This window comes from Zea mays, chromosome 2 (assembly GCF_902167145.1).
Source record: "Zea mays cultivar B73 chromosome 2, Zm-B73-REFERENCE-NAM-5.0, whole genome shotgun sequence".
Lineage (NCBI taxonomy): Eukaryota > Viridiplantae > Streptophyta > Magnoliopsida > Poales > Poaceae > Zea > Zea mays.
The window spans coordinates 60,450,231-60,522,051 of record NC_050097.1 but is presented as its reverse complement, the minus strand read 5'-3'; the positions used below and the strand labels follow the sequence as shown (position 1 = coordinate 60,522,051).

At 48.1% G+C, this 71,821-nt stretch overlaps 2 protein-coding genes across 3 annotated transcripts; both read left to right on the top strand.

Moving 5' to 3' along the window:
- Nucleotides 1-13,600: 13,600 nt before the first annotated feature.
- LOC541953 (histone deacetylase) lies at nt 13,601-44,322 on the top strand. Of its 2 annotated transcripts, none has more exons than XM_008670399.3 (14): nt 13,601-13,789; nt 34,267-34,379; nt 34,468-34,658; nt 34,973-35,047; nt 35,127-35,346; nt 35,616-35,679; nt 39,472-39,564; nt 39,642-39,750; nt 40,025-40,074; nt 40,150-40,240; nt 40,432-40,502; nt 43,234-43,332; nt 43,660-43,726; nt 43,963-44,311. In XM_008670399.3, exons 3-14 carry the CDS (start codon nt 34,592-34,594, stop codon nt 44,046-44,048), a joined length of 1,092 nt encoding a protein of 363 aa, XP_008668621.1. In that variant the 5' UTR covers nt 13,601-13,789; nt 34,267-34,379; nt 34,468-34,591; the 3' UTR covers nt 44,049-44,311. The 2 variants fall into 2 exon arrangements, with proteins under 2 accessions (XP_008668621.1, NP_001105077.1); NM_001111607.1 differs by having other exon boundaries at nt 13,626-13,789; nt 34,468-34,585; nt 43,963-44,322.
- LOC109943999 (uncharacterized) lies at nt 40,514-43,225 on the top strand. The gene has a single exon (XM_020548309.1). The coding sequence runs from the start codon at nt 40,731-40,733 to the stop codon at nt 41,343-41,345; it is 615 nt and encodes a 204-aa protein (XP_020403898.1). The 5' UTR covers nt 40,514-40,730; the 3' UTR covers nt 41,346-43,225.
- Nucleotides 44,323-71,821: the final 27,499 nt, after the last annotated feature.

The window sequence follows — 71,821 nt, the reverse complement described above, 5'->3', positions numbered from 1 at the left end:
CCTAGCTGCCTTGGGGCTATAAAAGGGACCCCTAGGCGCATGAAGGAGTACACCAAGCATTCCTTGAGCACTCTTGATCACTCACACTCCATTCTTGCGCACTTGTTCGACATTCTAGTGATTTGAGCTCCGTTCCAGTGGGCTAGTCTTTTGAGCTTAAGTCTGGGTCTTGTGTGTGCGTATTTGCTGTGATCTTTGTGTCTTGTGTGAGTTGCTAATCCCTCCCTTACTCCGTGCTTCTTTGTGAACATCTTTGTAAGGGCGAGAGACTCCAAGTTGTGGAGATTCCTCGCGAACGGGATATAGAAAAGAAAAGCAAACACCGTGGTATTCAAGTAGGTCTTTGGACTGCTTGAGAGGGGTTGATTGCAACCCTCGTCCGTTGGGACGCCACAACGTGGAAGTAGGCAAGTGTTGTACTTGGCCGAACCACGGGATAAACCACTGTGTCTACCTGTGTTGATTCTCTTGTGGTCATTGTGTTTCGCTAAGACTTTTCTCCAGCCACTTGGCAATACTGTGCTAACGCTTAAACAAAGTTTTTGTGGCATTAAGTTCAAGTTTTACAGGATCACCTATTCACCCCCCCTCTAGGTGCTCTCAATTGGTATCAGAGTCGTTCTCTTCAAGAAAGGGACTAACCGCCCGAAGAGATGGATCCTAAGGGGAAGGGGATTGTGATCAATAACAAGGAGAAGGAGTCATTCGTCAACGAGCCCAAGGATGACAAGCCTACCGACTCGGGCTCGGGCCACAAACGCAAAGATGGGAAGAAGAAGAAGACAAGACGCATCAAGGAGATCGTCTACTACGACGACAGCGATGAGTCCACTTCTTCCCAAAAGGACAACGACGACAACGACTACGAGAGAAGGAAACCGGTTAATTCGAACTTTTCTTTTGACTACTCTCGCATTCCGCAAAGTACAAATGCTCATTTGTTCTCCATTCCACTTGGCAAACCTCCTCACTTTGATGGAGAGGACTACAGATTTTGGAGCCACAAAATGCGTAGTCACCTATTCTCTCTCCATCCGAGCATATGGGAGATTGTGGAAAGTGGAATGAAATTTGATAGCTCGGATAGTCCTATGTTTATCAATGAACAGATTCATAGAAACGCACAAGCTACTACTGTGTTGTTAGCCTCTTTGTGCAGGGACGAGTATCATAAGGTGAGCGGCTTGGACAATGCCAAGCAGATCTGGGACACCCTCAGGATCTCACATGAGGGAAATGACGTCACCTTACTCACCAAAATGGAGTTGGTGGAGGGCGAGCTTGGAAGATTCGCAATGATCAGGGGAGAGGAGCCAACCCAAACATACAACCGGCTCAAGACCCTCATCAACAAGATAAGAAGCTACGGAAGCACAAGATGGACGGACCACGACGTCGTTCGTCTAATGCTAAGGTCCTTCACTGTACTTGATCCACATTTGGTGAACAATATTCGTGAAAATCCTAGGTACACCAAGATGTCGCCCGAAGAAGTTCTTGGGAAATTCGTAAGCGGGCGAATGATGATCAAGGAGGCGAGATATGTCGACGATGCTTTGAACGGTCCAATCCATGAGCCTCAACCCATTGCTCTCAAGGCAACGAGGAGCAAGGAGGCGCTACCTAGCAAGGTGGCGCAAGTTGAGGTGGTCGGGCTCAATGATGAAGAGATGGCCCTCATCATCAAGCGCTTCAATACGGCGCTAAAGGGTCGCAAGGGGCAGCCAAGCAGGACCAAGACAAAGGGGAAGCGCTCATGCTTCAAATGTGGTAAGGTTGGTCATTTTATTGCTAACTGTCCCGACAATGATAGTGACCAGGAACAAGGGAACAAGAGGGAGAAGAAGAAGAACTATAAGAAGGCAAAAGGCGAGGCACATCTTGGCAAGGAGTGGGACTCGGATTGTTCGTCGTCCGACTCCGACAACGAAGGACTCGCCGCCACTGCCTTCAACAAGTCATCCCTCTTCCCCAACGAGCATCACACTTGCCTCATGGCAAGGGAAAAGAAGGTAAGCGCTCGTAATACTAGTACTTATGCTTCTTCAAGTGAGGATGAGTCTAGTGATGATGATGAAATAGATTATTCATGTTTATTCAAGGGTCTAGATAGAACCAAGGTGGATAAAATAAATGAATTGATTGACGCTTTGAATGATAAGAATAGATTGCTAGAAAAGCAAGAGGATCTCTTATATGATGAACATGATAAGTTTGTAGAAGCTCAAAAATCCCTTGCTTTAGAAATAAAGAGGAATGAAATGCTTTCTTGTGAATTGTCTACATGCCACGACTCTATTTCTAGTTTAAAAGGCATAAACGATGACTTGAATGCTAAGTTAGAAATAGCTAATAAATCAACATCTTGTGTAGAACATGTTGTGGTTTGCACTAGGTGTAAAGATTTTAATATTGATGCGTGTAGTGAACACCTAGTGTCAATTTCTAAATTGAATGATGAAGTGGCTAGTCTTAATGCCCAACTTAAGACTAGCAAAAGCGAATTTGATAAGTTAAAATTTGCAAGGGATGCCTACACGATTGGTAGACACCCCTCAATTAAGGATGGACTTGGTTTCAAGAGGGAAGCCAAGAACTTAACAAGCCATAAGGCCCCCATCCCCGCCAAGGAGAAAGGAAAGGCCCCTATGGCTAGTAGTGCTAAAAAGAACCATGCCTTTATGTATCATGATAGGAGACATGCTAGAAATGCAAATAGAAGTTATGATGCTTTTGATTCACATGTTTATGATTCATACGCTATGTTTGCTTCTAATTCTTCCTATATGCATGGTAGAAATGTAGCTAGGAGAAATGCTATTAATCACATGCCTACGAGAAATGGTGTTAATGTTCCTAGGAAAATTAATGAACCTTCTACAACATACCATGCTTGCAATGCGTCATTTGCCATTTGTAGAAAGGATAGGAAGGTAATTGCAAGGAAATTAGGGGCAAAATGCAAGGGAGACAAAACTTGCATTTGGGTCCCTAAGGATATTTGTGCTAACCTTGTAGGACCCAACAAGAGTTGGGTACCTAAGACCCAAGCCTAAATTTGCCTTGCAGGTTTATGCATCCGGGGGTTCAAGCTGGATTATCGACAGCGAATGCACAAACCATATGACAGGGGAGAAGAAGATGTTCACCTCCTACGTCAAAAACAAGGATTCCCAAGATTCAATAATATTCGGTGATGGGAATCAAGGCAAGGTAAAAGGGTTAGACCTTGTGCAGCTTGTCAAGCAGGTAAACAAGTGGGAGGAGCGCATCACAGCAAGAATGTGATGACCACATCAAGACCCCTGGAGCTGCTACATATGGACCTCTTCGGACCCGTCGCCTATCTAAGCATAGGAGGAAGTAAGTATGGTTTAGTTATTGTTGATGACTTTTCCCGCTTCACTTGGGTGTTCTTTTTGCAGGATAAGTCTGAAACCCAAGAGACCCTCAAGCGCTTCCTAAGGAGAGCTCAAAACGAGTTTGAGCTCAAGGTGAAAAAGATAAGGAGCGACAATGGGTCCGAGTTCAAGAACCTTCAAGTGGAGGAGTACCTTGAGGAGGAAGGGATCAAGCACGAGTTCTCCGCTCCCTACACACCACAACAAAATGGTGTGGTAGAAAGGAAGAACAGGACACTTATAGACATGGCGAGGACGATGCTTGGAGAGTTCAAGACCCCCGAGCGCTTTTGGTCGGAAGCCGTGAACACGGCTTGCCACGCCATCAAAAGGGTCTACCTTCATCGCCTCCTCAAGAAGACGTCGTATGAGCTACTAACCGGTAACAAACCCAATGTTTCGTATTTTCGAGTTTTTGGGAGTAAATGCTACATTCTAGTGAAGAAGGGTAGGAATTCCAAATTTGCTCCCAAAGTCGTAGAAGGGTTTTTGTTAGGTTATGACTCAAATACAAAGGCGTATAGAGTCTTCAACAAATCATCGGGGTTAGTTGAAGTCTCTAGCGACGTTGTATTTGATGAGACTAATGGCTCTCCAAGAGAGCAAGTTGTTGATTGTGATGATGTAGATGAAGAAGAAGTTCCAACGGCCGCAATACGCACCATGGCGATTAGAGATGTGCGGCCACAGGAACAAAATGTGCGAGATCAACCTTCTTCCTCAACAATGGTGCATCCCCTAATTCAAGACGATGAACAGGTTCATCAAAAGGAGGCGTGTGATCAAGGGGGAGCACAAGATAATCATGTGATGGAGGAAGAAGCACAACCGGCACCTCCAACCCAAGTTCGAGCGATGATTCAAAGAGATCATCCCGTCAACCAGATTTTGGGTGACATTAGCAAGGGAGTAACTACTCGGTCTCGATTAGTTAATTTTTGTGAGCATTACTCCTTTGTCTCTTCTATTGAGCCTTTCAGGGTAGAAGAGGCCTTGCTAGATCCGGACTGGGTGTTGGCTATGCAGGAGGAGCTCAACAACTTCAAAAGAAATGAAGTTTGGACACTGGTGCCTCGTCCTAAGCAAAATGTTGTGGGAACCAAGTGGGTGTTCCGCAACAAACAAGACGAGCACGGAGTGGTGACGAGGAACAAGGCTCGACTTATGGCAAAAGGTTATGCCCAAGTCGCAGGTTTGGACTTTGAGGAGACCTTTGCTCCTGTGGCTAGGCTAGAGTCAATTCATATTTTGCTAGCATATGCCGCTCACCATTCTTTCAGGTTGTTCCAAATGGATGTGAAGAGCGCTTTCCTCAACGGGCCAATTAAGGAGGAGGTGTACGTGGAGCAACCCCCTGGCTTCGAGGATGAACGGTACCCCGACCACGTGTGTAAGCTCTCTAAGGCGCTCTATGGACTTAAGCAAGCCCCAAGAGCATGGTATGAATGCCTTAGAGACTTTTTAATTGCTAATGCTTTCAAGGTTGGGAAAGCCGATCCAACTCTTTTTACTAAGACTTGTGATGGTGATCTTTTTGTTTGCCAAATTTATGTCGATGACATAATATTTGGTTCTACTAACCAAAAGTCTTGTGAAGAGTTTAGCAGGGTGATGACTCAGAAATTCGAGATGTCGATGATGGGCGAGTTAAGCTACTTCCTTGGGTTCCAAGTGAGGCAACTCAAGGATGGAACCTTCATCTCTCAAACCAAGTACACGCAAGACTTGATCAAGCGGTTTGGGATGAAGGACGCCAAGCCTGCAAAGACTCCGATGGGAACCGACGGACACACTGACCTCAACAAAGGAGGTAAGTCCGTTGATCAAAAAGCATACCGGTCTATGATAGGGTCTTTACTTTATTTATGTACTAGTAGACCGGATATTATGCTTAGCGTATGCATGTGTGCTAGATTTCAATCCGATCCTAAGGAGTGTCACTTAGTGGCTGTGAAGCGAATTCTTAGATATTTAGTCGCTACGCCTTGCTTCGGGATCTGGTATCCAAAGGGGTCTACCTTTGACTTGATTGTATATTCAGACTCCGACTATGCCGGGTGTAAGGTCAATAGGAAGAGTACATCGAGGACGTGCCAATTCTTAGGAAGGTCCCTGGTGTCATGGAGTTCTAAGAAACAAACCTTCGTTGCCCTATCCACCGCTGAGGCCGAGTACGTTGCCGCAGGACAGTGTTGCGCGCAACTACTTTGGATGAGGCAAACCCTCAGGGACTTTGGCTACAATCTGAGCAAAGTCCCACTCCTATGTGATAATGAGAGTGCTATCCGCATGGCGGATAATCCTGTTGAACACAGCCGCACAAAGCACATAGACATCCGACATCACTTTTTGAGAGACCACCAACAAAAAGGGAGATATCGAAGTGTTTCATGTTAGCTCCGAGAACCAGCTAGCCGATATCTTTACCAAGCCTTTAGATGAACAGACCTTTTGCAAGTTGCGTAGTGAGCTAAATGTCTTAGATTCACGGAACTTGGATTGATTTATAGCATACATGTGTTTATGCCTTTGATCATGTTCCTTATGCATATTGTTGTTTATTTATGGTGCTCAAGTTGTACAAGCACTCCCTGGACCTTACAAGTCCATTTGCAAGTGATGCACAAATTTAGGGGAAGATGTGCTACAACTTGACCCTTTGAGGCTAACTGTGTGCTTGAGTTTGCCTGATTTAGTCTCGAAGGTGGATTGAAAGGGAAAAGGTGGACTTGGACCATGAAAGACTTCCACTGCACTCCGATGAGAGGGTAACTTATTCCAAGTTCATCTAATGTACTCTTATTGCCTTTATATTCTTAGTTGAAGATTTTTGGTGAGGCAATGGGGTTAAAGGGCCAAGATTGATCCCGTTTTGGTGATTGATGCCAAAGGGGGAGAAAATAAAGGCCAAAGCAATAAATGGATCAGCTACCACTTGAGAAATTTTGAAAATAGTAGAATAGAGCTTTTGGTTTGTCAAAACTCTTTTATTGTCTCTTTTGTAAAAAGTTGGCCTCTTGTGGGGAGAAGTGTTGATTATGGAAAAAGGGGGAGTTTTTGAAATCCTTGATCAATTTGTTTTGGAATACCTCTCTTTATGTCTCTACAAGAGAATTTGACTTAGAGATAGGAAATTGAGTTTGATTTGCAAAAACAAACCAAGTGGTGGCAAAGAGTGATCCATATATGCCAAATATGAATCAAAACTATATTGAGTTTTCATTTGCATTGATATTGCACTTGTTCTAGTTGCTTTATGTTGTGTTGGCATAAATCACCAAAAAGGGGGAGATTGAAAGGGAAATGTGCCCTTGGGCCATTTCTAAGTGTTTTGGTGATTTAGTGTCCAACACAAGTGCTTAAGTGTTAATATATGCAAGGCGGTGGACAAAGTGCAAATCAAGTCAAAAGGTATGTTTCTCAGACTTAGTACATTGTTTTCAAGACTAATGTATTGTGTCTAAGTGCTGGAAACAAGAGAAAACAAATTGGATAGAGATAGCTTTGTTTCAGCCAAAGCCAGCGCTGTCTAGGTGCACCGGACTGTCCGGTGGTGCACCGGACAGTGTCCGGTGTGCCAGGCTGGCTCAGGCGAACTTGCCGCTCTCGGGAAGGAATTAACGGCGTACGGCTATAATTCACCGGACTGTCCGGTGAGCCAACGGTCGGCCGGGCCAACGGTCGGCTGCGCGATCCGCGCGGGACACGTGGCCGAGCCAACGGTCGGGAGGGGGCACCGGACAGTGTCCGGTGCGCCAACGGCTCCAAGGCTGTCAATGGTCGGCTTCGCCAAATAAGGAAGGAAATCCGCACCGGACAGTGTCCGGTGGTGCACCGGACTGTCCGGTGCGCCAGACGACAGAAGGCAAGAATTGCCTTCCCGGATTGCTCTCAACGGCTCCTAGCTGCCTTGGGGCTATAAAAGGAACCCCTAGGCGCATGAAGGAGTACACCAAGCATTCCTCGAGCACTCTTGATCACTCACACTCCATTCTTGCGCACTTGTTCGACATTCTAGTGATTTGAGCTCCGTTCTAGTGGGCTAGTCTTTTGACCTTAAGTCTGGGTCTTGTGTGTGCGTATTTGCTGTGATCTTTGTGTCTTGTGTGAGTTGCTAATCCCTCCCTTACTCCGTGCTTCTTTGTGAACATCTTTGTAAGGGCGAGAGACTCCAAGTTGTGGAGATTCCTCGCAAACGGGATATAGAAAAGAAAAGCAAACACCGTGGTATTCAAGTAGGTCTTTGGATCGCTTGAGAGGGGTTGATTGCAACCCTCGTCCGTTGGGACGCCACAACGTGGAAGTAGGCAAGTGTTGTACTTGGCCAAACCACGGGATAAACCACTGTGTCTACCTGTGTTGATTCTCTTGTGGTCATTGTGTTTCGCTAAGACTTTTCTCCAGCCACTTGGCAATACTGTGCTAACGCTTAAACAAAGGTTTTGTGGCATTAAGTTCAAGTTTTACAGGATCACCTATTCACCCCCCCCTCTAGGTGCTCTCAACAAGTTCATGCATGCTGCAGAAACTTTTAGCACTCGGTTCCAACCCTTGGCTCCTCACAGCCCAGACAAACAAACCCATCCTGATTATAGCTTCAGGCATAAGTTGATGATGAAAAATTTGGATTGTCTTCAGCACTTCAACCAAGAACCTGCTTAATGGAAACCGAAGCCCTGCTTTCAAAAAGCTTCGGTAGATAACCACTTCATTTGCTTCAGGAGCAGGAGCAGTGTTGTCCCCTCCAACCCTCACAATAGTCATATCACAGAAGTATCTTCCTCTCATAGCATCAACATGACTCTGTTTAATAGATGATTTCCCGAAAATGGTATGGCTGGGCCGCCAGGGCCTATCTTTAGAATCTTCGTCTCCGCTTTCCGCATCATAACTATCATCGTCACCAGTATCTTCAGATAAACCTTCCAGTGTCTCTCTAACAATCTTCTCTGTGTTTGTCTTTGCCATCGATTCGATAAAACCAGCAATATAAGGATCCATATTCTTCTTCTCTTCAAATAGCTTCGTCTCTTCAGTCACCTTCGTCTCCGCAACAACCTTCTTCTCCTTGGTCATTTTTTCTTCAGACATGGTGAAAACGTGACTTTAAACCGAAACTCAAGAAGCTTGAAAATTTGGCGAGAGTTACTAAGCAAGAGCTAAAAGTTTGAGAGAAATAATGCAGACAGCAGAAACAATGTGTCAAATGATGCCAGTATGAGTTCATATTTATACGCCTAGCACGCTACAACTTGGAGGGCCCCACCTGTCATCGATTGTTGCTATTCTAGCAAAGGGAAAGTGTTTTTCGGACCTTCGGCTTAAGGCCTTCGTCCATGTCGCAGTCTGAATTCGTTAACAAATTAATACTGCGAGGGGCTACTGTTAGGGACCTTCGTCCTCCGAAGGTCCTCAAAAACATGATTTAACAATGTTTCCTAAGTGTAATAGATGAACAGGTACCTTCAGACATAGATCAAAATCGTACACGATGTGAAAAGCATGGTCAAGACGAAGGCTAACGCTGCTCCGAAGCTACGGGCGAAGGAGCTTCGGCTAAACGGCGGAAAAGGAACCGACTTAAAGGGAAAAAGGCCATCCGGTCCTCGTTGAGTTGTCCATAAGTCAGTAGAAAATATGAAAGGCATGAATGTAATTTTACACAGGCTGCGCCCTGTGCCTATAAATAGATGAACAGTACTCCTGTACTATTCACGCTGACTTGTATTCACTGTTGCGTCACGCCTGGATTTTTCACCTTCTGTCAAGCCGAAGGTATAAATGTAATTCGATATTATTTCTGTTTATCCAGAACAATTGAAGAAAAGATATTAATAGTATTATATGATTACATGATTATTTATATTGCCTTTTTATATTTCATATGTTTCTTCTTCTATTAATCTATACTGTAATGATGAAGGTTCATCCTTCACAACCTTTGCCTAAAGATCATTATATCCCAAAGGAAATAATGCTTCGAAGGACGAAGGGCTTTAACCTTTAATGTTTTGTGTTGCCTTGTTCTTAATTCGTAGCATTTGAGAATAAGACCCCAACAGGTACCTTAGCCAAGAATACGTTCCCATGTTAACATGAACTGCCACCACTGTCACTCCCCCTCTTGCCCATATTTCAGGTAAGGTTGCTAGGTACTAAGCATATAAAGCTAGTTACCAAAGCCAGAGCCATGATAGCACTCGTGGTTGCACTGTTATCCCGGATGGTCACTCCATGTTCTAGTTAATATGAAATAATCTTGTTTAATCATCGGGTTAACACCATAATACCAATTTAATTTCCGGAACATTAATATCAATAATGAGTGACATCAAAATTATCAAGTTGAGCGATAGCACAAATTTGCAAAGCATAGTATTTTCCTAGGGTAATCAAGGAATACTGTTGGTAAATTTAGGAAATCCTTAATTAGGCAAATCCCATCAAATTATGTAATATATCCAAAAAGTAAACATTATTATATGCATTAATTGGGTACAAATAGAATATGCAGAGGGAGAATCCACTTGCCTTGCTCGAAAGTGTCCTATGGGTCATCCTCGAACGAGTTTGGTTCATTTACCTCATAGTCAACTTTTACCATCGATTTGCGTATCGTACATGCAAAAGAATACGTACGCCAAATAAATAAACATACACCATTACAAGGATAATCATTCACCATTACATACACATTCATACATCACACATTTATACTCATAAATACGTCTTAAAGCGTAAATACTTATTAATTAATTATGACTATTACTGTGAGTCATTATTGGTGAAATTATGAGTAGGTGGCTATAACACTAGTTTTATCAAGTATAATATGTATTAACATTCTTTATGAAAAATAAATGCTAATTATTTTTTTATTACTAATAATAGACATATAAGTTTTATTCCTTTTATTTCTAAATAGAATTTATGCGTATAACTAAAAAATGGTTTATTTATGATTCTTCTAACATTAATATTCTAAAAATTAATGTAAATCACTAATTGGACTTTTAATGACATATTCATGGTTATTATGACATAAACAAGTATTTTACTAATTCTAATTAATTTAGTGTTATACTTATGAACACATGTATTCTGACTAGTAAAAATCCATTTTCATCTGACCGAAAACACGTGGTCTAGTATTTTCTTCTACTACTTCATGTCAATAAATTTACACTAAAAACACTACTAACAATCATTGTTCCATACGCTAGAGCGAAGTTAAATTTGTAAACGTTTTCTAGTATGAAAATCACCGAGGTAGTGAATAGTGATTGTATTCATTTTTAAAGTTATAAAATTATACACATATCCGAAATATTATTGTGGGGTTCGATTTTGTCTACACGTATACATCAGAATCTCTTTTCGACAATCTCTAAACTGAAAATCCCGAAATTAGTTAAATTTACAAAACATGGACCAAATAGCAAATTTGCCTTCTTCTACCTTGGAGCTCTTGCTCAAGCGCAGGTGAGGGAGCTCGGCAGGGGGGTGGTCGGCCGAGCAAGGGAGCGGGGCAGGGGACCTTGATGTCGAGCGGGGCTCCGGTGGGGTGCTGCGCGGACGGCGAAGCTCTGGCGACGGTGTTTGACGACGCGGGTGCGGCCTATGGCGAGAGCAAGGAGAGCGAGAGAGATGGCTAGTTCGGGGAGGGAGAGGGAGAGGGAGGCTTTTATAGAGGGAGGAGAGATGAGAGGGCGCCGGGGAGGGAGAAGAAACGGTCGGCCATTAGCGCCATTGATGGCCATCAATGGAGCTCCATAATGGGGAGGAAGAAGGGGAAACAGGGGGGAGGAGAAGGGGCGGTGGTTTCCGGTGTGGGGACTCCGAACGGGCACGAGATGCTCGGGGTCGGCGACCAGGGCATGACGACCGGGGGCATGTCGCGTAGCGCAGCTTCGTGGGATACTGGCGGCGGCACGGGAGGATGAGGGAAGGGGAAGGGAGAGGGCGGCCCGGGTGGGGCTCGTCTGGCGGTGAGAGGAAGGGAGGGAAAATGGGGGGAGGGGGCTCGGCTGGGCCCTGGTGGGCCAAATTCGGACAACCGGTTTAGGGTTTCGATTTTTCTCTTCTCCATTTAAAAATGTAAATAAATATATTCTTAAATAATTAAAATAATTATAATAATTATACCAAAAATATTTATAACTAAAATATTTATTTTTGGTCTAATATTTCTACATTATTTAATTGGATTTTTACTAAGAAGAAAATTCTACTAAACATCCAGAATCAAACATGAATAAAACCAAAAAATATTCTAGATGCAAATTTAAATAAAACATTAGAAAGAAAATTTATTACCCTAATTATCATTAATAAACTTAAATGCATTATTTTAGTTGATGGTTTTTATAGTGTTACAACGGCCAACACGTAACCCGTCCTGAACCCGTATTTTTCCGGAAATCCGAAAACGGGCAGATTAGATGTGGAAAATGGAGCGGGTCGGGACGAGATTTTTTCCGTCCGTTTTCATCCCTGTAGCACTCCTTAGGTCTTGGATTCGACTCTCTGTGGGAACGAATTTCAAGTTGTGGTTATAAAAAACCTCTCGTCTGTCCCACACCAATGTACAAATCTAAGGCACGGTCCCGATCGCGATCGTTCCTACATGGGCTACATTACCGTTGTATATGGGTGGGGCAATGTTTTAGGTGTTTTTTCGACCTATGTAAGAAGTTTTTTTTCTTAATACAATGCCTGGGACTATCTTACCTCCACAGGTCGAGTTTTTTATATGAACACAACATTACATACCCACAATTTTGAAAGCACACAACAGCTTCCGTTGGATAGGCTCCATGGCAAATTGCCACTGCCGTGAGCCTAAGAGCATATCCAACAAGAAACTCTAAAATGGAGTCCAAAAAATGGAAATAGGACCATATTTAGAGTGTTTAGGGCCTTAAAGAAATTTCTACTCCAACAGTTGGATCTTAAATGCTATTTAGAAAATAAATCATGTTATTAGAAAATAGATGGTTGGAGATTAAGAATAAACGAGGATAGGACTACTATAAGGGACACTATATTAGGATCCGAGAGACTGAGCCCTATAATTATTTGATGAATTTTTATAAAATAGAGGCGTTGTTGGAAGCGTGTTTTATGGTTCTAAGCCCTATATTAAAGATAGAGTCGCATTTATAACTTCTCTTGTAGATGCTCTAACGGACTAGTAAACCACTAGACTGAACCTATGACAAATTATATTGGTTGATACCGTAGCATCTTCAATAATGTTTTAAATTGAAATATAGAGTTTTACGTAGAAAAAACTACTTTAATAACGCCTCGTTTTATAAAATTTATTAAAAAAATATATAGAGCACACTCTCAAATACCTCATATATACTATAACGTTCACTGTTGAAATATAATATTTTATTAATATTTTAAATCATATAAAATATACTTATTTTTAAATTATAAGATATTTTGATAGGCTATTGCTCGAGATGCTCTAGCTACAAATACACAACCGCAACTATGCAAGAAAACAAATTGACGAGGGAATTTCATGACTGACCATGGGAACGTAGGATTCGAAATGGGCTGCGCAACTATGCAAGGAGCCCTTGTACAGGAGCCCCTTCTTCTCTCATCGTGAAATGTGGATGTAATCGTCCCAGGTGGCCGAGAACAGGGAGCCGTCGGGCGGCGGCGGCAGCGCCCCGACGAATGCCGCGAAGGCGAGGTCGTGGTTACTGCAGAGGAAGACGTGGCGATGCGTTGGATGGCGCGTCGGGAGAGCGAGGAGTAAATCGAGGATCCTGCTGGTGAGCGGATCACAGTCGTTGTAGTCAACGAGGAAGATGACCAGCGCGGTGGCGAAAGCGTCGGCGGGGAGTGCCAGAGCCCAGAGGAACGTATTTCCTTGGCTGTTCGCCGGAGGCTAGCGGAGCGCCAGAGTAAGCCTTGTTCGTTTCTGCCGGATTGGTGGGTCGGAATAATTCCTGACTGGATTGCTTCTCTAATTTATATAAACTTTGATTAGCTTGAACGATTCCGGGTGCAATGCGACGGAAACAAACAAGGCCTAACGGATTTCGGATTATCCTGATAGGGCCTCCTGCAGTGCGGCTACTTGGGGACATTACTGGGGGACAGTACACACCGTCGATCTTACGGTCGTTTGATCCGTGCCGTCCAACCCGATCCAGAGCATTCCCCAGTCCTCACCCCACGTCCCCACCCTTGTCGCCCTTTCGCTTCCGTCTCGTTTGGACCTCCATCCGCGGCCGCCGCCGCCGCGCTGAGTTTGGGCCGGGCTCTGTTAATCTGGGCGACTTTGATTTTCTCTGCTCCCGCTGCCACGGCCGTCAGGAGTGAAGCGATGCTGGAGAAAGACCGGATATCCTACTTCTACGACGGTACATTCACCGCGCTCCCTCTTCTCCCGACTCTCACTCTTCGCTGCAAAACCCTAGTTCTCGCCATAGTCGCAACTCGTTGTTCTTAGTTCTTATTACTCCATTTCGAAGCCAGGGCTTCTCTGATGGAGCCATCTATTGCCCTCGATCCCTCACCAGCCGGCCGCAACCCGCTATACTACTAGAAACCAACCACCACCTTGGCCCAGTTTGTTTCAGCTTTTTTTAGCTTCTGGCCACCAAGCCACCAAAAACTGCTACGGACTGTGAAAAGCTCAGCTCTTCAGACAGTTCTATAAAAATCGATTTGGTAAAAACCATCCAAAATTAACATAAACACGTAATCAGCCGATTTGTTGTAATAGTAATAATCCTTCACTTTCTAGTTCCTGAATACTATGGACACATTCATCTTCCTCTTCATGTAATCCTCACTATACTCAGATTCTTTCCACAGATTCTTCCTACAGTTAGTTTCTCAGAAAAACTGGTTAGAAAAAGCTAAATCAAACAGGCCCAATGTTTCTGTAATCAGGTGTCTAATGTCCTTATTTACCACCTAGTTGCGCCCTCAATGGCTACCAGAGTCCAGTCCATTCTGCCGTTGTTGTTTTCTGCAACAATGGCGAACCTGTCAGTGGCGATGTTCTGCAGTCTCGCCAGCCACCTCCGATGCTGGAATTTTCAAATTTCGCTCCATGCCACGCGCTCCAACGCAAAACGAAGGTTGCAAAGCTGACCCCTATTGGCACAATTACTCTGTTTCTATCTGCTCCCAACTCTGCACATTGAATCGTTTCCCCCCTGATTAGAATTGTGCCAAATCCTCAGGCATGAACAATAGCGAATCCACCGCAAAAAATATGTGTATCTCCTTCAGCTGCCCTAATTCATCTCTTCCCCATTTGCTCCCTTGCCCTCCACACGACACGTCCAAGTGAAGTACAACTCCGATGAGATCGGTCCGCCCATTGAGCCCAAATGCCAGAGTTACCGCTCCTAGCCGATCGTTCTAGGACATTGTTTTAAGCCCCGCTTGGCCTTGCCCAAAGCAAGCCACCCCTCCCAGATTCTATCCTTCTGTAGTCGCTTGCTTCAAGTGTCTTGCCTCTGATAGTCTGATCATCTGTTTAGCGCCTTTCACGATCCGGTATGGTGCTTCTAGCCACATGGAACGTGATTGCAAGTCTCTTGGGTGTCCGCCTCACCATGCTACTGTTACTTACTTTGGATTGATAATGGATAATTAGTCCCTAAGGACTGTAGATAATATATATAGCCAGTAGGCCTGGGCCTAATGGCCTTAACACCCCTCCTTAAACTCAAGGAGGAAATGGAGGATCTGAGGCTTTGAGTTTGATCAAGTGAAACTGATGTTGTGCTCTTGTTTGTGCTTTGGTGAAGAAATCTGCCAATTGATATTCTGAGGGCACATATTGAAGATCAATGGTCTTCTGCTGACAATGAGATCGAGTAAAGGATGCATCAACACCTATGTGTTTAGTAAGTTCATGCTTCACTGGATCATGGTAGTGGCAAGTGCCCGAAGTTTGGCTTCAGCACTAGAACGAGATATGGCCGCTTGCTTCTTGGATTTCCATGCAATGAGAGATGATCCAAGGAGAATACAATAACCTGTAGTAGAACAACGGTCAACAGGATCACTTGCCCAAGTGGCATCAGAATACGCATGAAGCTGAAGTGGGCTATCGGAAGCATAGACTATGTAAGTAGAGGGACTCTAACTCTCATCAAGAGGATGACACTATGAGTTGGGGCAATTTTCTGTTTATTTCCTCAAACACTACACAATGCCATACCCGTCTAAGGGTTGGGATATATATTTATAGCCCAAGGGGCTGCGACATATGCTTCCTAGAGTTGCGAATATGCTGTCCTACAAACTGCACTAACCACTAGGTGCTGTTGTACTCTAGTCAAAAGAGAAAACTGCAACAAGCTGCTGTCCTCCAAAAGCTGAAAAATGAAAAAGGAGATGCCTGCAGCACGCTGTCCTTGCAGTCAAAAGACTGCTGTTGTGCTGTCTGCCACAGTCTTTGCAGTCAAGCTGTGCTGTCTGCCGCAGTCCTTGCAGTCAAAAACTGCTGTTGCTGCTGTCCTACAGCAGAGATGCTGTGCAGACAGCAGAGATGCTGTGCGGACTGTCCTCCACATGAAGACCACATGACTTATTCCATCATTCTCCCCCTAAGTCTTGTGCGTCGCCTTGTGGGAAAGTTGAGCCATCCCAGACCTGGAACAAAGCTCAAGGAACTTGATCCTCCCAAGGGGCTTGGTGAGCAAGTCGGCAAGCTGATCCTTGGTGTTGATGTAGCGCGCATGGATGCTCCCTTCTGCCAAACAGTCACGGATGAAGTGGTATCTCACCCGGATGTGCTTGCTCCGTTCATGGAACACGGGGTTCTTGGCCAATGCCAAGGCGGACTGGCTGTCCACCCGAAGTTCCACTGCTCCAACGTCTCTCCCGAGGAGATCATCGAGCAGGCGAGCAAGCCAGAGCGCCTGAGTTGAAGCAGTGGAGGCCGCTATGTACTCGGCCTCGCAGCTGGACATGGCCACCACCTGCTGCTTGACCGACTGCCAGCTGATGGGGCACTTGCCGAGGAAGAAGAGGATCCCGCTTGTGCTCTTGCTGGTGTCAATGTCGCCGGCGTGGTCGCTGTCGCTGTACCCGACAAGGAGTGCCTTGCCAGGGCACCTCAGGTAGTAGAGACCGTGGTCGAGAGTCCCCGCAACATAGCGGATGATCCTCTTCACAGCCTGCTCATGCTCCGTCGTCGGTCGCTGCAGAAACCGACTAACGTAGCCGACGGAGTATGCCAAGTCAGGTCGTGTGTGGACGAGGTAGCGAAGGCTCCCCACAAGACGCCGGTACTGTGTAGCGTCCACCTCCTCCGTCGTGCTGTCGCGACTCAGCTTCAGCCTCTCCTCCATCGGAGTGAGAGTGTAAGTAGAGGGACTCTAACTCTCATCAAGAGGATGACACTATGAGTTAGGGCAATTTTCTGTTTATTTCCTCAAACACTACACAATGTCATACCCTTAGAGGGGTTGGGGACACATATTTATAGCCCTAGGGGCTGCACTACCACACCTTCTCACACATACTACACAACATGATTGTCCTCTAGATGCTAAAGAGACTACAGAGGACAGTCAAAAGCGACTGTTGTCCTCTAGATGCTAAAGCGACTACAGAGGACAGTCAAAAAGTGACTGCTGTCCTCTAGATGCTAAAGAGACTACAGAGGACAGTCAAGCTGTCCTCTAGATGCTAAATGACTACAGAGGACAGTCAAAAGCAGGCTGTCCTCTAGATGCTCAAGACTTATTCCATCATTCTCCCCCTAAGTCTTGGGCGTCGTCTTGTGAGAAAGTTGGGCCATCCCGGACCTGGAGCAAAGCTCAACAAACTTGATCTTCCCAAGGGGCTTGGTGAGCAGGTCTGCAAGCTGATCCTTGGTGTTGATGTAACACGCCTTGATGCTCCCTTCTGTCAAGCAGTCTCGGATGAAGTGGTATCTCAGCCGGATGTGCTTGCTCCGTTCATGGAACACGGGGTTCTTGGCCAATGCCAGAGCGGACTGGCTGTCCACTCTGAGTTCCACCGCTCCAGTGTCTCTCCCGAGGAGATCACCGAGCAGTCGAGCCAGCCAGAGCGCCTGAGTCGAAGCAGTGGACGCCGCTATGTACTCGGCCTCGCAGCTGGACATGGCCACCACCTGCTGCTTGACCGACTGCCAGCTAATGAGGCACTTGCCGAGGAAGAAGAGGATCCCGCTTGTGCTCTTGCTAGTGTCGATGTCACCGGCGTGGTCGCTGTCGCTGTACCCGACAAGGTGTGCCTCCCCAGGGCACCTCGGGTAGTAGAGACCGTGGTCGAGAGTCCCCGCAACATAGCGGATGATCCTCTTCACAGCCTGCTCATGCTTCGTCGTCGGTCGCTGCAAGAACCGACTAACGTAGCCGACGGAGTATGCCAAGTCAGACCGTGTGTGGATGAGGTAGCGAAGGCTCCCCACAAGACGCCGGTACTGAGTAGCATCCACCTCCTCCGTCGTGCTGTCGCGACTCAGCTTCAACCTCTCCTCCATCGGAGTGAGAGCTGGGTTGCAGTCGGTGAGCCCAGCCAGCTCAACAATGCGCCTGGCATAGGCGGTCTGGCGAAGTGTGATCCCGGAGTCTCCCTGGTGCACCTCAATCCCCAGGTAGAAGGAGAGATGCCCCAGGTCACTCATTTGGAAGGTGGCCTTCATCTCTTCCTTGAACGCTGCCACCTCTGCATCCTTGGCGCCGGTGATCACCAAGTCGTCGACGTAGACACCCACCAGCAGGGCATTTTCTCCATTGCCCCGCCGATAGATGGCCGCCTCGTGTGGGCTTGGCATGAAGCCCATCCTCTTGAGCGTGGAATCCAGCTTGGCATTCCACGCCCTTGGTGCCTGTCGCAAGCCGTAGAGAGCCTTGCGCAGGCGCAACACCTTGCCCTCCTTGCCAGGGATCGCAAAACCTGGCGGCTGGTGTACATAGACCTCCTCCTTTAAGTCGCCGTTAAGAAACGCCGACTTGACATCCATGTGATGAACATGCCAGCCCTTCAGGGCTGCCAGCGTGAGGAGTCACACGGATTCCATCCGTGCTACAGGGGCGAAGGCATCGTCGAAGTCGATCCCCTCCTGCTGCAAGAAACCGCGTGCCACCAAGCGAGCCTTATGCTTGACGATGGCACCGGCTTCATCCCTCTTCAGTTTGAACACCCATTTAAGGGTGATCGCACGATGACCATGAGGGAGATCAGCGAGCTCCCAAGTGCGGTTCGTCTCAACCGCGTCCATCTCCGACTGCATCGCGGCACGCCAAGCCGCATGTTTCTCGGCCTCCGCGAAAGACCGAGGCTCACCATCGTCGCATGCAAGATGCAACTCTCCTGCCAGAATGCGAGATGCAGGGCCTGGCACCGACGGGTCGATGAGAAGGCCCTCCACCCTTCGATACCGCAACGGCTCGCCGTCGTAGCACGCGTCGACGCGCTCCTCGTCGCGGGAGAGCGGGGTCACGAGCTCCACTGGGTCGTGCTCGACACGAGCTGGTGTCGGAGAGGACGTTCCCGGAGAGGGTACCGTCGGTGCTGGAGTACGTGGTGGCGAAGAGCTCGCTGTAGCCGGAGTCGTGGTTGGAGTGTGTGGTGGTGAAGAGCTCGTTGTAGCAGGAGCTGGAGAGTGTGGCGCTGGAGTCGGTGGAGACTTGGGGGCTGGGGTAGACCTGCTCGGAGAAGAGTTTTCTACTCCCCCAGCTCCCTCAAAGTGGACGTACTCGATAGTGAAGTCGTACGTCGGAGTCGTGCCGTCGTCCACCGCCTTGTCCCACGCCCATCCTCGCCCTTCGTCGAACACTACGTCGCGCGCCGTGCGCACACGCTGTGTTCTTGGGTCAAGGATGCGGTAGGCCTTCGAGCCCTCCGCGTAGCCAATGAACACCCCCGGGGTGCTCCTATCGTCGAGCTTGCTGATGTGGCCAAGCTCCTTGGTGAACGCGAGGCAGCCGAAGACCCGTAGGTGAGAGACCGCCGGCTTGCGCCCATGCCAAGCCTCGTACGGTGTCATCCCGTTGAGAGCCTTGGTGGGCGAGCGGTTGAGGATGTAAACCGCTGTCACCACCGCCTCTCCCCAGAAGACAGCTGGCATTCCTCTCTGCTTGAGGAGAGCCCGAGCCATCCCCACAACCGTCTGGTTGCGCCGCTCGACGACCCGTTCTGCTGCGGGTTGTACGGCGCGGAGTAGTGGCGCTGAACGCCCTCATTCGCGCAGTACGACGCGAACTCAGCCGCCGTTGTCGGTGCGCAGCACGCGCAACTTGCGGCCGCACTCCGCCTCCGCAGCGACCTGCACACGCCTGATGGCGTTCGCAGCCTCTCCCTTGCTGCCAAGGATCATCACCCACATGTAGCGGGAGAGATCGTCGACGAGCAGCAAGAAGTAGCGTCGTCCTCCTGGTGTGGCTGGTGTCACCGGGCCACACAAGTCCCCATGCACGAGCTCGAGCCTCTCCTTGGCTCGGAAGCTCGACTGCTAGGGAAAGGGGAGCCGTCTCTGCTTTGTCAACACGCAGACATCGCAGAATTGCTCCACATGGTCAAGACACGGCAGGCCTCGTACCATCTCCTTGGCACTGAGCCGCTTCAGGGCCTCGAAGTTAAGGTGCCCGAAGCGCTCGTGCCACTGCCATGCCCCGTCGTCTCGACGAGTAGCAAGGCAGCAAGGTTGTGCCACCTTCACATTGAGGATGTATAGCCGATTTGGACTCCTGTGTACCTTGGCAAGAAGGCGACGAGAGGGATCCCAGATCCTCATGACTCCGTGCTCGACCTCCACGCGCGAACCGTTCTCATCCAGCTGTCCCAAGCTGATGATAGAGTTTCTCAACGCGGGGATGTAGTAGACTCCGGTGAGCAGCCTGTGCTCACCAGACGCGGCGGTGAAGACGACTGAGCCGGCGCCCTTGATCTCTACGCCGGAGGCGTCCCCAAACTTGACGGAGCCTCGGACGCTAGAGTCAAGCTCGGTGAAGAACTCCCGTCGGCCGGTCATGTGATGAGTGGCGCCGGTGTCGAGGCACCATCCTTCGATCATGTCCTTGTTGGAGCCGTCGCCGAGGAAAGCGTGTGCTTTCGACTCATCTAGGTGGAGGAGTGCTGCTGCGGCCGGTGCCGCTGGAGATGGCTCGATGCTTGCATGTGCCAGGAGCAGGGCCTCCTCCTCCGCCTCCGCCTGGGCGACGTTGGCCTGGCCACGTCGTGGCTGCCGACAATCCCTGGCCCAGTGGCCAAGCTTGCCGCAGTTGTGGCAGCCGTCGTCTCGTGCGGGCTTCTTGTTGCCGACGGCGCCGCCTTGGGCACCTCCACGTGCACCATCCTCAGCATGTCCTCGCGCCCCGGCCTGGGCGCCTCCACGCGCCTTGCGCGGCTTGCCGCGTTTGCGGCCTCGTGTCGAGGAGGACTCCCCCTTCTTCTTGTCACCCTGGCAGGCCTCCCACTGCTCCCGAGTGAGATGTAGCTTCCCGCCGATAGTGATAGGCCCAGAGAGAGCCTGTGGTTCGTCGCCGTCGACCACCTTGAGGCGACCATTCGCCTCTTCGATCGTCATCGTGGAGAGGTCTAGCAGAGACTCGATCGAGCGAGCAATCTGCCTGTACTTCTCGGGGATGCAACGGAAGAGCTTCTCAACAGCTCTCTCCTCATCGTAGGTGTCGTCGCCGAACTGCACCATCTTCTGCAACAGAGTGTTGAGGCGGAGAGCAAAGTCATCAACATCCTCACCTGGCTTGAAGGCCAGGTTCTCCCACTCCTTGCGAAGTGCCTGCAGTGTGGTCTTGCGGGCACGATCGCTGCCGATGCGGGTCGCAGCGATGGCGTCCCAGGCCTCCTTGGCAGTCCGCTTCTGGGAAAGCGAAAATTGCATCTCGGGCGGGACTGCAGCAATGAGGGCATCCAACGCCCGCCGATCCTCGTGGTAGTCGACGTCGTCGTAACGAACTGCTTCCCACATGTGGCGAACCTGGAGCCGTACCCTCATCACTGCGGCCCACTCGACGTAGTTGGTCTTGGTGAGGGTAGGCCACCCACCGCCGGGACCGATGTCCCTGACAATGGCCTGGGCCATGCGGCGACCATGGTACCGATCTGGGGAGGGAGAACCGCGCTGCCTGTAGAGGCCGCGATCTCCGTCTACTCGGTCGCCGCCGCCGGGAGCACCGCCGGCGCGTCTATGCCCGTCTGGGCTGCCGCCGCGTGCGCCCCCGCCTGGAGCGCCGTCAGCGCGTTGGCGCCTATCCGGGCTGCCGCCACGCGCGCCCCCATGGGGATGCGCGGCTGCCCACTGTGCCGCCTGCTCTCGCGCTGCTTCCCTCGCCAGCCTGAGCTCTTCGTCGGTGTTGTCGTCGACAGAAGCAGAGCTGCCAGCTCTACTGCCACGCAGAACCTCGAGCTCTGTTGCCGCCGCACGTGCAGCATCCGCCGCCTCCGCTGCTTCTACTTCCGCTCTCGCCGCTGCCAGTTCTGCCGCTGCCAACCGTGCTGCCCTCGCCGCTGTCGCTGCAGCCGCTGCTGCTGCTCGCTCGCGTTCTTGTGCCGCGGCGACCTCGGCCTCCTGCTGACGCCGCGCACTCGAAGTGGCCGAGCGTAGGGACATGGTGGGCTAGTGAGGGGTCGCTGCGTGTGGAAGAGGCTGTCTCAGACGAAAGGCTGCTCGTCTGAGCAGGGGAGGAAGGAACAGTTGGAGCTCTTGCTGCCGACTGAGTGTGGGGAGAGGCGCGGGAAGGAGATGAGCACGAGATGTTTAGGCTGCAGGATAGTTTGCCTCTGATACCAATTGTAAGTAGAGGGACTCTAACTCTCATCAAGAGGATGACACTATGAGTTGGGGCAATTTTCTGTTTATTTCCTCAAACACTACACAATGTCATACCCTTAGAGGGGTTGGGGACACATATTTATAGCCCTAGGGGCTGCACTACCACACCTTCTCACACATACTACACAACAGGATTGTCCTCTAGATGCTAAAGAGACTATAGAGGACAGTCAAAAGCGACTGTTGTCCTCTAGATGCTAAAGCGACTACAGAGGACAGTCAAAAAGTGACTGCTGTCCTCTAGATGCTAAAGAGACTACAGAGGACAGTCAAGCTGTCCTCTAGATGCTAAAGGACTACAGAGGACAGTCAAAAGTAGGCTGTCCTCTAGATGCTCAAGACTTATTCCATCAGAGAGCTGGGTTGCAGTCGGTGAGCCCAGCCAGCTCAACAATGCGCTTGGCGTAGGCGGTCTGGCGAAGTGTGATCCCGGAGTCTCCCTGGTGCACCTCAATCCCCAGGTAGAAGGAGAGATGCCCCAGGTCACTCATTTGGAAGGTGGCCTTCATCTCTTCCTTGAATGCTGCCACCTCTGCATCCTTGGCGCCGGTGATCACCAAGTCATCGACGTAGACACCCACCAGCAGGGCATTTTCTCCATTGCCCCGCCGATAGATGGCCGCCTCGTGCGGGCTTGGCATGAAGCCCATCTTCTTGAGCGTGGAATCCAGCTTGGCATTCCACGCCCTTGGTGCCTGTCGCAAGCCGTAGAGGGCCTTGCGCAGGCGCAACACCTTGCCCTCCTTGCCAGGGATCGCAAAACCTGGCGGCTGGTGTACATAGACCTCCTCCTTTAAGTCGCCGTTAAGAAACGCCGACTTGACATCCATGTGATGAACATGCCAGCCCTCCTGGGCTGCCAGCGCGAGGAGTCGCACGGATTCCATCCGTGCTACAGGGGCGAAGGCATCGTCGAAGTCGATCCCCTCCTGCTGCAAGAAACCGCGTGCCACCAAGCGAGCCTTATGCTTGACGATGGCGCCGACTTCATCCATGGTTATTAAAGCGATAAAACGTTAAAACGTTATGAACCAACTTTTCAACGTTTAAACGTTTAAACGAACGTTGAAACGTCTTTTCAGACTTGACATAGAATTTCAAATATAGAATAAGTTCATACATAATTTGAGTTCACAAACCAAATAGCATTACAATAAAAAGAAACAGATCAAGTTCAACAACACAAGTTCAACCACACAACACAAGTTACAACTTTTATGCATGATTAGTAACCATCATCGAACTCATCAACATTAAGACCATGAGCATACTGCCACACTGTTGCAACACACAGTAGAAATTGAAATTCACTGCCACACTGTTGCAGGCTGCAGCCACACTGGGCAGTAGAATGGAGCACTGCGCAGTGCGCACTAGCTGGTGGCTGGCGGCTTGCTAGAGCAGTGCGCACTGGCTGGCGGCTGGACCTGGGCGGTTGCGCACTAGCGGCTCGCTGGAGCAGGAGCATTGTGCACTGGGCAGCGGCGGCTCGCTGGAGTAGGAGCACTGCACAGTGGCTGGGGGCAAGGGCAACGCTGCAACGGCTGGAGCAATGCACTGGGAGGGAAGAAGGAAGAGCACTGCACTTGGCACTAGCTGGGCGGTTGCGCCTGGAGTCCTGGACCTGGAGTAATGGCGCCATGGCGCTGGCGGGTTGGCGCCTGTAGGTAGAGGGAAGAGGGAGGAGGGGGGAGGGAGGAGGGAGGAGGGGGGCCGGTGGCGTACCAGGAGGGCGGTGGAGGACGGTCGACGGCGGCTGGCGGCACCGCGGCTGTGGCGTGTGGGCGCGATGCGTCTGTAGGTTGGCGGCTGGAGCACCGCACTGCGTGTGGGCGCGATGGACGCATAGACGCATTAAGGCCCATTAAGGCCCACGGACGCATAGAACGTCCATATAACGGAAAAAACGTCCAGAACGTGCGTTTCGACGTGTAAACGTTGTTTAAACGTCCAGAACGGACGTTCTACACAGTTTTTGTAAAACGTATGGACGCTTTAACTCCTAATCACGTTTTAGCGTTTAAACGACGCTTAATCGTCGTTTAAACGACGTTTTAATAACCATGACTTCATCCCTCTTCAGTTTGAACACCCACTTAAGGGTGATCGCGCGATGACCATGAGGGAGATCAGCGAGCTCCCAAGTGCGGTTCGTCTCAACCGCGTCCATCTCCGACTGCATCGCGGCACGCCAAGCCGCATGTTTCTCGGCCTCCGCAAAAGACCGAGGCTCACCATCGTCGCATGCAAGATGCAACTCTCCTGCCAGAATGCGAGACGCAGGGCCCGGCACCGACGGGTCGATGAGAAGGCCCTCCACCCTTTGATACCGCAACGGCTCGCCGTCGTAGCACGCGTCGACGCGCTCCTCGTCGCGGGAGAGCGGGGTCACGAGCTCCACTGGGTCGTGCTCGACACGAGTTGGTGTCGGAGAGGACGTTCCCGGAGAGGGTACCGTCGGTGCTGGAGTACGTGGTGGTGAAGAGCTCGCTGTAGCCGGAGTCGTGGCTGGAGTGCGTGGTGGTGAAGAGCTCGTTGTAGCCGGAGCTGGAGAGCGTGGCGCTGGAGTCGGTGGAGACTTGGGGGCTGGGGTAGACCTGCTCGGAGAAGAGTTGCCTACTCCCCCAGCTCCCTCAAAGTGGACGTACTCAATGGTGAAGTCGTCGTACGTCGTGCCGTCGTCCACCGCCTTGTCCCACGCCCATCCTCGCCCTTCGTCGAACACTACGTCGCGCGTCGTGCGCACACGCTGTGTTCTTGGGTCAAGGATGCGATAGGCCTTCGAGCCCTCCGCGTAGCCAATGAACACCCCCGGGGTGCTCCTGTCGTCGAGCTTGCCGATGTGGCCAAGCTCCTTGGTGAACGCGAGGCAGCCGAAGACCCGTAGGTGAAAGACCGCTGGCTTGCGCCCATGCCAAGCCTCGTACGGTGTCATCCCGTTGAGTGCCTTGGTGGGCGAGCGGTTGAGGATGTAGACCGCTGTCACCACCGCCTCTCCCCAGAAGACAGCCGACATTCCCCTCTGTTTGAGGAGAGCCCGAGCCATCCCCACAACCGTCTGGTTGCGCCGCTCGACGACGCTGTTCTGCTGCGGGCTGTACGACACGCAGTACGACGCGAACTCAGCCGCCGTGAATTCGCCGCCGTTGTCGGTGCGCAGCACGCGGCAGCTTGCGGCCGCACTCCGCCTCCGCAGCGACCTGCACACGCCTGATGGCGTTCGCAGCCTCTCCCTTGCTACCAAGGATCATCAGCCACATGTAGCGGGAGAGATCGTCGACGAGCAGCAAGAAGTAGCGTCGTCCTCCTGGTGTGGCTGGTGTCACCGGGCCACACAAGTCCCCATGCATGAGCTCGAGTCTCTCCTTGGCTCGGAAGCTCGACTGCTGGGGAAAGTGGAGCCGTCTCTGCTTTGTCAACACGCAGACATCGCAGAATTGCTCCACATGGTCAAGGCACGGCAGACCTCGTACCATCTCCTTGGCACTGAGCCGCTTCAGGGCCTCGAAGTTAAGGTGCCCGAAGCGCTCGTGCCACTGCCATGCCCCGTCGTCTCGACGAGCAGCAAGTCGGCAAGGTTGTGCCACCTTCACATTGAGGATGTATAGCCGATTTGGACTCCTACGTACCTTGGCAAGAAGGTGACGAGAGGGGTCCCAGATCCTCATGACTCCGTGCTCGACCTCCACGCGCGAACCGTTCTCATCCAGCTGTCCCAAGCTGATGATAGAGTTCCTCAACGCGGGGATGTAGTAGACTTCGGTGAGCAGCCTGTGCTCACCAGACGCGGCGGTGAAGACGACTGAGCCGACGCCCTTGATCTCTACGCCGGAGGCGTCCCCAAACTTGACGGAGCCTCGGACGCTAGAGTCAAGCTCGGTGAAGAACTCCCGTCGGCCGGTCATGTGATGAGTGGCGCCGGTGTCGAGGCACCATCCTTCGATCATGTCTTTGCTGGAGCCGTCGCCGAGGAAAGCGCGTGCTTTCGACTCATCAAGGTGAGGAGTGCCGCTGCGGCCGGTGCCGCTGGAGATAGCTCGATGCTTGCATGTGCTAGGAGCAGAGCCTCCTCCTCCGCCTCCGCCTGTGCGACGTTGGCCTGGCCACGTCGTGGCTGTCGACAGTCCCTGGCCCAGTGGCCAAGCTTGCCGCAGTTGTGACAGCCGTCATCTTGTTGCCGACGGCGCCGCCTTGGGCACCTCCACGGGCACCACCCTCAGCATGTCCTCGCGCCCCGGCCTGGGCGCCTCCACGCGCCTTGCGCGGCTTGCCGCGTTTGCGACCTCGTGTCGAGGAGGACTCCCCCTTCTTCTTGTCACCCTGGCAGGCCTCCCACTGCTCTCGAGTGAGATGTAGCTTCCCGCCGATAGTGATAGGCCCAGAGGGAGCCTGTGGTTCGTCGCCGTCGACCACCTTGAGACGACCCATCGCCTCTTCGATCGTCATCGTGGAGAGGTCTAGCAGAGACTCGATCGAGCGAGCAATCTGCTTGTATTTCTCGGGGATGCAACGAAAGAGCTTCTCAACAGCTCTCTCCTCATCGTAGGTGTCGTCGCCGAACTGCACCATCTTCTGCAACAGAGTGTTGAGGCGGCGAGCAAAGTCATCAACATCCTCACCTGGCTTGAAGGCCAGGTTCTCCCATTCCTTGCGAAGTCCCTGCAGTGTGGTCTTGCGGGCACGATCGCTGCCGATGCGGGTTGCAGCGATGGCGTCCCAGGCCTCCTTGGCAGTCCGCTTCTGGGAAAGCGAAAACTGCATCTCGGGCGGGACTGCAGCAATGAGGGCATCCAGCGTCCGTCGATCCTCGTGGTAGTTGACGTCGCCGTACCGAACTGCTTCCCACATGTGGCGAACCTGGAGCCGTACCCTCATCACCGCGGCCCACTCGACGTAGTTGGTCTTGGTGAGGGTAGGCCACCCACCGCCGGGACCGATGTCCCTGACAATGGCCTGGGCCATGCGGCGACCATGGTACCGATCCGGGGAGGGAGAGTCGCGCCGCCTGTAGAGGCCGCGATCTCCGTCGACTCGGTCGACGCCACCGGGAGCACCGCCGACGCGTCTACGCCCGTCTGGGCTGCCGCCGCGTGCGCCCTCGCTCGGAGCGCTGTCAGCGCGTCGGCGCCTATCTGGGCTGCCGCCACGCGCGCTCCCATGGGGATGCGCGGCTGCCCACTGTGCCGCCTGCTCTCGCGCTGCTTCCCTCGCCAGCCTGAGCTCTTCGTCGGTGTTGTCGACAGAAGCAGAGCTGCCAGCTCTACTGCCGTGCAGAACCTCGAGCTCTGCTGCCGCCGCACGTGCAGCATCCGCCGCCTCCGCTGTTTCTACTTCCGCTCTCGCTGCTGCCAGTTTCGCTGCCGCCAGCCGTGCTGCCCTCGCCGCTGTCGCTGCAGCCGCTGCTGCTGCTCGCTCGCGTTCTTGTGCCGCGGCGACCTCGGCTTCCTGCTGGCACCGCGCACTCGAAGTGACCGAGCGTAGGGACATAGTGGGCTAGTGAGGGGTCGCTGCGTGTGGAAGAGGCTGTCTCAGACGAAAGACTGGTCGTCTGAGCAGGAGAGGAAGGAACAGTTGGAGCTCTTGCTGCCGACTGAGTGTGGGGAGAGGCGCGGGAAGGAGATGAGCACGAGATGTTTAGGCCGCAGGATAGTTTGGCTCTGATACCAATTGTAAGTAGAGGGACTCTAACTCTCATCAAGAGGATGACACTATGAGTTGGGGCAACTTTCTGTTTATTTCCTCAAACACTACACAATGCCATACCCGTCTAAGGGTTGGGATACATATTTATAGCCCAAGGGGCTGCAGCATATGCTTCCTAGAGTTGCGAATATGCTGTCCTACAAACTGCACTAACCACTAGGTGCTGTTGTACTCTAGTCAAAAGAGAAAACTGCAGCAAGCTGCTGTCCTCCAAAAGCTGAAAAATGAAAAAGGAGATGCCTGCAGCACGCTGTCCTTGCAGTCAAAAGACTGCTGTTGTGCTGTCTGCCACAGTCTTTGCAGTCAAGCTGTGCTGTCTGCGCAGTCCTTGCAGTCAAAAACTGCTGTTGCTGCTGTCCTACAGCAGAGATGCTGTGCGGACAGCAGAGATGCTGTGCGGACTGTCCTCCACATGAAGACCACATGACTTATTCCATCAGAGTAAACATCTGGATCTTGTCCCACGTAAATATCGAAGCACACGAAGCAAATGACCATAATGAACTGAAGTAGGTGTTGATACAAATTGGCTCAACATATGAACAACATGAGCAATATCAGGTCTGGTGATGGTGAGATAAACAAGAATACCCACAATATGACGATGCCGAGTTGGATCTGCTAGTGGTGTCCCATCCTTCGGACGAAGTTTTAAATGAATATCCATTGGTGTTGCAACAGTGCGTGTATCAGTAAGTCCAGAGCGATCAAGAAGATCTTGTATATATTTGGACTGAGACAGATAAAAGCCTTTTTGAGTCTGCTGAACTTCAATGCCCAAGAAATAGCTAAGCGGTCCCAAATCAGACATCTAAAATTTCTTACTAAGATGTTGCTTGACATGAGAAATATGTTCTGAGTTGTCACCTGTAATCAGCATATCATCCACATATAATAGTAGTAAAGTACGACCTTTTGGAGAGACATGAACAAACAATGCAGGATCATGTTCACTAGAAGAAAAACCAGCAGCTGTGATGACAGAGATGAATCGCTCAAACCAAGCACGAGGAGCTTGTTTCAGCCCATACAATGCGCGACGAAGACGATAAACATGACCTGAGGGAGTATCAACCCCTGGAGGAGGATGCATATAAACTTCTTCTTGCAGATCGCCATTAAGAAAAGCATTCTTGACATCCATCTGGGAGATAGTCCAAGAAGATGAGGCTGCAACTGCAATCAAGGTTCGAACAGTAGTCATATGCGCAACAGGTGCAAAAGTCTCATCATAATCAAGTCCTTGAGTCTGTTGAAAACCACGGGCCACAAGACGAGCTTTATACCTCTCAATGGAACCATATGATTTTGTCTTAACTTTGAAGACCCATTTACATGTGATAGGAACAACATGCGAGGGTAAAGGAACAATATCCCATGTACCAGTGCGTTCAAGAGCAACCAATTCATCAATCATAGCTAGCTGCCACTCAAGAATCCCAGAAGCTTCCTGATATGTAGTGGGTTCAACAATTGCTACACCAGCCCGTGGAAAACCATAGCGATCTGGAGGTTCAATGGTACCACGGTCACGAAGACAGTATCCCTGAGTAAAAACATCATTAGACTCGTTATTGTTAGTACAAGAATCAGGTACAAGATCAGTATCAGGACCAGCCGTAGGAATAGAGCGGGAACGACGAATGTATGTTTGGATGATTGGTGGTTTGGAAGAGTAAGAGGTGGATGACGCGGAGGTGGAAGGTGGTGTTATGGGAATGAAACATCAGATGTGGATGTAGAAGATGATGGTTGAGATGCAGGAATGGAAGGAAGACACATGAAAGAAGTAGATTCTGTGGGATAATAGGTGGAGTGAGTAGACTGGTTGTGAAAGAAGGGGCGATTTTCATCGAAACTCACATCTCTAGAAATCCGAATACGACGAGTAGATGGATCATAACAACGATAGCCTTTGTGTTCAGGACTATATCCAAGAAATACACACTCTATAGATTGAGCAGTCAATTTAGTCCGCTCACGTGGTGGTAACAAGACATAGCATATACATCCAAACACACGAAGATGATCATATCGTGGAGAAGTCCTAAAAAGAACTTCACCCGGTGATATACCAGAAAGTTTAGATGAAGGTTGTCTATTAATGAGATACACGGCAGTGGAAACAGCTTCACTCCAAAAGTGCGAAGGTACAAAAGAAGATATCAAAAGAGTACGAGCACTCTCAATAATATGACGGTGTTTGCGTTCAGCAACACCATTTTGGGCATGAGCACCGGGACAAGAAAGTTGAGCTAGAGTACCCTTTATGGTCAATATCTGGCGAAAATTATCAGATAGGAATTCACCACCAGAATCTGAACGAAAATTTTTAATAGTAGCAGAAAACTGGGTGTGAACCATGCGAGTGAAGGACTTGTAAATAGAAGGCAATTCCGAGTGGCGTTTCATGAAGTAAATCCAAGTATAACGAGAATGATCATCAATAAAAATGACATAATATTTATGACCACCTTTAGAAACAAACGGAGCTGGACCCCAAACATCAGAGTGAATTAGATCAAAAGGTTTAGCAGAATGAGAATTACTAGTAAAATATGGAAGCTTTATTTGTTTTCCAAGATGACAACCTTTACAATGAAAACTAGACTCAACATGAGTAGAGCCTAAACATCCTGACTTTATTAGAGTAGACAGACGGGATCCACATAAGTGACCCAGACGATGATGCCACTGGGCGAATGACGTCGTGGGGCCCGAAGCAGCGAGCACATGAGGTGTAGTGGTAGGGGATGAAGGAAGACACAAAGTGTCCAAGATGTAGAGGTGAGGCGAAGATTTACGGCGACGGCTAGTCCCAATCACATCCCCTGTTTTGCGATCCTGTACAAAACAAGATGAGTCATCAAATCCAACAAAACAATTGTGATCGGTAATTTGACCAACTGATAGTAGATCCATAGATAACTGGGTACAAAAAATATATTGGGGACAATAAAAGTTGGATCAGAAAGAGAACCCTTGTGGGTGACATGACATAATGTACCATCAGCCGTCTGAACAGAAGTACCCTCGGTGACAGGTGTAGTAGACGCCAGCCGTGACTGATCAGATGTCACATTAAAGGAAGCTCCAGAATCAAGAACCCAAGATGATGACAAAGCACCAGCAGATGAAGTAGCAGCAACCGCAACTGAGCCTCGAGGAGATGGTCCTGTACCACGACCACGAGTAGCACGACGGACACGAAAATCAGCCAGCTTCTCTGGAAACTTAGCAAAGCAGTTCTCAGACCGATGAGTGGTCTTTTTGCAGTGTTCACAAGGCTGAAAGGAGGTGTTCCTAGACCTCTGAGCAGCAGCCAACACACTATGAGAACTCACACCAGTAATAGAGGACATAGACTTCAGACAAGTCTCTTCAGCAAGCAATTCGGACAATGCCTGAGCCATGGTGAGAGTATCCGAACTGTGAAGCAGCCTTGCACGAAGGAAATCAAATTCAGGTCGAACTCCCATAACAAATATGTAGGTAAAGAACTTCTCAATGAACTTGTGGGCTGGACAAGGCACAACTGTACAAGCGGGCACCATGGAGGTCAATGCACTCATAAGACGATCAAAGGCGGAATAATATTCATCAATAGACATATCATGTTGCTCAATCACATGAATCTACTGCATAAGGGTATGTAAAAGAGCACCACTATCCTGAACAAATCGATCCTTCAGATGTGACCAAATAGCCTTAGCAGTGGTAAATTTGGACATACTCATAATCATAGTTGGTTTAGTGCTACTGACCATTGCAGCCATTACCTTGCCATCATTGATCTGCCAAGTCTTGATTGCAGCAGCATTGCTTCTATCAATTGCTAAAACTGGAGAATCTTCAGTCAAATGAAATAGTAAACCGTGACCTCTTAATGCAGTCTGAACACAAAAGGCCCATTCTGGGTAATTCTGCCCATCAAGCACAATATTGACAACAATAGCGTTGGTCGACATATTGAGGAGCAATAAAACAATGAAGAATAACAGATCTGAAATAGACTGGCTTGATGGTACCAAATAAAAGAAACCATAGCGGGTGCAGCACTCGGCTCAGATACACACAGAATCTGGCAGAGCAGAACCTGCGGACAGATGGCCGCGACACCCGAAGGCAGGGGGCCGATGGCGTTCCTGACGGTGGCAGAGCCGCGAGGCAGGGCCGTGACGGCGGAGCAGGGGCGGACGGTGCTGCTGACGGATGAGGGCTGCAACGCCGGAGCAGGAGTGGATGGCAGGGCTGCAACACCAGAGCAGGGCAGATGGCACGGTTGATGGAGCAGAGGCGGACGACGTTGCTGACGGAGAGGCAGAGCCGCGAGTCAGGGTCGCGACGCTGGAGCAGAGGCAGACGACGAGCGCAGGGGCGGGCGGACGGTGCTCTCCCGCGGCCGCGCGCGCAGAAGGATGGCCAGCAGAGGCGGACGGCGCTGCAGACGGAGCAGGGGCGCGCACAAAGGAGCGCAGGGGCGGGCGCCGGAGCAGAGGCGAACGGCGAGCGCAGGGGCGGGCGGATGGTGCTCTTCCGCGACGGCGGCTGGCCGCGCGCGCAGAAGGATGGCTGCGATGGCGGCTGGGGGTGGGGGGCCGCGATGGCGGCCGACGCGCGCAAAGAAACGCAGGGGCAGGCAGACAGTGCGGTGGCCGCGACGGCGGCTAGCCGCGCGCGCGGAAGAGCGCAGGAGATGGCCGCGACAGCGGCTGGTGGTGGGAGGGCCGCGATGGCGGCTAGAAAACCCTAATCGTAACCTTCTCTGATACCATGTTACTTACTTTGGATTGATAATGGATAATTAGTCCCTAAGGACTGTAGATAATATATATAGCCAGTAGGCCTGGGCCTAATGGGCCTTAACAACTACGTCATGGCCACACAACCCTAGTGTCCCTGTCGCGGCCACTTGCATGTCGGTGCGAGCTGTTCATTACTTTCCGTGGACAGTGCAATCTCCTCCTCAGTCCACCAGACCTCCCCCCACCATCCATTTTGCCTGCTGCTACTAGTGCCCTCTACCCATATTACCTCATCTCCTCTAGCACAATCCCCTAGATTTCCAAACCAATTGCCAGGCACAAAAATCAACATGGCTCCACCACTTGCCTCGTTGGGGCAACTCTTCGCAACCCCTCTCCCACTCATTGTTCAGAGACCCACTACTCTAGCTCTCTGACCCTACCTCTGCCTATGTTGGTGGAGGCGGCCCTGGTGGATGATCGCTCACCCCCCTCTCCAGTGACCCCTTGTTGTGTCATGGCTTGAACACCTCCCTCCAAAGGCTTGGATGACATCGATGGATCTTCCTTCCACTCGGATTCTAAGGAGGGGTCTCAGGGGGAGGACGACGAGGTCGACTCCTTTGGCTCTTTGTTCCGTGCAGCGTCTCATGTGGACTCGGGGGACGCCAACCAGAACATCCAGCGGATGCCAGAGGGCGACATGGAGCACACTGGTAAGATCGTCTATGCCTTCATTAATGAAGATGGCCTGACCAACAACCTAGCGTCGTACATTCGAAGTCTGTTGGGAGATCAACAAAGAGGATGTCATGGCTGCTATAAATAGCCTGTTTGCATTGAACTCCCAAGGTTTAGAGCTGCCCAAGTTGAAAAACATCGTACTCCCGAAGAATCGGAAACCTTAAGGGTCACATATTCTAGGCCCAACAGTCTCATCCATAACATTGCAAAGATCTTCTCCAAAATTCCTTGCTAATAGGCTCGCCTCGCGGCTAAACTCTTTGGTCTCCAACTGCCAAAGTGTGTTCATGAAAAGTAGAAGCATCCGTGAGAACTTCATTTATGTCTAGGGAGTAGTACGACAAATGCACAGATAGAGGACACCAGCCCTATTCATGAAGCTCGACATCTACAAAATGTTCGATACTGTGAATTGAAGCTATTTGTTGGAGGCCTTGCAGGCCCTAGGTCTTGGGCTGCGTTGGTGGGAATGGGTGTCCATCCTTCTCCACATGGCCTCCTCGAGCACGCTACTCAATGGGCTACATGGTCCTAGCTTCAGCCATGCCAGGGGAGTTTGACAAGTCGACCCCTTATCGCCCATGCTATTCATCCTAGCCATGGACCCATTATAGCAGCTATTCGAGCTTGCAACTCAACAAGAGACACCTTTGCCTCTGGCTGCAACCAAATTTGTAAAGTTCTGGAGCTCAGAGATGTATAGATCACCACCTCGTTCAATCGCCTAATATGTTATATGTAAACTATTTCATTTGTTCAAATTTGTAAAGTTCCGGAGCTCCTGCTGTCTTTCAAATAATAAAGTTCGAATTTATGATTGCTAGCTTACCAATTTATTTTATCACACCCATTGTAGGAGATGTTGGCAATGTCTACTTTGGGCCAAATCACCCCATGAAGCCACATCGTCTCTGTATGACACATCACCTTGTTCTTTCATATGGACTTCATCAAAAGATGGAGATATATGTCAGTATCAAGTATCATTTATTCATTTTCTTTCGACTCATGAAGACTGTAATGTTTAATGTTATTTTGCAACTAATTGATTTTGCAGAGACCACACAAAGCATATCCAATAGAGCTTGCCCAATTCCATTCTGCTGATTATGTGGAATTCTTGCACCGGATAACTCCTGATTCCCAGCACCTATATGCAAGTGAACTAACTAGATGTATGGATGCTGGAGTTTTCTCTTTCCAAACTATTCTTCAGGACTGCTAATTTCACAATGAAATACATGCCATGTAACTTACTGCTCTGTTTCAATCTCTTACCTTTATTTATTCTAGTTAATTTGGTATAAGGTGTTACTACACTTATATTTTGCTTAGGTCTTCGTGTATATAGTTAAAAGAATAAAAATAAGAGATTATCACTGTAGATATTTTAGTCTTTTGTTGCATACAACAAATGTAATCCCAATAAATGAAAACAATCTGGTTTACATCTTCCATAAATATCTGTCTGACAGCAATTAAAATCTCTATCGATCACAACTTATAGCCGTTTTTGGTTTCCTGATTTAATTTATCTGGGTTTGTTTTTCCTCTGTTCTCAGACAATCTTGGAGAAGACTGTCCGGTCTTTGATAATTTGTTTGAGTTCTGCCAAATCTATGCGGGAGGAACTTTAGGTAATGTTAAAATCACTGAAGGCCTGAGGCTTCTTTCGATTTTACGAACTCTCTAAGCTGTTGTTTATATTCTTTTTAGATGCTGCTCGCAGATTAAATCATAAAATATGTGACATTGCCATTAATTGGGCTGGTGGGCTACATCATGCCAAAAAGTGTGAGGCTTCAGGCTTCTGTTACATTAATGATCTAGTATTAGGAATTCTGGAGCTTCTCAAGTACCATGCCAGGGTTCTTTATATTGACATTGATGTCCATCATGGAGATGGAGTTGAAGAAGCCTTTTATTTCACTGACAGGTTCATGCTTTGCCACTAAAAGATTATTTACTGTAATTTCTATAGCTATCTTTTTTTTGTTATTGTTGGTGTCCATGACTAGGGGCTTATGTTGGGTTTCAACTCTAGCCCACCCCAACTTGCTTAGGACTGAAGGGCTTTTTTTTCCAATCTAGTGTCCATGGTTTCATTTTGTTGTTGTTCATTGGTCTGCCTCGCTGTGGTGTTAATTATTGAATATCTTCAAGGTGCTTCAAATTTCTTAACCTTTTCTCGTTCACGTTTTGTAGGGTAATGACTGTGAGTTTCCACAAGTATGGTGACCTGTTCTTTCCTGGAACAGGTGATATTAAAGTAAGCTTCAATTTGCAACCATCATGAATAATTTAATGTACTTCACCTCCATTTAGTTTTTTGTTTTAGCTTTCTGTCAGGATCACAAATGCAGGCATTGAGATTACCCTATAGTCCTATACATTTATGTTAGACAGGTAGCTAGTATGGAGAAGGGCAGACCTGGTGCAGTGGTGAGAGTTGTCTCTCTGACTCACTAGGTCAAGGGTTCGAAAAAACTCTCCGCATTAGCGGCGGAAAGACTTGTCTCAGTTTATCTGTTGGACTTCAGTCCATTCATGTGGGAGCCTCCAGCACTGGGTGTGCCCTAGGTAGCCAGTATGGCCCTTTGGGTCATATGGTCTTCAGGTCTTGTGCTGCACTGGACCTAGAGCCCATGTGCCTCCTTGTATGATTAATGGATAGGCAATAATCACTGTTGGTCACTTGGTTGGTTGATGCATCTATAAGCCAAACCCTATGGCGTACTTGCCTATATACACGTGTAACCTGCACCTCCATAACCAATCTGTAGAAGAGTGAACTGACTATATTGATAGGAGATGGAGTACATATATAGGGACTCAACCCTAACCCTAATGGGCCGGCAGCCCAACAGTGGTGCCGGCCCACACACTCACACACTGTCTAACATCCCCCCGCAGTCGCAACGGGGGCACCACACACGATGAGACTGGAGTAGAGGCCGAAGGTAGGAGCCGACGGGTTGAAATCCCCCCGCAGTCGCAGCGTCGTGATGGTGCGAATGTTACGGCTGGAGTAGAGACCGGTGTGTGCTCCAAGAAGACGATAGCCCCTAGATGCCGAGGTAGCCGAAGTCGATGTGGTCGCGGTCGGGAGACGCGCAGCAAAAGCCTGATCTTCGGGAGGGGTCGACGTTCGAGCGTCAACGATCGACAGGGCGACACAGCAAAAGGGCACCAGCAGGCCGACCTTCCTGCTTCGTTGATCGTCCAGGCATCAAGGAGCCCCGCCAGGGAGGCCGACAACAGCGCACGCGACTGCGCCGGTCAGGGTGTCCGCGCCCGCTGCAGAGTAGAAGGGGTATCGGTGGATCCGGGAAGGCCACGGCAGCTACGAATCCAGCCATGAAGACGGCGATCCGGCCAAAGGGATGGCGGATCTAGCCGAGAAGGCCGCAGCAACGTGGATCCGGCCGGGAAGGCCGCGGCAGCGACGGAACCAACGATGGCGGCGATGAAGGGGGAGGGCGACGGGGCGGGTCCAGCCGAGCAGGGGCCTGCGTCGGACCTGGCAAGGGGTGTTGGCAGCACTGGCAACGGGAGAAGTTCGAAGGGTGGTGCTACTTGGTGCTGCTGGTCGAGGTGATGGACACTAGGGAGAGAACGCCGGCGCGCGCGCCGGCAGGCTCGCGAATCTGGCGACGCAGACACAGGGGCGCGCGGATCCGGTGGCGGCGGCTTGGGAGGCCGGGGAAGGGGAGGGCCGCGCCCACGGCCAGTGAGGCGGCGTGCGTGCAACCAGGGAAGGGGAGGGGCTGGCCGAAAGGGGAGGGCCTGGCCGGCATGAGGGGAGGGGCGGCCACGACGCCGGGCTGCAGGAAAGGGGCGGCGTCCTGGCGCGGCCGAGTCCTGGGCGCGTCGGGCGCGGTCCCTGGCGGCTGCGCGCGGGAGCAAGGGAAGGCAGGGAGAGAGAGAAGAGGAGTGGGAGAGGAGAGCGCCGCCGATTGGCGGCGGCAGCGTGCAGGTCGACGTAGCGGCGGCGGGTGCGCCCTTGGCTGGTGAGGGAGCGCAGGGAGTCCATCCACGGTCGCGTCGGCGTCGCCGTTGGGGAGGGCCGAAGCACGAGGCCGCCATGGCCATGCCGGGGCCGGATCTGGGGGAGGAGGCCGCAGCTGCTGCAGAGGAGGAGCTCGGTGGAGGAGTTCGAGCGCCACGCAGGGTCGGAGGCCAGGCCCAAGCCGCCGGGGCCGGGGGCCGGGGCCGGCCGCGCCCGCGCCGCCGTGCGGGACCGCCAGGACTGGCGAGGAGAGAAGCTCGAGGCCGCCCTGCGCCCGCGTCGGGCAGCCGTGCCGCTGAGGATCCGCCGAGCGGGGGAGCACGCCCGCGCCGTGCGACGTGGCTGGGTCGCCACGCCCGCACCGTGCGCCATGGCCCCGTGCCGTGCGCCGCCGGGGTCGGGCGGGTGGGGAAGACGGTGCAGGGTCGCCCCGCGCAGGGGAACGCGCGCCCGCGCCGGGGCCGCTCGCCGTGGCCGCCGCCTGGAGATTGAAGGCGGACGGGGTGGGGGTGCGGCTGGCTGGATGGAGGTGGAAGAACGCTGGGAGGAAGGAGGCCGCCCCCGGGAGGGAAGGTTGGGCCTCCCGGGGGCAGCGATGGGAGGCGGCGGCTGGGTGGTGGAGAGCCGCCGGCGGCTGCAGTGGAAGGAAAACCTAAACCTGATCCTCTGATACCATGTAGAAGAGTGAACTGACTATATTGATAGGAGATGGAGTACATATATAGGGACTCAACCCTAACCCTAATGGGCCGGCAGCCCAACAGTGGTGCCAGCCCACACACTCACACACACTGTCTAACACAATCTACAATTTCTTGCCATAACCGTCTTTCACTTTACTTGCTTTCTATTCACTTCTGCATATGAATTTTATGGCATTAGAGTGTTTTTGGCCTTTCACAGGTTATATGTGTGTATGCTTAGGCTAGCTCACTTAACTGGCTCACAATGAAACTTGTAAATATGTGCTGGATCCAGCAATAGTTAGGGTTTAGGAAGATCCTATGTTTCACTAAAATCGGATGTGCTCCTCATTCTGATTTACTCTTGACATTCTGACGTACTAAAATTGGATCACAGTCAAAGAGTCGTCTGTTATATATTCCTTCTCAAAGTCAGTAACACTGGAGTAACTTATCATTGAAAATAATTGATTCTCCACTGAAATGTGCGTCTTCTACTGGATATGGGTCAATTTGCCATGATAATCTATCTAAAAATAGCTGTATGATGATTGGGAACATTAGGGATTTATTCCCAATCTTTAAAAATTGTCATACTTGAAATGGTTTTTTAAGATCTCAATTACATGTGGTTAATTACTTAATTGAGATTATATGTCGTCTGATCCTTGAAGTGACGAGAAATCCTTGCTTGTCATGTTTGAACTATTACTTGAAGCTTATATAATTGCTGTTTTCCATGTGAGATGCATTAAATTTTCTAAGTGATACACTTTTTTTCACTTTTACGGTGGGTGCTTCTGCATGAAGGTTTTATAAGTATGCAACTATATTTGGTGGGTCAGGGGATGTATCCTTACATGAAACTTTTCTAGTAACAGGAGATAGACTAATGCATGGTTTTGAAAACACGGAATGATTAATGTTCAGTATGATCAGAAAACTTGTGCCTTTCTTTTTAGGGAACATATGTGGTGCTCAAAGGGGTACGGTACTCACGTGCACATTTTAAATCTGGGACATCCATCTCACATCTAACGACAGCACCAGTTTTATAAAGAACACCTTCCACCTCCCTCCATTGGTGGGATTGGATGCAAGATGGATGTCCTAGATTTAAAATGTGCAGTTTGCATGTGAGCACCATACCGCTTTTAGCACCAGATGTGTTCCCTTCTTTTTATGAACATGTTGGGATTTGGAAACAGTTCCCAATGCCATTTTGATTTAACTTTAAAGTTTAAAAATAGATGCATGCCACATGCTGTTGAGTACGATGAGACCTTTTATATTATATTGTTATATAAAATTATAGATTCTATTTCAATGGATGTGCTCTTCATGCTGATTTACCTCCCTGCAATTGAAGGATATAGGAGAAAGGGAAGGAAAATATTATGCCATCAACATTCCACTTAAAGATGGGATAGATGACACTAGCTTTACTCGGCTTTTTAAAACAGTAAGCTCACTGCACTTTATCCCTTGTTATTTTGTCATTTTTTTAGTCCTGCCATGTTATCTGAGTTTGTCATGCAGATTATTGCCAAAGTTGTTGAGACATATCTGCCTGGTGCTATTGTTCTTCAATGTGGGGCTGATTCATTGGCGAGGGATCGTTTAGGCTGCTTCAATCTCTCTATTGAAGGTTCTCCAGTTTTTAACAGATATATACACACATAGAATCTACAAGACTCATGTGTGTATATAATATTTATCCATCGGCTGCTAGAGTGTCTTTTGTGGGAATGGGAAGCCCCATGTCCTTGATTATCCATTTTTTCTGTTTTTGCTGAGTTTCCTCGCATTATTGGAGGTTTAGAGTTCCTTCGGACAAGTCACCTAGTTTCCTGAAGCTAAGCCTACTATATTTGTCCATTAGTGCTTAACTGCTTACTTGCCCTATCTGTTTTCATAAACAGGTCATGCTGAATGTGTAAAGTTTGTCAAGAAATTCAATATTCCCCTTCTGGTAAGGGACATTACTATGTGGTATTTCTCTCTATCTGGCTTTAATAGTCTAACACTGAAATTTTCCATCATTCAGGTAACTGGAGGTGGTGGATACACCAAGGAGAATGTAGCACGGTGTTGGGCTGTTGAAACTGGGGTCCTTTTAGACACAGAACTCCCAAATGGTATTTCATTTATTCATTTTCAACTCTCTTTTTATATTTCTTCTTTGTCCTTCTTGTTTTTGGGTGAAGCAGCCTGTAGCCTAAATTTCTCTTGTTCATTCCGTTCATATCGTCATGTGGTTGAAATTTACTGATAATTCTTTGTATAGTTTTTTGTGATATGGAGTTTTACTTTGGCATTTTCTTTGCAGAGATTCCAAAAAATGAATATATTGAGTACTTTGCTCCAGATTATACATTGAAAGTTCCAAATTTGAACATGGTAAAGAAACATCTCCGAGTTTGCTTTTATTTACTGTATACCTGGTGTTTTATTTCATTTACATAGTGTTAGACTATGTGTGTGTGGGTCGGCACCACTGTTGGGCTGTCGGCCCATTAGGGTAGGGTTCTGTGTCTATATATGTAACCACCACCTTTATGCAATACAATCAAGAGTTCCATTCTCCTACATGGTAGCAGGGTTAGGTCTTTCTTCCCCTCCCAGCCGATGGCCCTGATCCCACGCCGCCGTCCCCTGGGCTTCCCTCACCCCCACTGCTGCTCCCCTTCCCCCACGCCAGCCAAGACAGGAGCAGGCGCCCTCTCTCCCCATGGCGCTGTTGCCTCCATGGAGGAGCTCAAGCCCCCTGTTCCCCTGCCGTCTCTCGGCCAGCTATCCGTCGTGGCCCTGGGCACAAGCACTGCCGCGACCAGCGCGTGTCTGGGCACAGTCGTCGCCACCATGGGCAGGGATCTGGCCGTCGGCGTCGTGGGTCGCGCCATTGCCGCCGCCATGGCCGTAGATCTGACCGTCGTCTCCCTCTTCGCCGCGACCTTCTCCGTCGACCAGCGACCCCTCCTCATCGGCGCGGGCGCTGCCGGTCGGCTCACCGCAGCCGCGACCTTCACCAGCCAGCACGACCACCTCTCCTGTCGCCGCAGTTGCCGCGGCTCTATAGGCAGCCGTCGTGCGCACAGGCGCAACGCACCCCGCCGCCGCCGCCTCCCTAGCGGGGTCCCCCCGGGTCTCCTTCCCTGCATCAGCCTATTCGCGGGCACGGGCGTCCCCGACAACGTGGCTGCGGTTGTCGTCGGTCAGAGACCCCTACTGCGCAAGTCGTGACCTCCCCTGCATGCGTGCTCTTCCCTGTGCTGTGTTTTTCTGTTCTGGCGCACCGGCTGCTAGCGTCCCTCGCTTGAGCCGTCCTTGCAGCGCCTCTCCCTTCTCGCTTCTCTCGTCGCCGACATCAACACCCCCCTGCCAAGCCCAGCGCCGACCCCTGTCCAGCTTGACCCGTCGCCCTCCCCTTCATCGCCTTCATTGGATTCGTCGCTGCCACGGCCTTCCCGACCGGATTCACCGTTGCTGCGACGTTCCCTGCTAGATCCGTCGTCCCTTTGGCCGGATCGCTGTCTTCCCGGTTGGATACGTCGCTGTCGTGGCCTTCCCGGTCGGATCCACCGCTACCCCTTCTATTCTACCGTGTGCGCGGCTACCATGACCGGCACAGACGCGTGCGCTGTCACCGGCCTCCCTGGCAAGGCTTCTTGATGTTCGGATGATCGAAGAAGCAAGAAGGTCGGCCTGCTGGTGCTCTTTTGTTGTGTTGCCCTGCCGACCGTTGATGCTCTAACGTCGACCCTTCGTGAAGAACAGGCTACTGCTGGGTGTCTCCCGACCACGGTCACCTCGACTTCGGCTACCTCGGCATCCAGGGACTATCGACTTTTCGGAGTCCACACCGGTCTCTACTCCAGCCGCAACATTCGCACCCTTACGACGCTGCGAGTGCGGGGAGATATCAACCCGTCGGTTCCTAGCTTCAGCTTCTACTCCAGTCTCATCATGTACGGTGTCCCCGTTGGGACCGCGGGGGTGTTAGACTGTGTGTGTGGAGGGGGACACCACTGTTTTGTTGCCGGCCCATTATGGTTAGGGTTCTATGTCTATATATGTAACCACAACCTCTATGCAATACAATCAAGAGTTCCATTCTCCTACACATAGTAAATGCTCTACAGCTAGCCGCTAGCCACCACCACAGAGGGCCACATTTTCCTTTTTAGCGTCCATCCGATTGCTTTTAGACGGACGACAGTTTTTCTATTTTTTTAGACAGACAGTTTCCTCCATTTGAATCTTCAGATACTACATTTGTGGCTCTATTTGGCGTAGCTACTGCTTGTTGAAAAAGCAACTTATCTAAGAAGCTAGTGAAAAGCAACTTCTGCAGAAGCGTCATGTTTGGTACAGCTGCTTAAATCTGTAAGAAGCTGAAAATAAGCAGTGTCAAACAGGGCTTTGCTGGTGCTTTCTAGAGCGGTGCATCAATACCATTTAATAACAAAAGTTGTGAGCCTCAAGAATAGCAACTGTGGGAATATAACCAATACATGGTCACCTGCATCTTCCACTTCTATAGCCTACATATATTGTATTATATCAGTACACTAAAAAAGCCTGTGCGATTACCAACTATTTGCAAACATTTTATACTTACATATATATACTTAAGCATAATATTTACTAGCCGGTTGTCTGTGTGTTACTACGGTTTCTATATTTAGAATATTTACATATCTATTCTTTGTTGAACACAAATGGTTGTGAGCTTCAGTGGTTAGAACTTGGGTTTGGGAGGGGGGAGGGCGGCAGTTCGAACCCCAACACTGCTAATTTTTTGACTTTTATTTCGCTCGCCGCGCTCGCTGGAGGAGATGACGCACGAAGGGAGAAACTCCCACTTAAATATAGTATAAATGTACAATTTAAAATCTCACATACGAATTTGATATTGCACGCAGGGCGCGTGGCATACACTAGTTATAATAAGTGGCTCTAGCATTTGAAATATTGAACTGTGGCTCAACTACAATTTGTTAAGCATTGCCTAAAAAATAATTTGTTAATCAATTCAGTTTTGCTAGAAGCTTCCAACTTTCATATGTTTCTTGCGGATTGACAATGATTTATGAATTCTTACCTATTGGCTATTGTTCAATTGGAGCAGGACAATTTGAACAGTAAGACCTATCTCAGTTCAATCAAAGTGCAAGTGATGGAGAGTTTGCGGTACATACAGCATGCTCCTGGTGTTCAAATGCAAGAGGTTAGACTTATCTCGGTTGTTGAATACAGACAGGGCACTTGCATGATGAAATCTCCAAATCCCAAATGAAAATGGTCATGTATAAAAACATGAGCAGTATGAGAACACGTAAATATGCTTTTGAGAACACTTAAATATGTTTTTCGAGCCTGTTCGCTTCGGATTAAAGCCATCTGTTCGGACTGCTGCAGCTGCAACCGATAGGCAAAACACTGTAGAAACAGTAGAAGCCGTTTCAGATTAAAGCCAAGTGAACAGGCTGTTTCATGTTTATTTGTTGAATCAAGACATTTTATTCTGGAGGGGTTATGAATAAATCATTTGCAGGTTCCTCCCGATTTTTATATCCCGGACTTTGATGAAGATGAATTGGATCCTGATGAACGTGTTGACCGTAAGTGAAATATTTATGGCATACTCTGTGTTTCTTATTTAAACGAATTCATGATTTCTCTAGCAGTCAAGAGTCGTCTAGATTCAAGTGCATGGCAAATGCTCCCTCGATTTGCTCTTTTTATTTGAGTCTCTGGCAGCCACTCACATAGTGACATTGTCTTAGGCTTAAAACGCTGTCATTTGTTCATTAATTATCATTGTGTATACATGACTTTGTAATGTGTTATCCTCCAGAGCACACTCAAGACAAGCAGATTCACCGTGATGATGAGTACTATGAAGGTGACAATGACAACGATCACGACGACGGCACACGCTAATCTGCTTCTTCTGAGGCCCTGGTGTAAATGGAAACCTGAGATTCTTCACTGTTGTGTGTAGTTCAGCAGCCTTGAGATGTAATAGTTTGTCAGTTGACAGCAGGGATCTAATTTAGCAGGTCAAAGTGGTTTAGACTTTTATAAGGGATTCTGACCCCTCCTGAATTACACATTGTAGTACAAGTCTGCATATTTTTAAGCATGCAAAAATTCAAATTTCTCAGTGGTATTAGTATCTCAAGAAAATACAAATTCCTCGCTCAGTAACATTGCTGATATGTGGTGAATTTGATTATATCTAGAACCCCAAGGCCTAGTTTGAGTATTCTAGTATTGACCTTAATCTACATGTATTGAACTGGATTGGATTGTAACTTAAACTAATTTATATTTTAATCCACCTCAACATATGTGGATTGAGGTCAATACTAAAGTATCCAAACAAATCTTAGGCCTAAGATGATGGAGTGGTTTTTGATGGAGTTTTTCCCAACCTCACTCTTCTCCTTGAGTTTGTAGACAGGGAAAAGCAAAAATAGCAGTTTGCTGGTGCCAAGTCTTTCCTTTTTGGCTACCCATTCTCTTACTGACGAGCTGAATGTCCGTGCGTTGCAACGAGAATATATAATATCAGTATACTATGATAACTTATATACAAAATGTGTGTTATACAGTTATGAGAAAATGTTTCATAATTAATTTGTGATTCTGGCCATACATAAATTTTGTTATTTATAATCTATCTGTTTCACCATTACATTGCAACTATTAGTATCATGCAGACTTCGATATATGTCACGATTTACATGGTCTCATCATTGGAGAGCACGTTCCACACATACCGGAAGAAATTCCCTCGTACATCGTTAGTCATCAGACACGTACCACTATACGCTTTTGCTTAAACAAAAAGGCAAATGTGTGTTTGCGAAGAGAATTAAAGGCAAGCCGGCACAAAAGCTACCCCAACGGTGGCGAGGATGACGAACTGGACATTGTTGTCGGTCCTCCTCTGTGTCACCTCTAGCGCCAAGATGACACCACAGTCCTCGATATAGTAGTCGTCGAACGCGCGCGACATACCGAGTACTGATGACTCTTGGCTGAGCTGTAAAACGAAGTGCACCCTGGGCTCATCAGCAAGGTAGTACCCCTGACCGTTGCACCACCAGATGCGCTACTCCTCTACATACATCGTGTTCGAGGACGCTCATACAACGTCAACAATGACCATCGTCTCAGCGCACAAGAATTCATGGTCAGCCAGTGGCGACTTACGTGACATGTTGGGCTTCAGGTGGACGATGAGCTGGACGACGTGATGGCGTCGTCGTCGAATGCAGTGCCCAGAACAACCCGAGAGTCGCCGACGTTGGCGACGACCATGAGGTCCCCCTGCTTGACGATGGACAGCGCGAAGCAGCCGCTCTGCACTGCGTCCAAGCGGCAGCTGCGCCGGAGCTTGTCGTACATAGCGGGCTAGCGGCACATGCGACCACGTAGGAATGTTTCTAGAGGTCGAACTGACAGTCTCCAAGTTTCTTCTTGTCGTCGATGAGCGACCCTAACGCGAGTGTCTCCTGCTAATGGTGTTTGTTCGGGGTTTTCAAGTAAGAAACATGGATTCATGTTTGGCGTTGGTTTATAAAAATGACTCACAGGTCAGATCCATGGAAAAAATATTACGAAGAATAAATGTCACACATGCAAAAAAGGAATTTAAGTTGAAAACATTATTCAAACAAAAGAAATTGCATGCAAGGCTCTTCTTTAAATACTACTCCCTCCATCAAAAAATATAATTCAAGAATCTCGGTGATACTTATCTATTACTACGCATTGTGCAACGGTAGCAGATGAGCTTGGAGAGAGATGTAATAGATGTGTTTTCTGTTATAGATGTTGACATAAACACACATGTGGTGTAGTAGTAGCTACTGATATCATTTGCTTGAGAGATCATGGGTTGAATCCCCTTGGGACCATGTGTATTTTTTTTAAATTTTAGCTAGGCGTCGGCTATACGGGGGGGGATGAGAATGGGAATGAGCTTTGCTGGGAGGGGGAATGAGAATAATAGATATAAAATGGTGGCAGAACATATGAATGAACTGTGCGCGGGGAGGAGGGAATCGAAAAGGCAGAACAGAGAATGGTAGAACGCGTAATGACATACTAATATTACAGCCTTAATAACTTGTTTTAGTTTTTGATGTGTAATGGATCCCTACCTACGGTTGCTTCTGGCCTCTTTAAGGAGTGTCTTGTAATTTTTGAGTCTTCTACGTGCTTTTTTCTTCCTTCCTCCTAATATATAATTTGGCGCAGTTCTATGCTTTTTGAGAAAAGAAAATGGAGTGCTTTAATTCTGAGGAACGGCTCTGCTGGAAATCGCGTGGAAATTAAATCTCCAGTACTGTAGCATGTCGAGTTCCAACAAATAAAGTTTAAGTTGAATTAGCGACGAGTTATTGGAGAAGCTGGATGTTACATTGTCGTAACTCGTAAGCTTAAAATTCACGACCAGATGCCTTCACGAAGCTAAGTCGGTCTGTCGTGCGATGTGTCGTGTACAAGGTTCGCGGAGCCGTTGGATAAATCCGGCTAGCCTGTCGGCTAATCGGATATCATCGAGGACCTCGGCCGTATCGATAGTTTCAAATTTTGAATGTTTTGTAAATTTTGAAAAAATTAGATAGCAATTTTCGTACAAATATTATAGATTATTTTAAGACTTCACATTGAAACCGAATTTCAAAATACACATCAAAATTCAAACTAAAAATCAAAGAAGTTTCCAAAAAAACCATACTAAATGGGCGGACCATTGACTTGGCCCAAAGATAGTAAAACCTTACGCCGACAGGATCACATGCAAACTTCTTCTCCCATCCCCCACACCCATGTGTTGAATAATTAGACAAATTCCAAATTAAATTCCGAATATAAATCATGACCAAATCAGAAGAGCTGAAATAAAAGCCAAATCAGATAATGCGTACTGATTAGACTTACTGATAGTTGGCGCGCGCCGGAATCAGCAGGATCGACGATGTCGAAGTAGCGAATCAGCAGGGTCGACGAGGTCAGAAGATCACGAGCAGTCGCGTGAAGACGCTTCCCAAAAACCTTATTCGCCCTCTCCCGGTGCAGGATCTAGAAGACGAAGGGTTCCGGAGACCTGCTCTCCTGAGCGCAGATGCACGTCTGCGGTCGGGACGAAGGGAACTAAAAGGCGGCTCAGCTATGAAGAGATGCGAAAGTGAAACTGAGATCATTTGGAGGCTGGCTGCCGGGCTCCTTTTATAGGGCCGAGTCCGTGACCCCCGAGCTTATCCGCCCACAAAAATCTCGCAATCAGTTGAGATTTTATAGCGATCGGTTAGGATAAGCGTAACAGCCAAGTAACCAAAAAATCAAACGGCAAAAGGAAGCCGCGCCCCCGCAAGGCGAGGGGCCGGATTTCGGCGGACCATTCACGCGCATGTCGTGCGCCCGCGCCCTTCGTCCCGCCCCGCCCCGCCCTGCCCCGGCCCGGCCAGGCGAGCGAGCGCGCGCGCGTGTGGCTCTCCACACTCTCTCCTCTCATCCATGACTTGGTGAGTGAGTGTGGCTTCTATATTTAAGCTAACTCTACTCCACTAGAACTAGCAATATGGTGCTATTGGTTCCACCAATTCCCTAGCCATCCACTTGTATGGGCTTTTGAGATTTTTCTGGGATTTATTAGAATTTCTTAACTGGGCCAAGCCCATAAATCCTAACAATCCTCCACCAGATCTCAAATGCCCATCTGCAGTTTTCGCCACTGTTCACTACTGTTTAATATACTAGTTTTTTCAGCAGAGACTATTAAGTTGAACTTCCGCCTAGAACTCCAAGCTATACCAACCCACAACTTGGACAATGGACTATGCCTTGAATTGCAAGTTTTGCGTGAATGGGTTTCACTTGAAGTCATGACCAGTACTTGGCTACCAGTAGTCCCCTTCTCGGGTGGAGCATATACGTCGTACTCCAAGGTCTCTTCATGAGTTTACTAGAGATCACCCAAATCTCATAGACTGCGACGTTAGACAGTCTAACTCATATAGGTGTGTTCTTTCAAAGAATGTTCTGCAGGACAACATCTTCGCTAATACAAGCCAACAGAACACATTAAGGCACAAAGCCAACCTGCCTTACAACATTTGAGAGTATTGCATCTTTACTTAGAGAGGGTCAAAGGTTACTCTCCTCAGTTCACCAATGGCTTGTTCTTCCCAGGACCTAATTCACGGGATCTCCGATCACATAGAATGGGTTTCCACCATGGCAACTTTATTCGGGTCTCATACCCATCTCTCTCGATGCGATTTCTATCACATTATGTGGTAATCCCTTGGTAAAAGGATCTGCCAGATTTTTATCTGTTGAAATATAAGTCACACTTATAACTCTGGAGTTTCTCAACTTTCTGATAGACTTCAAACGTCTTTTGACATGTCTTGATGACTTTCCATTATCCTTAGAACTCGTCACTTTAGCAATCACTGTCTGATTGTCACAGTTCATAAGGATAGCTGGTATTGGTTTCTCAACCACCGGCAAGTCCATCAAGAGTTCACGCAACCATTCTGCCTCAACGATTGCTGTGTCAAGTGCAGCTAGCTCGGCTTCCATGGTTGACCTTGTCAAAATGGTCTGCTTGCATGACCTCCATGATACCGCATCTCCACCAATAGTAAAGACATAACCACTGGTGGCATAAAGCTCGTCTGCATCAGATATCCAGTTCGAATCACTATATCCTTCAAGTACTGCATGCTGACCAGAATAGTGAATTCCATAACTCATTGTACCTTGCAGGTAGCGCATAACCCGCTCAAGTGCATGCCAATGATCAGTCCCGGGGTTTGACATGAACCTGCTCAATTTGCTCACAGCAAACGAGATATCGGGCCTTGTTGCACCAGCAAGATACATGAGTGAACCGACAATCTGAGAGTATCTCAATTGGTCTAAACCAATTCTATTGTTCTTTCGCATTGTCACACTGGGATCATAAGGTGTTGGAGAAGGTTTGCACTCAGAGAAGCCAAATCGCTTCAAAACCTTTTCAACATAGTGAGATTGCGAGAGAGTAATCCCACCATCTGCCTTAATCAGCTTGATGTTTAGAATCACATCAGCTTCTCCCAGATCTTTCATATTAAAACTCTTTGATAGAAAAGACTTGACTTCATTGATCACATCAATGTTTGTGCCAAATATCAATATATCATCAACATATAAGCACAATATAACTCCTTCGCCCCCACCACAGCGATAATATACACACCTGTCTGCCTCATTTATGGCAAAGCCTGCAGACGTTAGAGTAGTGTCAAACTTCTCATGCCACTGCTTTGGTGCTTGCTTCAGACCATACAAAGATTTTAATAACTTGCACACCTTGCTTTCTTGACCCTTTACTACAAATCCATCAGGCTGTTCCATATAGATTTCCTCGTCCAGCTCTCCATTAAGAAAAGTTGTCTTTACATCCATCTGATGAACAAGGAGACCATACGAGGCAGCCAAAGAAAGTAGTACTCGAATAGTGGTCATTCTAGCAACAGGTGAGTAAGTATCAAAGAAGTCTTCTCCTTCTTTCTGAGTATAGCCTTTAGCCACAAGCCTAGCCTTGTACTTTTCAATTGTACCATCAGGCTTGAGCTTCTTTTTAAACACCCACTTACAACCCACAGGTTTGCATCCATAGGGTCGATCAGTGACTTCCCACGTACCATTTGAAAGAATGGAGTCCATCTCATTATGAACTGCTTCTTTCCAATCATCTGCATCTGGAGATGCAAATGCTTCTGCAATGGTAGTAGGAGTATCGTCCACAAGGTACACAATGAAATCATCACCAAAGGATTTTTCAATCCTTTGTCTCTTGCTCCTTTTAGGAGCATCATTGTCATCCTCCTCTAAGACAATTTCATGTGGCTGTTCAAACCTCTCAATAGGTGTACTATGTTCAGGAGTTATCTCAGAAGAGTATCTAGAATTGCTATGAATGTCTTTCATTAGAAATATATGTTCAAAGAAAGTAGCATCACGTGATTCCATAATAGTATCAACATACACATCAGGAACTTCAGATTTAACTACTAAAAATCTATATGCTATGCTACACGAAGCATATCCAAGAAAGACACAATCCACTGTCCTTGGACCAAGCTTGCGCTTTTTATTAATTGGTACATTGACTTTCGCCATGCACCCCCAAGTGCGCAAGTATGAAAGTGATGGTTTTCTCCCAACCCACTTCTCATAAGGGGTTTTCTCTTCTTTGCCCATAGGAATTCTATTCAGAACATGACATGAAGTCAGGACTACCTCCCCCCACCATGCCTTAGATAAACCACAAGTGTCTAACATGGCATTCACCAGGTCAGTCAATGTACGGTTTTTCCTTTCAGCAATCCCGTTTGACTCGGGTGAATAGGGAGGAGTCCTCTCATGTAGAGATGGCAACGGGTACAAACCCGTCGGGTTTTGCTATCCCAAACCCGTACCCGTGAAAAATATTTACGCCCATTAAAAAACCCGTACCCATGACGGGTTTGAAATTTTGCCCAAACCCGTACCCATCGGGTTAGCGGGTACCCACGGGTTACCCGCGGGTTTTATCTCCAATATGCTTATTCTTTTTGTAATCAATAAGTATCGTAATGATTAATAAGATCATGGTCCAAAATTTATGTAATGAACAACGAGTTCATGATTTGGTATAAAAATATTAATAGAGAGAATTAAATACAAATAATAAGTTGTATAATCAAGTTACCTTGCACTAGGTTATACATCCACCACATATATAACACTAGTAATAACTATAATAGCAAGCAAGCAACACTCTCACCAACTACTTATACATTCACTATTTGATAAAAATTAGGAAGTAAATAGGTAGATAACAAGTTTGTTGTTCGTTTATAAAATAAAATGGCAATATGCACTAGGTTTGGTCGGGTTTAAAAACCCACGGGTTCACGGGTTTGGGTACTATAGGAACAAACCCGTACCCATGAACCCGTCGGGTATACATTTATGCCCATTAACAAACCCATGGGTATGAAAATTGACCCAAACCCGTACCCTAATGGGGTAAAAACCCATCGGGTTTCGGGTTCCGGGTACCCATTGCCATCTCTACTCTCATGAATAATGCCATGTTCTGCATAGAAATCATCAAAGACTTTGGGAAAGAACTCGCCACCACGATCTGATCTAAGACGTTTGATCTTTCTCTCTAGTTGGTTTTCAACTTCAGCCTTATAGATTTTAAAGTAGTCTGAAGTCTCATCTTTAGTTTTTAGCAAGTATACATAGCAAAATCTAGACGCATCATCGATCAATGTCATGAAGTATCTCTTACCACCTTTTGTCAACACACCATTCATCTCACAAAGATCAGAATGTATGAGTTCTAGCGGTGCCAGGTGTCTCTCCTCAGCAGCCTTATGAGGCTTTCGAGGTTGCTTCGACTGCACACAACTATGGCACTTAGAACCTTTGACTATGGTGATATTCGGAATTAAACTCATGGTTGCAAGCCGAGACATAGAGCCAAAGTTAATATGACACAAACGAGAATGCCAAATACTCGCAAGATCATCAACATTAGCACAAATATGGTTCACAGACTTATTATTGAAATCTAACAAAGAAAAGCGGAACAAGCCTCCGCAATCATAGCCTTTACCAATAAATTGTCCAGACTTGGACACAACTAATTTATTGGACTCCAAAACTACCTTGAACCCATCTCTACATAGAAGGGTTCCGCTAACGAGATTCTTGTGTATAGAAGGGACATGATGCACGTTCTTCAGCTGCACGATCTTTCCCGAAGTAAACTTCAGATCCACCGTGCCAGTGCCATGAACAGAAGCATGTGACCCATTCCCCATTAGCACGGAAGAATCCCGGGCGCCCTGATAAGAAGAGAACAAGTTAATGTCAGAACACACATGAACATTAGCACCAGTATCAAGCCACCAGCTAGGTGATTGAAATACTGAGAAGATAAAAGGTAAATTACCATACCCTTTGTCTTCCTCATTGCTAGCGACCACTATGTTGACATTGCCCTTTTTGCCACGGCGATCCGCTCGATCGGGACAATCCTTGGCAAAATGACCCGCCTCGCCACATGCGAAACATGTCAATTCAGCCTTGTTCTTCTTCTTCTTGAAGTTGGTAGTTTTGTTGGGCTTGTTAGATTTTGGCTTTCCTTTCCCCTTGTTGTGGTTCCTTTGAACCATGTTGGCACTGGAGTGGCCCTCGCCTCCTTTAGATCCCGTGTCCTTAGCCCGAGCTTTCTCCTCAACATCCAGAGACGCTATCAGATTTTCAACTGATATCTCCTGTCTCTTATGTTTCAGAGATGTGGCGAAGTTCCTCCATGTAGAAGGCAACTTTGCAATAATGCACCCAGCCACAAATCGGTCAGGAAGGACTATCTTAAGGTGGTCGAGCTCCTTGGCTATACACTGTATTTCATGAGCTTGCTCTACAATAGAGCGATTATCAACCATCTTATAATCATGAAAGCTCTCCATGATATACAGGTCACTGCCAGCATCTGATGCACCATACTTAGTAGTAAGTGCATCCCACAACTCTTTTCCGTCTGTGTACTGAATATTCGCATCAACCAGACGGTCAACAAGGGCGCTAAGAACGGCTCCTGTAAAGATAGTATTGGCATGGTCGTACTCTTTCTCCTGTTCAGGAGTCAGTGGACCCTCATGTCTGCCTTTACTAACATGGAAGACATTCATAGCAGTAAGCCAGAGCGTGGCCTTGACTTGCCATCTCTTAAAATGCATACCATTAAACTTTTCTGGCTTCAGCGCATCAGCAAAAGCAGCCATAGAAAAACTAGGAAATTGTCTACAATAAGGTTTTTGGATTGTTGAATAATTAGACAAATTCCAAATTAAATTCCGAATATAAATCATGACCAAATCAGAAGAACTGAAATAAAAGCCAAATCAGATGATGCGTACTGATTAGACTTACTGATAGTTGGCGCGCGCCGGAATCAGCAGGGTCGACGATGTCGAAGTAGCGAATCAGCAGGGTCGACGAGGTCAGAAGATCACGAGCAGTCGCGTGAAGACGCTTCCCAAAAACCTTATTCGCCCTCTCCCGGTGCAGGATCTAGAAGACGAAGGGTTCCGGAGACCTGCTCTCCTGAGCGCAGATGCACGTCTGCGGTCGAGACGAAGGGAACTAAAAGGCGGCTCAGCTAGGAAGAGATGCGAAAGTGAAACTGGGATCATTTGGAGGCTGGCTGCCGGGCTCCTTTTATAGGGCCGAGTCCGCGACCCCCGAGCTTATCTGCCCACGAAAATCTCGCAATCAGTTGAGATTTTATAGCGATCGGTTAGGATAAGGGTAACAGCCAAGTAACCAAAAAATCAAACGGCAAAAGAAAGCCGCGCCCCCGCAAGGCGAGGGGCCGGATTTCGGCGGACCATTCACGCGCATGTCGTGCGCCCGCGCCCTTCGTCCGGCCCGGCCCGGCCCGGCCCGGCGAGGCGAGCGAGCGCGCGCGCGTGTGGCTCTCCACACTCTCTCCTCTCATCCATGACTTGGTGAGTGAGTGTGGCTTCCATATTTAAGCTAGCTCTACTCCACTAGAACTAGCAATATGGTGCTATTGGTTCCACCAATTCCCTAGCCATCCACTTGTATGGGCTTTTGAGATTTTTCTGGGATTTATTAGAATTTCTTAACTGGGCCAAGCCCATAAATCCTAACACCATGTTGGGCACCCAAACCTTTGGGCATCGTAAAATCCTATGCCGACAGAATACATACCCGTGGAAATTATCTTCACCTATGGGTGTATTGTATATGCGATGTTATTTACGAACTATAAAACCATGACATGTAATGCATTTGAACCATGAAACCATGATATGTAATGCATTTGAACCGCTTAATGTTGTTATTGGATTTGTCATAACATTTAGGCCATTTTTTGTTCAATTTTTTTACCTCAATGAGTTTTATTTGCCAAAAAACAAGAGGTTTGGTTTCTGGCGCACTGGTGTCGGTTTATCAAATTGATGACCGATTAATTGGAGAAATCGACTGATAAACCGTTCTCAAACCGGTCAAAACCAAAAACTGGTTTGGATTTGAATTTGCCCGGTTTCTACTGGTTTATCCCGATTAATCGTGATTAATCGGTTATCGGCGCTGACCAGTTTTTGATAAGGAAACAATTTGTGGAACCCTAACCGTGTAAGTGGAATTACAAAACTATGAACTTATGTATTGTACGAACATGCGTGGTGTATTGGTGTGGACTATGTAGACGAGGTGAAGCCTCGGGCAGTCCGTAGTTCAGTGGCGGGCGCGTCCCACGTACGCCCTGGATGCGAGGCCCGATGCACCTGCCGGCCTATGTGAGAGCAAGTGTAATAAAAAGCTATAAGCTCTCTAAATGCTAAGATGGAAGAGAGAGAAGAGGAGAGAGAAGTGGACTGTAAACTTACAATTGACTTAGACACAAGAACCAAGAAGCTTTATATGAGAGACAAGTGGGGTCCTGAATTAATAGTGAAGAGTTAACTACTATACGAATGGACTAAATGGTAGGTTCTAAAGATCTTTATAGCCAGTCGTTGGTTGTATTATTAAACTTGCTCTGAGGCTGGTCCGGGAGGATGGACGGGCCCAAGAGCGCACCACCCATTTCCGGCATCAAGATCGGCGATGGCCAAAATAGATGGCAAGAGAGTCAATGGTGGGAAGGGTAGGCCCAATGGGTAGTCAGGATAGGCCCATAACTACCCTAGAATTTGGCCCAACAGAAAACTACCCCTCAACAAAAAACTATAACCTAACCAAGTTGTCCCAACCACCACCAAGCTGATCAACCATATATATTGGGCCTTTACACTTGAGAACTCTGTTTGAGGGTATGTACTTTATAGTTTGTGGTCTACAATGGACGCCCGTCTAGGAGCCCGTGCTCTCGACCATTATGATCATGGCATCTTAGAGAGATAACCGAGGTGAGAGAAAGAGCAGGATGAGGTGATCAGAGAGGTAGAGCAATCACAGTTTTAGTAGTTGTTTGAGTAGAGATATGTCATAGATGATAAATATATTGAGGACTACATAGTGCCACTAAAAGTCGCCTAGAGGGGGGGGTGAATAGGCGTAATATGAAATTTACAACTTTAAACACACACTACAAGCCGGGGTTAGCGTTAGAACTTAAATCAAGTCCGGGAGAGAGGGGAAAACAAATCAAATGGAAATCAAGCGAATGAACACGATAATTTGTTGTACCGAGGTTCGGTTCCAAAGAACCTAGTCCCCGTTGATGAGGTCACAAAGACCGGGTCTATTTCAACCCTTTCCCTCTCTCAAACGGTCACTTAGATCGAGTGAGCATTTCCCTTAATCAATCGGGTCACTAAGACCCTACAAGGACCACCACACTCTTAGGTGTCTCTTGCTTTGATTACAAGTCACTTGAGAACAAGAATGAGAAAGAAGAAAGGCAATCCAAGAGGCAAGAGCTCAAAAGAACACGAAATCACTCTCTCACAAGTCACTAAGTATTTGAGGTGAATTTTGGGACTTGGAGAGGCTTTGATATTTTGAATTGTGTCTAGGAGTGAATGCTAGAGCTCTTGTATTGAATGTGATGTTCAAAAATCTTGGATGCTTGGAGTTGTGGTGGTTGGGGGGTATTTATAGCCCTCAACCACCAAAGTAGCTGTTGGGGAGGCTGCTGGCGATGGGCACACCGAACAGTCCGGTGCGCCACCAGACAGTCACTGTTCACTGTCCGGTGCATCGCCACATCACCCAACCGTTAGGGTTCGGAGCGAAGTCGACCGTTGGAGCTTTGTCTCCTTGCGGCACCGGACAGTTCGGTGCCCTCTGACTTCGCGACTCTGACTTCTGCCGCTGCACTGTTCATGTGTCAGGTTCTTTTGCAGTCGACCGTTGCGCGCAGATAGCTGTTGCCCGCTGGCTCACCGGACAGTCCGGTGAATTATAGCGGAGCGCGCCTGCAAGAACCCGAGAGTGGCTGCTTGGACCTTGTATGGTCCTGGTGCACCGAACACTGTCCGGTGGCACACCGGACAGTCCGGTGTGCCATACCACAACACACTTGGTTCCTTTTGCTCTTTTGAATTGGATCCCTAACTTGAATATTTATTGGTTTGTGTTGAACCTTTATGCACCTGTAATACATGAATACTTGGCAAACTAGTTAGTCCATGTGTTTGCGTTGGTCATTCAACCACCGAAATTAATTGTGGGAAAAGGTTAACCCTATTTCCCTTTCAGCCACCACCATCACCTCTAGCGCCTCCATCGAGATCCCTTGACTTAGAGGATGGTGGTTCTAGCATAGTCCCTCCACCTCTAGCACATACTACTAGAGATGATAGGATGGAAACACTCATAGAACACATGATCTCATAGCAGTAGTGACAAATAGCCACAAAGCAACAAAGACTAGTTGTAGAACAATAGTGGATGATGTTTAAGCAACTTAAGCGTGAGGCAGAGCACCATGAGGAGCAACACCAATAGGCCAATGCCTAGTAGGGGTAGACTAACATGATATTGACACTCTTCAAGACTATAAGAACCAATTTCAGCAGTAGTTGTTGGTGGATCATACTCAAAACTTCGCCTATTTCTAGCACATCCTCTAATAAACAAATTTGAAGCACCACCACTTCCAATTTAGAAGGCTCCTCTTACTACTCTTTAGACTCTAATGGCTCCATCTATACAGTCTCGAAGACTATAGGGTCAGAGTTAGTATATGTATGCTTCTCTAGTCTACTCGACGATGCTTGGGTTTTCTGCACCAGTTCATGGTCAAACTATATGCTTCAATGGGGGTGACTTAGGCTAGACTACTTATGATTTTTTGACACCATGTGTCATAGTGATGATAGCCATTAGGCCACCTACACTGGTAGCGTTATCTAGTCAGGTCACTGGATCTCCACCTCAGATGATTGCTATGACTATATGATGTAGTGCTAAAGCTAGCATTTTCAACATATCTCCTGTGGAAAGTACCACAAAGATGCTACTCTCTTTAGTGGCATCGTCAGACCCCTAGATTCTCCCTATTCCACTAAAAGGACTTCTATTTCTCCCGCTAATCTATACCACAAATAATTCTCTTAAACAAAACCTACACAAATAAGTAAGCAATAATGTGCAAACTAGGTTCTGTCTAATTGTTGTTATCTCTACCACAAAAGGAGTTATGCAATCTAAGTTCGAATCCTAAATATTCTAAACTAGAATAGTAAAGATTGCAACTTAAGTAATCGATGTAAATGTGAAAGCTAAATGACAAAAGTAGAGAAAGAAAACTCTCGTGGACGCGTCAGTATTTTTACCGAGGTATCTTGAACCGCACAAGGTTCTGACTAATCCTCGTTGGTGCCCCTACACAAAGGGAAGCCCACACGAGGGCCAAGCTCCAAGTCGAGTAACATCGTAAAGAGCCACGAGCCTTCTCCATGCGCAAGTGACGCTCTGCTTCTGACCTCCTCTCAAACTCTCCCCGTTGTATTCACTATCGAGCTTCCGGTCGAAGCGTCGAAAGCCTCGTTCCCTCTGGTACACGGTGGCGGCCACACCACAAATGCGGTTGTTGTGATCTCACAAGATGTCGCCCCACTCTATACAATATTACAACGACCCGCGCAAGAGTCGAGCAGTTTTGTGGGTTGTCTAACTTCACTGACACACATAGGAACAAACCTAGGGCAAGCGCAATAGCGATCTAACTAACATAAGTACTTTGCAAAGCACCTACCCTAATCATCGAGTGATTCTCTAAGCACTTGCATGATTTGGAGCTATAGAAATGTTTCTCAACACTATAGCAATGTATCTTAGGCTCCCACACCTTCAAATACTTGGCTAGGAGGGTATTTGTTGGTCACTTGTTCTCAAATGCTATAAGTCAAGAACAAGGCAACACAATTGTTAATGGTTAAAGACCTTCATCCTTTGAAGCATTATTTCCTTTCGGATATAATGATCTTCAGACGAAGGTCATGAAGGACATACCTTCATCATTTCAGTATATAAATATGAATGCGAATAAGAAAGTATAGGAACACAAAGAAATAGAGATAATAATAATCATGTGTCAATAATCTATTTATTTTTGTTTTCCATAAAATTGAATAAACATCAATAATATTCATATTACATCGGTACCTTCAGCTTGCCAGAAGGTGGGGGCGCAAGAATGACGCGAGAGTGATTACAATCCAGCGTGAACAGTACAATGTTACTGTTCATCTATTTATAGGCATGGGACGCAGCCCGAGTAAAAGTACATTTATGTCCCTGGTAACTATCTATAATATTAACAAGAATTATTAAGGACTGTATGATCTTTATCCTTTTTCAGTCGTTGTCATACTTGAGCTTTGTCAACATGTTCAGCCTAAGTCATTTGGTTTCTAGCTTCGTCGCTCACTCTTTATTTTCCTTCATTCTGTTATAAGAGAAGTTCTCAATCTCAAAGCCGAGGCTTCCTATAACTATTCATAATCATGCTGAAAACATATGGTTAGTCACATTTTTGAGGACCTTCGTAAGAGGAAGGCCCCCAAAAGTAGCCACTCGCAGTATTAATTTGTTTCCTTGTAACAAATTTAGACTACGACATGAACAAAGGCCTTTAGCCGAAGGTCCGAAAAACACCTTCCCTTCGCTAGAATAGCGAACGACACTGACATGCCGGCCCCACCAAATCGTGGGGCGGTAGGCATATAAATAGGAGCTCGTATTGAAAGCATTTCTTGCGCCATTTCAGCTGCTTACACCGTACTCGCCATTTTAAACTTCCTTGCTTTGTCAAGTTTTTATCGGATTTTAAGCTTTGACATTTCAACAAGGTTTGATTTAATGGCTGACAAAAAGAAGACTGTCGACCCGGCGATGTTCGAGTTTTATGAAGCTATGGAGAGAACAAATGCAGAAAAGATTGCGCATGAGACAATAGCTGGGATATCTGAGGGTTCCAATGATAGTGAAGACTTTGATGCAGAAAGTGAGAATGAGGGTGCCGAAGATCGGCCCAGGAGACCAAGCCATGTTGTCTTCGGGAAGTCAGCGATCAAGCAAGGACAAATTGATGCAATGAGGGGAAGGTACTTTCGTGACATTTCTATTGTGAGGGCTGGAGGGGAGAATAATGTCCCTCTGCCCGAAGCCGACGAGGTGGTTGTCTATAGAAGCTTCATGAAAGCAGGGCTTCAGTTTCCTCTGGATAAGATGCTGGTCGAAGTCCTGAAAACTTTCGAAATTTACCTTCATGAGCTTACCCCCGAAGCCATCATCAAGATGGGGATTTACATTTGGGCCATGAGGAGCCAAGGGCTAGCAAAATGCTTCTGCAACATGCATGAATTGTCTTATGAGACGAAGGCCACTGGAAAAGAGCAATATCACAAAAACTTTGGTTGCTACGGCTTCGTAACCCGCTCTGAGGTGAGCAACCTAGTTCCAACATTTCGCAAGAGATGGTCGGGAGCCTGGATGTAAGAATGGTTCCATGTGAAGAATGATCTAGTTGAAAGGGAAGACATCAAGGGGATTATCCAACGTCCTATATGGTCTCACTTCGGCATTAGGAGACCATCCCTTGCCCTTGGGAATGCCATAAAGAGGCTGCTGCTGGGTCTAGCCAATGTGGCTTAATTTATTTGAAGTATACATTCAAATACATGAGCCAATTTGATGAGCCAAACGACGACTGTCTAGATGCCATTGAAGCAACCAACGATGAATTGTTTGGTGCTTATTCAAGGTCTGAAGATGATGCTATGACAGTGGCCTTCGGAGGTCGAGGCAAGAAAAGGTTGAATAGGGTTTTTGATGTCATTGGTTTCGTATACCCAGATTATTGTTATCCTTCGTGAAAGAAAGGAAAGAAAATAAGAGCTGCCGCTTCGGCGATTTCTACTAGGCCGAAGCTGGAAAAAGTTAAAGTTTTGACACATCGCCCCAAGCGCGCTGAGACGACCGAAGAGCCGAGGCCTGCTGAAGGGTCTTCTTCTGCTTTTGAGTCAAGTCACCCCACTCATGTCGAAGCTAAGACAGAATCGACTGAAGAGCCAAAACCGAAGATAGCAACGGAGCAGCTAAAAGCTTTGAGTCCATTGCAAGAAACAGAAGTACCGAAGGTACCAAAGATTGCTTTAGTAACTCCAAAGATAAGAAGGATGGCCAGCGTATTAGGCGCTGTTATAGAATCTGTAAAGGCGTCGACTCCTGCCTCAGCACCTGCTGCAGAGGGCGAAGCCCTAAAGAAATCTAGCGATGCTACCATAGCGCAGACCATTGCTGAAGCTGGACCATCAGTCCCCGCCGAAGCAAAATCTTCGGAGGCTGTTGAAAAAGGTACCGAAACAAGACCTTCAGAGGCTGCCGGAGCACCATTAATGTTGGAAAAAGAAGGTGGTGCTCAAGAATCTGAATCTCCTGCCCCCGGAGCGTCTATCGAAGAATTGGAATTCATAGTGCAACATGCTTCGGGGAAAAAATTATCGAAGGAGCAAATTGCCGAAGCGCAACATTATGCCAGGGATCTGAAGTACCCTCGAGGGTTCTTGGTGTATAGTGGCGATGACGAAGATGACTTCCTTTATTGTCTGCCGAACAATAAGGAGATACATGTCTGTCGGGAGATGGCGGACAATGTAGGATATCCGAAGCTTGAACTCGGCTTGTCTGCAATGATGAAGGACCAGCTTGCAGATAGCCTTGCCTATAACAGTCTGAAGGTGAGAATATTTTAACTTGTTGGAAGACAGATTATTTTTGTAGCTTATTTCATTATCAGTAGGTGTTCATCGTTTGTTTTTGTAGGGCTTAATTCTGAGCAAGGCTTTAAAGGCCTAGAAAAAAGCAGAAGATGAAAGCTGCCAGTTGGCTCTTGGAAATATTCGATCAGAGGTTATTACACTGAGGAATGAAGCTCTTGAAAAAGACAAAATACTGCTCTCCTTAGTGGATAGGCTGAAAACCAGCGAAGCCAAGCTTAACTCACAAGCCGAAGTTCATAAAGCCGAGGTTGAAGATTTACAGAAAAAACTTGCTGAAATAAATGAAAATTTCGAAGTTGCGAAGGCTAAGCAAGAAATAAGTGAAATGGAAAGAGCTAGGGTGCAGAAGAATATTGAAGAACTTCGGGATTCTAAAGAAAAATGTTACGAAGTATCCATGGAATGAGCGAAGAAACTGAAGGATAGCTTCGCAAAGGTGGGAGCATATTCGTGAGAGCAAACATTTCTCCGTGATGACCCCGAAGGGATTATCTAGTGGATTGGCGAAGAGGTCAAAGCTTTTGAAAAAATTCTCAGCGACCATGGGGACTTTTGTGCCTTCGCTGGTGCACGAAGGGTTGCAACAATTTTGGAAAAACCGGCTGCGAACATATTAAGGGTTTGTTTGGTTGAGCTGTGGTTGTGAAAAAGCTGTTGTGGGCTGTGAGCTGTGGGAAAAGCTGCTGTGGTTTGTGAGCTGTTAAAAAGCTAAAAACCGTTTGGTCGAAACCACTAAAAATCATTAAAAGCTATTCAATATATGTTTTCACAGTTCCATATGAAAGTCACTAAAAGCAGGTCCAAGGGTGCTTTCATTTTTGCACTACGAGAAAGTCAGCTTTTAGAAAAAGCTACTCCCTGGATCCAGCCCTTTGGTTTGTCTTTTGGCTTTTAGGGGACAAAAGCCAAAGCCAAAAGCCAAACCAAACACACCCTAAGGCTATAGCCCAGGCAGAATCCATCTTCTCAACAGACGACGTAAAGGAACCTTCAGCCGATGCTTCTTTGATTGGCAGGATATCCTATTCTGATGTTTGGATGAAGGGCGACCGTGAGATGGCCGATGAAGCCATAAAAAGAGTGAAAAAGAATCTCACAATGCCCGAGAAGAGGCAAAGCAAGCTGAAGAAGCTGCTGAACGCGCAATGGTTATATGTATCCTTTTAAAGCTTTTTTGTCTTGTTGTTTGTTTCTAGCTTCGAATTTCACCATTATGTTCTTTATTACAGCCGACATTTCGCCACCACCAGAGCCATACAACCCTGAGGCTGACCTAGCTATGAAAGAGACTTTGGATGTGATGAAGATTGCTAACGAAGTCGTCAACGAAGTTATCGACAGACTATTACATGAAGCCACTGAGAAAATTCTAAAAAAGATTAAATTCTTGTATGCTAGAAACTGTAAATGCTTGTATGTGATTGTCACCATGTGCACGGGACAAACATCAAGTATTTGTATGTAAATTAATGTAATATATTTCTTTGCGATGCCTGAAACTTACGCATGTACCATTTTTTGAGCCTTCGGCGAAAAAACACCTTCCCTTCTTTTCATGCTTTGCAAAGAAAGATTGTCCCCTCCATCGATTGAATACCACATGCTTTGCCACAACTGTTGTACAATAAAATTGCTGATGAAGATTTCCCTGCTGTGTAAAAATATGTTCGCCGAAGGTATACTTTGTGCATCGGCACATTCTTTCATAATCCAGCAGATGTTTTCGGAGGAGCATTTTCCCTCTCAATTTTTTCGCTGATGTGATATGATGTATGATGTGATGCTATGCGATATGATGTGATGGTATGATGTAGTGTGATGTTTATGCCGAAGATGAACACCCACACAAAAACACACCCACACTCTGCATTCCCTTAGGAACGACTTTGGAGTCTCTTCACCTTTTACTTAGGTGATAATTCAGCTCTGCATTCCCTTAGGAACGACTTTGGAGCTAAGCTCTGCATCCCCTTAGGAATGACTTTGGAGCTTCTTCACCTTTGATTTAGGTGGTATTTAAGCTCTACATCCCCTTAGGAACGACTTTGGAGCTTCTTCACCTTTGATTTTGGTGGCATTCTGGCTCCGCATTCCCTTAGAAACGACTTTTGAGCTTCAGACTTACTCTGCGCTCCCTTAGGAACGTCTTTGTAGCTTGAAAACTTACTCTGCGCTCCCTTAGGATCTACATAATTCTGTCACACTCGATGGAGTAATGACAGTATTCATCAAGTTGAAAGTTAATCCCTCCTGTATTATTTTTCTTGCAAGAATAAATAAAGGCAGAAAGACTTAAGATACATTAGATCAACATATTCCTTGGTCGAGCCACTGTAGTCCCTTTAGTAGATGTGCTTCGATTCAGGCACAATGCTGTTGACTGTGCGAGCTTCGGACTCCTCCCGAAGTTCGCGCTGTTGCTGAGTATGATTGTGCCCTTCTGGTTGCTGATTGTGAACCAGCGGTGGTGGTTGCAACTGAGGCCAGGAAGCTCAGGAATGACTTGTCGAAGCGATAGAAGCCGTAGGTTGTTGATTTCCTACATATTCTGGGATGTATGGAGACTAGCACGAAGCAGTATGGAGGACCTGCTTCGGTTGATTCTACCACGCCTCAGCTTCAGTAATTTCCTTTTGCTTCTGAATTATGACCTGGCATATCCTTGTTGTGTGGCTCTTGTCCTCTCCACAAAAGAGGCAGTACAACTTTCTGGGTTGATTGTCGAACCTTCCTCCTTTGAAGCTTCTTACTCTTCTGCCTCTCGGAGCTGGTGGTCTGAAAGAAGTCTGCTGCATGCTCGAAGACTGTGAGCTATGATGGCTGTTCTGAGCATTATTGGCCCTTTCATCGTTGGCATTGGATTTATGAATTGACCGGACATGCCTGGGATGAAGTCTTCCTCCGAAGCCCCTGGTCATTTAAGAAAACCTATACGTTTCCTCCCTTCTTTGGCGAAAATCATTATCAGCTCGGATGTACTCATCCATCTTCTGAAGGAGCATCTCCAGGGTTTGTGGGGGCTTCCTGGCAAAATATTGGGCTGTAGGTCCTGGCCGAAGCCCCTTGATCATGGCCTCAATGACAATTTCATTGGGCACTGTAGGCGCTTGTGCTCTCAAACGCAGAAACCTTCGGACATATGCCTGAAGGTATTCCTCATGGTCTTGCGTGCATTGAAACAAAGCCTGAGTAGTGACCAGCTTCATCTGAAAACCTTGGAAACTGGTGACTAGCATATCCTTAAGGTTCTACCATGATGTGATTGTTCCTGACCGAAGGTAGGAATACCAGGTCTGGGCCACGCTTCTGACCACCATGACGAAGGATTTTGCCATGACAACATCATTGCCCCCGTACGAGGATATTGTTGCCTCATAGCTCATCAAGAATTGCTTTGGATCCGAATGACCATCATACATGGGCAACTGAGGTGGCTTGTAGGATTGTGGCCACGGGGTGGCCTGCAACTCTGCTGCCAGAGGAGAAGCATCATCAAAAGTAAAGTTACCATGATGAAAGTCATCGTACCATTCATCTTCGTTGAATGAGCTCTCTTGCTGAAGCTCCCTGTGTTGAGGCCTTCGGTCCTGATCATCTTGAGTAAGATGACACATCTCCTCAGCGGCTTCGTCAATCTTCTTTTGAAGATCAGCCAGGCGAAGCATCTACTCCTTTTTCCTTTGCACTTGTTGATGGATTGCTTCTAAATCCCCGATTTCCTGGTCAATCTGCTCCTCCTGAAGAGTTGGGCTAGTGGCCTTTCTCTTTTGGCTCCTGGCCTCTCGCAGAGAGAGTGCATCCTGATTTGTGTCCAGTGGCTGTAAGGCAGGCGCTGGCACCGTTGCTTTCTTCGACGGTGTAACACCCTGAATTTGGGGGTATAAAATTTCTTTTTAATGATCACCCAAATTCATGTGTTACTCTTCTCTCTCTCACCCTAGGTTCTATCTCTCTCTAGATTCTCTCTCCCTTTTTCCCTTTTAAGTAGAATTAGCTTAAGTTATGGGAGATTAATTATTTATTTTTGCCAAAACACTATGGGTCATGACATGTTGCATCATGCTGAGCTTAAATATTCTTTGAATTGTTGCACATGTTTGAATTAGTTTGAATTTGAAACTTGAATTGAATTTGGATTGAAAACCCTAGAGAAAAGAAAAGGAAAAGCAATTAGGAAATTCAGAAAAAAGGAAAAAGCCATTTTGGCCCAAACCAGCCCACCAGGCCCAGCCACGCGCGCTCGCGCCCGCGCGCCTGCCGCCCCTGAAAGGCGGGCCCCGCCTGTCAGCGACAGACTGTCCCACGCTCTCTTCTCTCTCTCTCTCGCTTGCTGCCCAGTGGGGCCGAGTTGTCGGCGCCGGTTTCCTCGCCCGCGTGCCCCTCTTCCCTCTCTGCCTCGCGGGCCCGCTCTGCCAGATGCCGAGTCGTTGCCCCGCGCACCCATTCTCTCTCTCTTTGCGCCGTGGCCCCCCTTGTCAGCTCCGCCCTCCCCACTCCTGTCGTGGACCAGCGAGCGAGCACTCGCGCACGTCGCCAGGATCCTCGGCCACGTCGCTCTGCCCACGCCCCAACTCCTTTTTGAGCCCCGCCCACGCCCACACTCACTCCCACGCCTCAATTCGCATAGCCCCGCCCTCTCTCGCGCTCTGCTCACGCCGTCAGACCTCGCTGGAGACCCGCGCCCGCCTCCCCGGCCATCTAGCTCGCCGGAGACCGCGCCAAGCCACCCCGAGCTCTGCCCCGAGGTGAGACACCTGTGCTCGTGCTCAGTTTCCCCAATTTCGCTCGGCCAATTTCGGCTCCGCTGGAGTTCGGCCGTGGTGGTCTGCCACGCCCGCGCGGTGACCGACCAAATTAGCCCGGCTCAGTGCCCCCGCGTTGGTCCCTAAGGTACCCCTCCCTCTGCTGAAGCTATCCCAGGCCTTAACGCGCCTCAAGCCCTCTCCCTGTGGCCGGAATCCCTCACCGGAGTTCCTCCGGCCCACCCGAGGCCTTTTCCCTGCCATTCCCCCTCTCGGACCTCGGACTTGTGGCCGCAACCCCGCCACCGAGTTCACCGAGTCGTTCTCCCCCTCTTTGCCCAATTCCGGCGACCCCGAAAGTGCCGTAGCACGCGCCCGCCCCAACTCCGGCGACTTCACCATCGCGAGAAGGAGCAGCGCCGCCTGCAGTCGTTCACCCCCTCTCGGTCTGATCTCCCCCGTCCAATCTTAATCGCACGACCCAAATCACAGGATACTGCTTCGCTCACGCGTGCCCTGCACCCTGGACCGCCTGTCAGCGCCCGTGTCCCTTGGCGCTGGGCCCACTCGGTCAGTGCGCCCTCCCCCCCGGTCGCTGATGCCCCTAGCCCCGCCTGTCAGCGCTCGCTCGCCCGCGCGCGCACCCTCAGCCACAGATTTAATCTCGGCCGTTGGTTTCTGATATAACAGTTGAGATCGCCCGATACCCCTTGCGCGATAGTTTTATTAAAGAGGCCCTCGGTTTGTTTAGAATCAACCCCCCGTCCCTGGTGTTCGCGCGCAGACCTCTGTAATCTTGCAGATTGAACCCTGGACTTTTAAATATTCACAGAATTAGATCTATTTTCATATTTTAAATTCCCAAACTTGTTTATTTCATATCGTTTGCATATGAACTCCAAATTTAGTGATTCAAATTGCAAAATGTTCATAGGATTATTCTCTGTTTAAATAAAATAGTTCCATTTATTGTCTACACATTCTAATTTTTATGGTTAGTTATGAACTAATATATGTGTAGATTTATTTATTTAGTAAAATAAATAAAAGGAAAACCCTAGAGATTAAAGTATATTTAATCTTGTGAAGATTAATAATGTGTATCACATGAATTCATCTCTGGTCTAACTTTTAGGCCACAGTAAAATAAATAGAACTAGGTTGTGTAATTATGGACAACACTTAAAGAATAATCTATAAATCTATTTCTAAATAAAATTAGTTCATGTTATGCTTTGATCTCATTATTCCTTATTTAGTATTGCGCCTTTTTGAGATGTATTCCAATGTTTGTACATGTTTGGTGTGTTGTTCATTTTTTACTTTCCAAAAGTATTGAATGCATGCTCGCTTTATTTAGACAACAAGCAGTCCGAGACTCCCGAGTGTGTTGTTGGAGACCTCCCTGAGCAACAACCTGGTGAAGGCAAGTGTCCTCTAACCCATTATGTCCTATCTACTTATAATTCATTGTCCCGCATTACTTAATTGAAACCTAAGGATTGACTAGCTTTCTATTTATATTATCCTTGTTTGCCTTTTGGGTTATCATGGTTAGCTTCATTCGTTTGTTTTACCTTAATCAATGAACATGATGTGAACATTTATGATACAATACTGTTATCTTGATTATGCTGATGATCTTGTGATACCCTAGGGGACTCAGACCTTTTTCCTGAGTACCTCTCTGTAAGGACCTATTCATGGAGTGACCACCCGGGATAACAGTGCAACCATGAGGGTGGAATGGGACGCCGTTAGCTGAGTAATTAGATGAACCTGGGGGTGTAGTTGGCTTTGCCGGAGGGCCGTCAATGGGGCCGGGGCATAGTGCTTGCTCTGCCATGGGGGGGGGGGGGTGCAGAGGTTCATTCGATTTGGTTTTGTTAGTCACCCACCTTGGGGAGGTGTACTGCGTTTGTACGACTGGCAAAACCTAACGAGCAGCTATGCACCAGGGGAGTCTTTGTAAAGGCTACGTAGTGTATCCCTGGCCATTCACCTCGGTAGTGAAGATCAGTTCTGTACAACCCAGGCTGGAAAGGGATCACGACTAGTGGGTAAAGTGTGCAACCTCTGCAGAGTGTTAGAAACTGGTATATTAGCCGAGCTCACGGTTAAGAGCAGCCTTGGGATCCTCCTTGATTAGAAGAACTTTGGGTACTTTTATGAGGATGGTTAACAATGGTGTTGTAAATATGACCTCTGGTATTTCCTCTTTAATGGAGTACTTTTGGGTAATAACTGGGTTTATTACTAAAATTTGGCTCTACTAGTAATAATAAATACTTGACCAACTAAAAGCAACTGCTTAACCTCAACCCCACATACAGCTAGTCCACTTTAGGCAAACGGGACATTTGCTAAGTACATTGATGTGTACCCACCCTTGCTTTACAAACCACCCCACCTCATGTTGTCCCCGTTGTACTCAGTGCTCAAGAGGTGATGCTGGCAACATGGAGGACTACGAGGAGTTCCAGGATTATGACGAGTTCTAGTTTTTCTTAGTGACAAACCCCCAGTCAGCTGCCTGTGTAGGCTTATCATCTACATTTCGTTTCTTCGCACTTTGATATTGATGTTGAACATTATGGCTATGTATTAGACTCTGTGGATGTCTTGGACATCTTGATGTAATTAAAGTACCTTTCCACTATTTATTTCGAGCATTATGTGATGATGTCCAATTATGTAATCGCTGTGTACGTGAGTTTCTGATCCTGGCACGTACATGGTTCGCATTCGCTTTGCCTTCCAAAACCGGGTGTGACATAAGTGGTATCAAAGCCCTTGCTGACTGTAGGACCGCTAACCTAGACTAGAATGGTCGCCCTAAGGACTATAGACCCCTACTCTTACCTTGATCTTTAGAGTCATTCCAAAAGTTGGTTATCTTGACCAACCCTATGTTATTTACTTATATCAAAAGTTTTGTCTCACTTTTCTTTCTGTTTACTTTCTGGTCTCATAGTTCTATTCTTACTCTTGTGCTTACGATGTCTTTTGTAGATGGCTCATCTTAAGTGCACTGCACGTAAGTCTGTGATCCCCTTTTTGCCTTCTCGCCTAGCGGAGCGTCCACTGCGTAGCACGGTTCCAGGTCAGTCCAGTCACCTGGAGAGACTGCATCGTCGCCTACACAAGGAGTATGAGTGTCATCGCCAGGAGCAGTAGCTGGAGCAGCAGGACTCTTCCCCTTCGCCTCAGCAGGAGGTGGAGTCTGAGAGGCCGCCTTCCCCTGCACTTCAGCCAGAGATGCCCCCTGCACCACCACAGGGCATCCCGGCTGCTGGAGGAGACCCTGACGGAGACGGAGATGACGACGACGCCGATGGAAGTTCGAGCCACGACACGAAGCTCTCGGAGGAGCCGGAGCCGGAGGGATGGATCGCTAGACCCATCACTCGTGACGCCACTCGCGAGTGTCACTTCCATGACGCTCTCGACACCCTGCTGCGTCAGGCCTTCGACCGACACACTTGGTCCATCGAGTACCGTTGTGTAGTCTACTAGCATCGTCGCGGGTTATACCTGGACCAGTGGGAGGCTACTTGCTTGGTGCGCCGTCCGGACGATGATCTCCGGGGTGTAGAGGCCTTCTCAGAGCACTATTCTATTAGTGAGAGGGATACTGCCGAGGCAGCCATGCAAGATGCAACATGACGGGCAGTTTCTCAGTATTACTCGTTGTTCAGCGGGGTAGCTGATGGCCTTGACCTGAAGTACTACCCTCGTCGTTCGACCGACAGTGCTGGAGGTGTGATTGCCTTGCCAGTTGGTGAGGGCAATCCCAGGCTGAACAGCATGGTCAACCTGGCTGCCGTGCTCAACACAGAGTTGGACCACGCCCTTGACGAGTTGGGCAAGGTTCGAGTGGAAGTTGTGGAGTTGCGTGCTGAGTGCGCAGCACACCACTATCTGGATGGTGGTTCTCCCGCCCTTGTCGGATTCAGCACCCTTACCGTTCATCGCCCTGTGGTTGCTTCGACTATGGTACCCCAGACTGTAGGACCCAGATAGATTTGGATCCCTAGATCGACAGAGTCGGAGTCTGTAATAATGATTAGTTCAGTGTTTTAGTCTACTCAGTCTTAGTTAGAGTTAGTTTGCTTATCCTATGTTGGATGCTTGTTATGATGGACATGTAATGGAGTTGGATCTTTGTAATGATTGTCACCAAGGTGTGGGTATCCCCTGCAACTTGGTGTAGTTATTAATAAAGTCAATTATTTAGTTGGGTAATCCATTTATTTCCACTTTCCTCTTTATCTGAGAAGCTGTCAGTGAAGATGGTCATTTGTTCAGTGCTATGAAGATTTTCTATATATCTTTTCTTATGCTGAAAGACTGCATAGTCATATTTGATATATGTGTGTGATTTCTACAGATGTCTGAGAACAAGTGCAGAGGTGCGAGGCGTGCTCAGCCAGAACAACAAGCACCCCAAGAGGAGGCAGCTCTGCATCAGAATTTGCCACCACCACCTCCGATGACCATTGAGCAAATGTTCCTGATGCAGACTCAAGCAGTCCAAGCAATTGGTCAGACCCTAGCAGCTATGCAGCAGGTGCAGCAACGACCACCCTCGCCTCAGCCTCAGGTGCAAGTCCAGATGCTTCAAGTGCCCAGAGACAAGCGGGCAGAATTCATGAGGGGCCATCCCCCAGTTTTTGCCCATTCTGCTAATCCCATGGACGCCGAAGATTGGTTGCGTACTGTGGAATGTGAGTTGCACACTGCCCAGTGCAACGATCGTGAGAAAGTGTTGTATGGTCCCCGACAGCTGAGGGGAGCAGCACAGTCTTAGTGGGAGTCTTACCTCGCCACCCATGCCAACTCTGAAGCCATCACTTGGGAAGAATTCAGGGACAATTTCCGTCTCTACCACGTGCCTGAGGGACTGATGATCGTGACGAAGGAGGAGTTTCTCGCCTTGAAGCAAGGTCCCCTGTCCATCAGTGAGTACAGGGATAAGTTTCTGCGGCTGTCGCGTTATGCCCCAAAAGATGTCTGCACGGATGCTAAGAGGCAGTACCGCTTCTTGAGAGGATTGGTTGATCCCCTCCATTATCAGCTGATGAACCACACCTTCCCTATCTTCCAACATCTTATCGATAGAGCAATCATGACTGAAAGGAAGCGTCGAGACATGGAGGACAGGAAACACAAGATTGGTGGATCTCTAGCCAGGAGTAGCAGCCGTCCTTGCTACTTAGGCAACCCACCTTAGCCATTCAACCAAGGTCACCAGCACCAGCATTAGCGTCAGAACTAGCAGTAGCAGTACCAGAGGCAGTTTCCTCAGCAGCAGCAGCAGTACCGTCAGAATAACCAGAAGGGAGGAAATCAATACCTGCGTCAGAGCAACCTGGCAGCCCGTCTTCCTGCCCCAGCAACCAACCAGAATAACCAAGCCACGCCAGTGCCAGGAGGAAGTCGTGCATGTTTCCAATGTGGGGAACAAGGCCATTGGGCGAATCATTACCCAAAGAAAGCAACTCAGCAGCAGCCAGCTCCCAATGCCCCAGTCGGACAGAATGCAATGCAGCAAGGAGGCAACAACCATGGGCAGCCTCATGCCCAGTACGGAAAGGTGAACCACTTGGAGGCTGACATAGTCCAGGAGACTCCAGGAGTGGCACTAGGTACGTTTTCAGTCGAGTACCATTCTGCAAATGTCTTATTTGATACTAGAGCAACACATTCTTTTGTGACTGCATCATGGATAAAATCACATAATATATCAGTAGCACCCATGTATCCACCTATAAGGGTTAGTTCAGTTGGTGGAAGGACCCAAACAGATAGATTTTGCCCTAGTGCAAGAGTTCAAATAAGGAGGATAGAATTCCCCACTGATTTAATAGTTATGGGTAACCAGGATACAACTATAGATGTCATCCTAGGGATGAATTGGCTAACCAAGTATCAAGTCAGTCTTAGCTGTGACAAGAGAACAGTGAAGTTAGTATCCCTATCAGGAGAAGAAGTGGTAGTAGAGTTGGTCTTGTCTGGACCAAGGAAAGGGAGTTGTCACCAAGTCACCACCCGTATTGAGGAGATTAAACCATCAGAAGCTATCAATGTAGTATTAGAATTCCCAGATGTGTTTCCCGAGGAGTTACCAGGGATGTCACCT

Excerpts from the sequence above, each read along its gene's own strand:
- LOC541953 (NM_001111607.1), top strand. The coding sequence starts at position 13,753 with ATGCTGGAGAAAGACCGGATATCCTACTTCTACGACG. Across the intron at positions 34,380-34,467 it reads ATCAAAAGATGGAGATATAT|AGACCACACAAAGCATATCC; the intron begins GTCAGTATCAAG and ends TTGATTTTGCAG. Across the intron at positions 35,048-35,126 it reads CTATGCGGGAGGAACTTTAG|ATGCTGCTCGCAGATTAAAT; the intron begins GTAATGTTAAAA and ends TATTCTTTTTAG.
- LOC109943999 (XM_020548309.1), top strand. The coding sequence starts at position 40,731 with ATGGCCCTGATCCCACGCCGCCGTCCCCTGGGCTTCCCTCACCCCCAC.